The sequence below is a fragment of the Dryobates pubescens genome, chromosome 27 (assembly GCF_014839835.1).
Source record: "Dryobates pubescens isolate bDryPub1 chromosome 27, bDryPub1.pri, whole genome shotgun sequence".
NCBI classification, from domain to species: Eukaryota; Metazoa; Chordata; class Aves; order Piciformes; family Picidae; genus Dryobates; species Dryobates pubescens.
Genome location: NC_071638.1, coordinates 14,896,261 through 14,950,463, shown reverse-complemented (window position 1 = coordinate 14,950,463; position 54,203 = coordinate 14,896,261). Strand labels below are relative to the sequence as shown.

General features: G+C 41.4%; 2 protein-coding genes across 3 annotated transcripts; both read left to right on the top strand.

Moving 5' to 3' along the window:
- The first annotated feature begins 8,641 nt into the window (after nucleotides 1-8,641).
- TRABD (TraB domain containing) lies at nucleotides 8,642-30,580 on the top strand. 2 transcript variants are annotated; one of them, XM_009897343.2, is made up of 9 exons: nucleotides 8,642-8,741; nucleotides 10,761-10,839; nucleotides 13,393-13,559; nucleotides 14,536-14,676; nucleotides 19,261-19,371; nucleotides 20,763-20,902; nucleotides 22,130-22,302; nucleotides 24,921-25,032; nucleotides 27,844-30,580. In XM_009897343.2, exons 1-9 carry the CDS (start codon nucleotides 8,718-8,720, stop codon nucleotides 28,019-28,021), a joined length of 1,125 nt encoding a protein of 374 aa, XP_009895645.1. In that variant the 5' UTR covers nucleotides 8,642-8,717; the 3' UTR covers nucleotides 28,022-30,580. The 2 variants fall into 2 exon arrangements, with proteins under 2 accessions (XP_009895645.1, XP_054029785.1); XM_054173810.1 differs by lacking the exon at nucleotides 8,642-8,741 and adding an exon at nucleotides 12,472-13,262 and having other exon boundaries at nucleotides 10,759-10,839.
- A 9,417-nt stretch (nucleotides 30,581-39,997) lies between these two features.
- SELENOO (selenoprotein O) lies at nucleotides 39,998-53,331 on the top strand. The gene is made up of 9 exons (XM_009897344.2): nucleotides 39,998-40,536; nucleotides 41,964-42,167; nucleotides 43,056-43,236; nucleotides 46,946-47,076; nucleotides 47,493-47,773; nucleotides 48,111-48,261; nucleotides 50,413-50,598; nucleotides 51,672-51,828; nucleotides 52,519-53,331. Exons 1-9 carry the CDS (start codon nucleotides 40,052-40,054, stop codon nucleotides 52,711-52,713), a joined length of 1,971 nt encoding a protein of 656 aa, XP_009895646.2. The 5' UTR covers nucleotides 39,998-40,051; the 3' UTR covers nucleotides 52,714-53,331.
- The last annotated feature ends 872 nt before the right edge of the window (nucleotides 53,332-54,203 follow it).

Genomic DNA, 54,203 nt, shown 5'->3' with positions numbered 1-54,203 from the left:
TCATGTAACAATGTCTTCAGCTTTTGTGATTTTGAAAAAGACATTCGTTTTTTCCCACTTACTGTTCAGAGACGAGACTGGAAGGGGCAGGCAAAGCACTGAGGAAGAATGTTTGGCAGTTGGACAAAATTTTGTTCTTCAAAATCCTAACTTTACCCTCACAGTGATTGCATTTAAAATAGTTCATTAAAAAATGAATGAATGTGTCTGCCAGTATTCTTGAGACCCAGCTTCTCTGTATCTCAGCAGACAGCCATTGATACATTGAATAAACATATATGTAGTGTCAGAGAAGACTTCTGCAGCAATTTTACAGACTACATCAAGTATCTTCCGAATCACTAGTTAGTTGCCCCTAGGAAAACTTACCTACTCTTCTCCTTTGCTGGCTGTTTGTAGATACTGAACGAGTGGAAAATTTGCTTCTTGTAGAACTCCATAGAAACTGTGCATGCAGCAGCTGTGCTCTTTTCCTGTTGCTTTGCTGGGGAGTGTTTTGCAGAGAATTTCCAAGAATAAGAAGTATAATTTGGTTCATTGCTTTGAATAGCCTGTCGGGAGGAGATGTGCTGAGTGGATATCTTTGCCCAGTTTGTTGATCACAGAAGAGCCTAATAAAATTTTCATTCCAAATCTTCCCTGAATTCACATGATTAATATTGGAATAAAATAGGAAGGTGTCTCAGCTAAATATGTAGGCTCTGAGGCAGTGTGAATTTCTGAAAGGCTGGCCAGATGTGGACCATGACCCTTTGGTCTTTCTGTCCCAGGCTTCTAAATTCAGCAACCTCTTTATAGCCTCTTAAAACAGCAAGAATTTGGCCTGTTGTTTGTTTTCAATTCTGCTCTGTATTAGCATCTGTATTCATCTCATGATTTCTTAATCTTATAGCCCTAGTCAATGTAGTAGCAATAATTTCTAAAAACCCCAAATATATAAACATATTTTCAGTGCATCAGTGTCCCAGGAGAGACATTTTCATGTTTCAACACCTCCCTTCAAACAGAATTGTTTTAGTTGTCCGTGACTTCTAGCATCCAAAGTATAAAAATGCATGTTGGCTCCAGTGTGCAGGTACCTGAGTTCAGGCGGCTTACATCAGCACAATGTTGCAGGAACATCCCATTGATGCTCAGAGGATAAAAATCTGTGTTTTGAAATTTATGAAATTCTGAGTCATGAGAAACCAGAGCAGCAATCTGCAGCCATCTGTGATGACAGAACCAATTGCTCAGAGATATGGGCTGTGTCAAAGAGTACGTGCAGTATGTAGACTAGGTCACCTTGGTGATGGTTTTGAAATGCATTCCAATTTCTGAATTTGTGGCAGTTGCATTAATTGGCAGTCAGGCTTCAGCTGATGTGTCCTTCAGAGTATGAGCAGTCCATGAATGGAGAATAGACACCATTTGGAGCTGATGAGTGTTTGTTTGTAAACATTTGTGATATTTCTGTGCACAAGCATGGAAAAAGCCTCATCACTCTCATCAGTCTTAAATACTCTGTTTCCATTGCAGGGGACGGTGCTGAGGCATAAACTGGGTATCTGTTGATTTGGCTTTGCCTTCTTAGTAGATTAAATGTTATGCGAAGAAAGTACATTAAGTATTCCTGAGAGCGAGTAATGAGTGCAGTGGTTTGTCAGTGGGAGAAAAGTTGTCTGTATCTTCTGAAGTATTGATACACATCTTCTGTTTAAATAAAGTGTTTCTGTTAATGGATAGCAGCATTCAGATGAGATGTGCTCATGTAGTGTGTAATATTAATCTCAAGTGTATGGGCTGTACCATTTAAATCGGGTATCAGTTACTAGTGAAACTGCAGGTTTAGAGGATAAAAGGATCATGGCACAATTAGCACATGTAGATGTTAATACATTGTTGTTGCTGCATCTGGTGCTGAGCAGATTGAGGCTGTGTTCTGGTCAGGGTTACTGGTATTCAAGGACTGGGGGTCACGAGGCTGTTCATGAAATGGTTGGTTGTGTGTGTTCATGGTTTACGTCCAGCACAGGTCAGTTCTGACTTGGTTACAGCATGACCTGTGTGAGATGTGCTATATTTTCATTGGAGAACACCCACTTTATTGTTTGACAGCTTCCTTAGCCTATTTCTCATCTTTCCCACAGTGACTGTAGAGGAACAAGGATGAGTGGTGATGTTTGCATGTTACTGTGAGGAAGTGCAATCTCGGGGGATGTGGGAGGAATCTTCTTCCATAGGGCCAATGATTAAAACCAAAGAAAAATTCACACTGCAAAACTGAAACACTTTGAAAGTTCCGGTAGCCTCCGAACTGCTTGCCTAGATAAGCAGAAGTCAGGTTTGTAGGTCTGTTTAAGTATTCAAACACTTCAGTTCCTTATTGGTAAAACAGGGAAAATGTGTATAATCCCGTCTCAGAGGCTGAAGGACTAATACTTCCAAGTACTGAGAGGTTTGCATATGTTCTTCAATACAAGTGAATATTTTAACTATGGAACACAGTAGTACATGTACTTAGATTGGCTGGGGACAGAAATCAAATGTAAAAATTATTAACTTTCCCTTTCAATAAAAGGGGAAACAAGTTGTAGTGCTATGGCTCCTAGTTTCTTACTAGTTATTCTGATGTGCGTGCAGCACTTAGGAAATACAGAGCTATAGGACTACACAGAGCTGCATTTGCCTCTTGCAATGTTAACATCTTGAGGAAAGCAAATGCTGCTTCTGAATTTCTGTATAGCTCAGAAGGAAAAAAGCATTATTTTCAAAGAACGGCTGACTAGGTTGTTTTATAGGTAGGAGCATGGGAGGGTTTTCTAAAGCGGTTATTGAATCAGTTGAATCACTGTCTGAAGGAAGCAAATTTAGACAAGACAAATGAAGGAATTCAGCTCTACAGAAGGAGGATACTTATCCTCTGTGTCATGCCTGAACTTGAAATCAAATGAGAAAGGTCATTTGTTCTTTAACAGTACCTCATGTTAAAACATGTTTGTAACTTGCCTTGGTATAACCCCTGACTTGTGAACGTACTTCTTGAGACTGTGAGCTAAGAGAATTTCAGATGCATAAATATGCAGCTAGAACTGGAACTTTTTGGTCACCTGAGACTACCCAGTATGAAAACTGACAGTAGTTCCTGAGCAGATTTCATGGGAAGAGGAAGCTGTTCTATATTAGGGAAATTGGAGGACTGATGTGAAATAGCATGACAAGGAGGTCTTTCTGACTGCTTTTGTCAGCCACTGTACAGAGTAAGCATTACTGGAAGATGTTGCACTTAGCTGTGTGTTCCATGCTGAACTACTTGTGTTGGGGGGATGAGACTTAATTTCCAAAGTGCAGGAATAAAATACAGCCTCTTTTCTACAGTGCTGTTGTCAGAGTGAATGCCTGTCCTGCATGTGCTGTCAGAACAAGGCCTTGAAATAGACATCTGTAAGTAAGAGGAGTAGTGGTTAAATTTTAGGCTTGCAGTTAATTGTGTGGTCTCACAAATTCTTGTTTGGCTATCCAGGTGTCTTAAGAGTTGGGGAAAGGGCTTTGTTCATATGCACATATATATGTATTTTTTAAAAAAATTATATGTATGTATGAAATAAGAACCATTTTTAATTCCCCTGTGAGTTGCAGGCTTTCTAGGATTAGCAAAAATGAAACAAGCACAGGAGCAAACCCCAGTATTGCTGGATCATAAGGAGCTGGATCAGACTCCTTCCTGTTTGTTCTCGCTCTAGGAATTTTATTGGTGATAATCTCAGTAGTAGGAATGAATCCCAGATTAAGTCTCCTGTCAAATAAGAGAACAGAAGTGCTTTCTAATCTCTGATCTATGTGAGTGTCTAGAAGCTACATCTCCTGCTTTTTTTCTGAAAGAAATGTACTGTCATATCTGAGATTTTCAGTATGTGATTTATCTCATGAGGGATTCTTACAGGCCTTTGAAGTAGCTGGAGGAGAGATTTGATTGCTTTCACATGTTTATGCCAAATCCCATGGTGAGTAGAACCACCTGAGGTTATGAGATGTTGTGGTTTACATATTATGGAATGCAATAAATACCTATCTGAAGCAGCTTTTTTTGCCTGTGGCTTTACAACTTGGGGTCAAATTTCCTTCTGTTCTCTGACAAGTTCTGCCAACCTCCTTTTTCACATGCACACACCCCACTCCCTGTAATCTTCATTAATCTTTCTTTCTGGGAGGAGAAGTGCTGTGGGTTGCACCCTTGAATGGCTGTGAGACTTTTTATCTCCCTGCCAATTTTGTTAACTATTCACATATGGGTTATCAAGCACAGACAAATAAGCTGTGCCATGTTACCTAGAAGTCAAACTTTACCAAAAAAACAAACAATTAAAAAACCCCAAGCAAAGGAAAACAATAAACAAATCACAAAACCCCACAAAGTTGAAAAATCAACCTCTGAGGAATTTGGAAATGCTTGGGTTTAAGTTGCACATATGCCTGCCAGGATTTGATCTGAATCAGCACCTTTTCATGCTGTTGTTGGAATCTTTCCGTTCCTTATCTGTATAGCAGTGAGGAACCTATGCTGTGGTGGAGCTGGGAACCACACTGAACAGTTTTGCTTTCTTTAAAGGTGGCACAGATCACGTAAAAAGTAGTGCTATTTAGCATAAGTAAAGCTCAGAGAAGCTATCTCTCTTTCTCCAATATCAGACAAATCATTTACCTAGTGTTGAGAATGGGATGAGATTTTCTAAAATGTCACTTGCTGGGGACAGAGTAAAAATCACTTGGTGCTTCTGTATAGAAAAAGTGTTCTTCAACTGAAACTTGAAGTTTGTTATTTTTAGGAGTACTTCCATAGGTAAGAGACACATTTTCAAACCCTGATGAGCCTTGGCCAATTTTAGAACTTTAGTTTGTATTTAGGGCCAGTTGATTCACTGTCAGAAAAACACTGATATTTGGCCCGTTAACCAATGGAGGATCAAGCCCAGAGCTGACCCTCAGAATGGTGGCACCCTCAGAATGGTGGCACCCTCTGAACTGATACAAGCTGGACAAATATGTTTTTTATTCTTTTTTTTTCCAGAGGGCACTGTTGGTTTCAGCATCTCCATTCCATACTGTCTCTTCAGTTTTGCTGCTGTAGTTGTTTCTGCAGCTGCTTGGACATCTGAGCTTAAAATCCCTTAGTAGGGTGGGGGGAAAAAAGGTTGGTTTTTAACCCGAATCTGCACTTCAGTCGGGTTTACCACACAAATCTGTGAGTAGTTAAATCAGTTTAACAGACACAGGACAGGATAAAAACAGGTGCTGGATTCATTTAAGTACATAACACCGCAAGACAACTCCAGCCAGGCTGTCCAGTGTGAGGGTGTCAATGGGCTGGCGTGTCCCTGTTCAAGTTGTGGCTCTCCAGACAGGGTTTTCCTTGTGCTGTACTTAGAGAAGACAACACTGCATCTAAGTTGTGGGAACGCTTTAACAGAAAAGACCAGTTCAGCTTCACTTGCCATTTCAGTTTACTCTGAAACCCAAGTTTTCTTCAGTTGGTTCTTTGGAAAAGGAGAGGGCATGGCCATGGTTTCATATTATGCATTGTAGCAGAAACAATGGAGTACTCCCATTTCTTGTGCAGACTTCTTACATCATTTTTTTGGATAGTGTTACTGAGCCTCTTAGACTGCCTGCAGTGTGTAGTTTCTGTTTTAACAAGGTTTTGCCTTGTAGCTCAGTAGCAATGCCTGTATCTGTTGCCTGATCAGGACATGGGACTTTATTTGGTTTCATAAGGGTTTTGTTCCAGAAAACACAAAGAAGCCAGGCTCTGGGCCACTTGTGTGTTTTTGTTGTCCAGCCTGTAGCTGTTGTCTCTGGTTCACTGACCAACCACCAGCATTGGACAGCACAAATGTGTGAATTGCTGAAGTCCCTCCATAGCCTGGTGTCTGAATTACACTGCATGCCTGATTCTGCCCAGGGAAACACTCATTTTGTTAGAAATACTTTTAAAGCAAAGCTGGAAACCAGAAAAACTTACTTGAAAGCAAAGGCTAGAAATCATGATGCAGAGTGCTTCTCAGATTCAAGGTGACTCCTGTGCCAGGGGGTACTTTTGCCATCACATTTGTGTACTGGAATATGCTATCACCTAGGTGCCCACCAGGTTTCCTTCGGGCTCACCTGAGTGTAGTGCAGAAGCCTAACTTGTCCCTCTGCTCCTCAGAGTGGGACTGCAAACATGTACAAATAAGTTGTTCAAGACTGCTCGCCAGCCTAATGAAGTAAAATACAGTTCATGTGTCAGACAGGTAACCAAAATGCTATAATGAAGTGGTGCATCAATTTTAGTGGTATTACAGTGGGAGTAAGCAGAGTGAGCATTACTCATGTATTGCAGTCCTATTAGAGTACCATCATAGCACTCTGCCAGCTTCATGGAGAACCTTTAGATTTGAACTACATGGATAGAAAAAGAAATCGTGAAACTTAAGACATGGAACTCATTAACTAAGGGTTTCAAAGCCCAGTTCCCCGGCTTTTTCACACAGATAAGATCTTGATGTTCTGACCCTGGCATGTTTGTAGGTATATACAATGACATGCAGATCGGATAACAATGTGTTTGGCTCTCTAGTTGAATGCTAAGACTGTGACTATTCTCTATGTAGCAGTGAAGTCCTAGAAATAGAAATTATTCCTAAACTTTGCAAAAAACTGTCTTTCTTTGGTTTGTTTGGACGAAACAGAACTACTGCTCTGGTTGCACAAGAGGTGTTTTTTTTCTGTTGCTGAAACCTTTTTGGCAGCCTCTTGTAACTGGCCACATCCAGAGGGTGGTGGTAAATAGCTCCTTTTCAACCTGGTAACCTGTCGTAAGTGGGGTCCCACAGGGATTGCTACTGGGCCTAATGCCATTCAGTATCTCTTTAAGTGATTTGGATGATGGGATCAAGTGTACCCTGATGAAATTTGCTGATAACAAACTGACTGGGGAAGTGCATGCTATGGGAAGGGAGAGTCCACCTTGCAGAAAGACATGGACAGACTCAAAGAGGGCACTAACCAGAATGTCTTCTGGGAGTCTTCAGTTGCCCTGGTATCTGCTAGGAAGGCTATATAGCCAGGCATGTATAGTCCAGGAGGTTCCTCCAGTGGGATCTGGAGTCCAGTCCTATGCTCCCCAGTGGACAGGGGACTGCTTAAGGACATGAAGGACAGGGAACTGCTTAAGTGGGTACAGCAACAGGCTATGAAGATGATGAGGGGACAAGAACATCTCTGTTGTGAGGAAAGGCTGAGGGACTTGACTGAGAGAGGATCTTTTCAGTGTTTATAACTTGTCAGGAGGATGGGGCCAGTCCTTTTTAGTGGTGCCCAGTAAAAGGACAAGAGCTAACAGGCAGAAACTTGAAAATAGTAAGCTCCATCTAAACATCATGAGGAAATTCTTTACTTTCAGGTTGGTAGAGCACTGGAACAGGCTTCCTAGAGAGGTGGTAGAGTCTCCATCTCTGGATTAATTCAACACCTGTGTGGATGCTGTCTTTTGCAACCTACTCTTGGTGAACCTTCTCTGAAGGAGTTGGACTAGATGGACCAGAGGCCCCTTCCAAAGCCTATCATTCTGTGATTCTCTTTTGTGCTTGGGAAAACATAACCCAGGAGTGCAGCACAGTACATGGATGGAGAGAAGCTCTGTGGAAAGGGACCTGGTGGACAACAAGCTTAATATGAATGAACACTGCTGTTGAGGCAAAGAAAGCCAATAGGAGGCTGGGCTACATCAACAAGGCCATCTCCAGCAGAGACCCCATTCTACTCAGGACTTGTCAGGCCACATCTGGACTACTAAGTCCAGTTTTGCTTGTGCTATACAAGAGAGATGTAGACAGACTGGAAAAGGTCCAGAGAAAGGCCACAAAGGGCTGCAAATCCTTTAATATGAGAAAAGACTGAGGGAAATGGATTTGTTCAGCCATGAGGAAAGAAGGCTGTAGAGTGACCTTATCACTGTATTCCAGTATTTAAAGGTTGGCTACAAAGAACATGGAGGCTTCCTTTTTACAAGGAGTCACCTGGAAAAGACAAGGGGTAATGGATACCGGTTATTCTGAGGGAGATTCCAATTGGACACAGGAGGAACACTTTTAACAGTGAGAGCATTGGAATAATCTCCCCAGGAATGTGGTGGATTACCCAACATTGGACTCTTCTAAAATTCATCTGGAGATAGTTTTGGGCCATCTTGTCCAGACCATGCTTTTGCCAAGAAAGGTTGGAGCAGATGACCCTTGAGTTCCCTTCTATCCTGGCATTCTGTGGTATGATTCTATGATTATGAGTGATCTGGAGGAAAAGGCCACTTTTGTGGAATCTTAAGACAGCAAAAAAGGCAAATTCTTGGTTCTGATTCCCTTCTTTGTCAGAGCTAATGCAGGGACTAGATTGGAACAGGCTAGTTTTAACCTGCTGATGTAGGGGGATTATAGTGGGGGATTTCTGTTCAGAGTTTATTATTTTTTTTAACAGCAGTGTTGGAAAGTTAGCATTTACGCACATTCAATGTACCATTTCTGTTACTTTCATCTTTCGTTAGAGATTATAGAGACACCACTTCCCTCCACCCCCCAGACCCTCTCCTCCCCCTTATAGTTCTTAAATATTCTGGGTTATGCCACTAAATTTTAATTCCCTTCCATTTTTTCTACTTCTTCCAGTTCTTGTGTGGTTGGTGAAAATAAGCCTGCACTGCACGGATGCAAGAGGAGCAACAGCCTGAGGTAAGGCTTGGAGCTGAAATGGTGTTTTTTCTCAGAAGAATTGCAGGGAAGGTCAAGACTGAATCAGCCAAGTCATTCTACTCAGTATACTGAGGGAAGGACTGCAAAGTCAGAAGGTCAAGATGACCAGTGTGAGACCCCTTTTAAAATAGAGGGATAGTGGGGGCTGAGCACGCTTTTTAGGCCACATTTAAGTTCTTTTCGGGGTTCTTTTCCCTGCGATTATGAAAGCTAAAAAAGATGCTTTGTATTAATTTATTTGCAGAAAATAGCCTAACCTATGAGTTTAAACCTTTAGGAGGAAAAAATATCATGTGAGTAAATCACACAAATAGATTGTATGCAAATGATGTCGCTGTTAAGGACCTTGCCAAGTTGAATGCCAGTTGCTTTATGCTATTCTTTATGTTCCTTTTCTTCTCCTTTCGTATACAAAGATATCAAACCCTTTTTCTGGTTTACAAGTTCTGTAGTTAATTACAAAACAAACTAAAATAAAAATGGCTACAAGTTGTAATCTTGCTATGATCACAAACCCAGCGTAAGTGACAGGATTAATTCCTTATGTTACAGAAGGATACATTTTTCCCAAATATTTTTGTGACTGGAGTTGTATGTGCAGTCAGGAGAGTCAAACCATATGTTGTGATCAAAAGCTGAGCTGGTATTAAATTAGATTTGTGAATGTAATTGCAATTTGTTGTGTTATTACAGTTTGCAGTTGTCAATGAACAGACTTCTGCTTTGTAATGAAAGAATGATATGTTACTGTGAATGTTTTAAGCTTTGCACCATAAAGCTGTTGTACTTTCTAGTCTTACTCCATGAAATCTATGGTAATTTTTGCCTTACCTTCCTTGGGGCCAAAGTAAGACACCCAGTATTTATTATCTGAAAATTACTGTTTGGCACAATGGAATGCAAGAAGAAATTAATCATTCTTCTTGAAAGCTCTTAACAGTCAGATGTGCTTTGTACAGTCCTGTATTAAATCTTACCAGGATAAGTACAAAGTAAATAAACCAGTCATTCTAGCTAAGAAACTGACACCCTTCAGGAAAGCTTTGCTGCCTGCTTGCTAACTCATGAATACTGTCTTCCATTTGGAAGGTACTTTCTCTAATTTTTTGATTTAATGTGGTTCAAGAATTCCAAATTCTACCAATAAGCAACCTGATTCTATTTCAATTTAATGTAGTTGCCTAAGGATAGTTTATAGTTGAGCTTTCCCTAGTTCTCAAGTCTCCCTCTTATGCACTAACTGCACCTCTTTGGCCAGGATGATACAGGCTGAGTGACTGGGATTGTTTGAATTCTATGCATAGGTTTTGAAACTTGCCTGCTGGTTAAAGATTTTGTTAACTGAAGACCTGCCTCAAATACCTCTAATGATAATACCTTAAAGTCAGTCCTTGGGAATATTTTCAATAGCCTTCTGATTTGGAGAATAAAACTATGCAGATGCTTTGCATCCTTTTGACTTTAAATTCTAATGTTTGTAAAGTCAACAAACACAAACAATCAATTTCAATTTGCTTACTGTGTTATTTCAAGAGAATAAAATACTTAAATGGAGTCTTCTAGAATGGAAGTGTGTATACTTGTGAGTGCTGACTCCTGACAGACTAACGCTGGCTGGTAGTTGAGTCAATAAATGGCAATGTTGTTATAGTAACTGGTAAATGTTTTAGTTTCCAACACAGAAAACACTAGTGTTAGAAATAAATGTATTCTTTTTACTTGGGAATCAGTTTGTTTTGCTTTCATTCCATGTAAGGTATAAACCTTACATTTTAAGATAAGTATGAAGTAGTTTTTGACATGATCTTTCTCAGGCTTACCCAGCCAGGAGCAAAACAGTTCTGAAACCACAGACGTTTTGAACTCTTGACACTGTTTAAATTATTTACTTGCTTGAATATTATATGTAGGCTCAGGTTGAGAAAACTCACAAGGGGAAAGAGGTATTAAAACATTTCATTATAATTCCCAGCCTCCTTTTGAATTTGTTTCACACAGGCTGCTGCAGATCCAATGTCCTCCTCTGATGCACCAGAAGATGGCCCAAAGGAAACATCAAGTGTGTCACAGAATATCTGTATGTTTCTGGTTTGACTGGGGCGGGTATATCATGTTGGAAGCATGTTAAGCTAAAGGTCCATGCTTTTTCCTTACCTATTAAGAATTATGGCTCTTAGCACAAAAAGGCGGCGTGAATGAGGTCGCATCCGATTAAATTGTTCGTGATTTGTAGAACCCAGTTGCATAACCCCAGTTGTCAATCTTCAGTCTTCTGTGCTTATGCTTTCAAATAAAACCAGAAGTGGTTTTTGATTTAACAGATCTACTTGGCTATTGTTTTACGCTCGGTTGTTGCTCTCTAAGCCAGAGATGCGCAAGCATTTGCTTTGATTTTTGGCATCCAGCATTGTGATGTTGAATCAGTTGTTCCATATGGAATACTTTGCCCACACTAGCATGATGATAATTTGGTATGAAAGCCAAGGCTACAGCATGCAGGAATGGAAGTATTCCAGCAAAAACTGGGAAGAATATCAGTCCCTACCTTTCTTTCTCCCTCTGAGAAAGAAAGGCTTCTTAGGATTTACTTTGTGTTTATTTTTATACCATTGTGATATTAATGTATATGATGCTCCTTTTGAACAACAGGAGCATTCAGATTGTGCCTTCTGGCAAATAATAGGCTCTGAACCACCTTAGGGCAAATTAGCAGGTAAGAGCAATAGAACTATAATGCTGAAGTTGCTGAATAATCCCTAGGGATCACACATTTCAGAAGTAACAGTCATGGGAGCAAACAGAGCCTTGACTGAAGCTATGGGAAAAAGCATTCAGACCTAAAGAAACAGATTAGCTTTTCTGTATGTTGCTTTTTTCTCCAGATAGAGAAGTTGGTTTAATAAAAACAATAGCCACTCCTGAGAATGTTTAACTTGATTATGTCCTTGAATAATAACATCTTTTACTACAACATTGCAGCAGTTTTTCTTCACATGAAACATTGTTCAGTCCAGTTCTGAATATATGTATGAAGGCTTGAAAAGTTAGTAAGACATTAAATTCTTTTAAGAGTAAGGGGGGGAGAATAGATAAAAACTACTTTAAAGTAGGATATCTGTGCTATAAATGGCTCTGGACTGGGAGAGTAATTGGGGAAGGTATGATTCACGCTTCTCAATTTCTTATATTCTTCATTAGATACCCACTGCTACCATTGTGGGAGGCAGGATATTTGCTTAAGTAGATTTCAGCTCATGTACTGTGGCCGCCTTTATGATTGTGTGACTGAGAGTGCTACAAATGCAACAGTTTGATCTCCTTTTCTTCCTTTTACAGTTGTGTTTTCCCCTCCCCACTTTAGCATCACCGTCTGTTTTGGCAGCAACATGGTCTTAGGTCAGACCATACTGACTGCAGCACACCATGTTCTTGGGTATTGACCATGAAGTACTATGCTGCTAAAAATCTTAACTAAGAAGGATCATGGAGGGTGGCTTTTGGGGGTGGATTTTGTGTTTTTTTGACATAAAATCTTGTGAGATAAGTATTTGTGGGACAGATCTGGGGCCAGAGCCACGCAGTTCAACCAGACTGGTAAAACAAATAAATGTATGGTAGGAGGCTGTAATTTATCTGCATCTTTGACATCCTGCCTGCAAACTGTTCACTAACCTATTTTCTCTTTCCTGGGATTATGATCCTATTCCAGGCTTCTGGACCACTTGAGACCTCTGCTAACTTGTGCAGCAGCTTGCCAAAGAAAGAGAGTTGGTTGGAAACAAAACTCTGCTTTCCTGCTTGATGCTTTTTTCTTTTTTTCCTAAGATACATTACAAATTAAAGATGATGCAAAGTTACTGTTTTTTTTCTATTGATGTAAAACTGAAGCTTCTCTATCTCAGTTAATGAGGCTTTCTGGCATTTAACAAGCAACTGTGATGGAACTGACAGACCTTCCAATTTTCCATGGCAAGTTTAACATAGATAGGCTAAACTACGTTGTGCATTTAGTCTTAAATAGTTTGTTGTTGAAACTAGAAGAGGAGTGATTTGTTTCCTGACCTGAGTACCTCTTAAGGTTTAATTTTCAATTGTATATTTATCCTTACTGTGTTAACCACAGAAAAGGCTAAGACTGGTACCGTAGGTGTCCTATATGTGCCAGTATGTGTAGGTGACTTTACCAGGGTACTCACACCAGTGTACATGTGTTGCTATCATTCACACAGATAAAATCCCCCAAAGGATGCTTTTGGTTTAGTATTTAAAACATGCTATTTTATTTTAATTTTTCCCCTTTAAATTTAGTGTATATCTTTTCTAAGTATTCTTTGCTTCTCTATCCACCTCACCTGCCACACAGCTTCTCTCTTTCCCTTACTGAACTGCGTGGACAACCTGTCCCAGTGTCCACAGGGTAGGAAACCTGGACTGAGACCCATGCTTGGAGGCAGCCTCTCCAGTGGTGGCACTCTCAATGATGTAGCCTCAGAATTGAATGTAAGATTACAGTGATAAATCGATGGCCTTTTAGCTCCACTCTGATGTTTAGTGGTGACATTTTTATTTTCTGTTTTACTTACCTGCACTTTGTAGTCATGTGTGCTGTTCTGTTTTTCTTTGTGTATAGCTGATGCAGATGCATTTAAAATTCTCCTGGAGATGAAAATGAAGAAGAGGCAGAAGCAGCCTGCTTTACCAAGCACTGTGACTGAGCTTGGCACTGAGGATGGTTCTAAAGTATATGTGGTTGGGACAGCCCACTTCAGTGACAGCAGCAAAAAGGATGTAGTGAAGGTAAATATTAAGTGGAAGCCCTTCATCAGCATGTTTAGATTGTTCTCAACTTACCATGAAGTAGAATGAAGTCCAGCTTCCTGACTCAGTTCTATGCTGTAAACTGAAGACTCTTCCTTTTCTTGTTGGCTCTTAGAGGGCTAATAGTCCTGTGGCATGAGCTGAGGCAGGCATAGTAACTTAATTTTTTGATAGAATGCATCGCTCTCCTGTATCTAATATTTTTATTTGGCCTTGAACAGCCAATGCAGATACAGTGCCAGTGTTAGAAGTCTTACTAATGAAGATTACTGTCACAATAACAGTATCGCACCAACAGTGTGTACAGTAGTTGTTGTATGCTCACTGTGATGAGGATGTGCTAAGAAGATGCAAAGCCTAGAACAAAACCTGCAGTTTACAGCTTGTCTGTGCCCAGGGTGTATAATACTGAGCTGTAAAACCATGCCTTCCCAAACTTGATTCTGTTCTCAAAATGGAAATGGGTCTGAAGCGCTGGTGAAAGCAGAAACTATTTCATACTGTAATTCATCCAAAGTCTGCAGTTGAAAGTGGCTTTATTCTTTAGGAGCTAGAGGAGAAGGAGGAGGAGGAATCTTGTGCAAGAACCATCAACCATGGTTTTTAAAAGCTTATTCTAACTGAGACTGCAAATGATCACAGAGTGTGGTCAAAAGGAATTTCTTGAAATGTGGAGAGTCTTAACATCACGTTTTTCTCACCTCTTCCCAGCACAATGTGCTCTCAGTCTTTTTTGTTCTAAAACATCAGTAACTAAAGCATTTCATTGACTTTTTCCTTAATGTTTTTGTCAGTACATAGCTATTTAGAGAAGCATTATTTACTTTGTCTCGGTTCTTTTAATTGAAAATGATTGCTCTAATGTGCTTTTATTAAGTCCCTTTTCTCATGAAAGTATTTGTTGGCTGCGTTTCTGTTTAATCCTTCCTAAACTGGTGTAAATTATCTTTTTCAGACAATACAAGAAGTGCAGCCTGATGTAGTTGTGGTGGAACTATGCCAGTATAGAGTTTCCATGTTAAAAATGGATGAAAAGACATTACTGAAAGAAGCCAAAGAAATAAATCTGGAAAAACTTCAACAAGCTATAAAGCAGGTATTACAGAATCACAGAATCAACCAGGTTGGAAAAGACCTCAGAGATCATCAATTCCAACCTATTACCCAATACCTAACAGCTCATGATAACTAAACCATGGTTCCAAGTGACATATCCAATCTTTTTTTGAACACCTTCAGGGAGGGTGACTCTACCACCTCCCTGGGCAGCACATTCCAATGGCCAATTACTCTTTCTGTGAAGAACTTTCTCCTCACCTCATGCCTAAACTTCCTCTGGTGCAGCTTGAGACTGTCCTCTTGTTCTGCCACTGGTTGCCTGGGAGAAGAGACCGACCCCCAGCTGTCTACAACCTCCTTTCAGGTAGTTGTAGAGAGCAACAAGGTCTCCCCTGAGCCTCCTCTTCTCCAGGCTAAACAACCCCAGCTCCCTCACCCTCTCCTCATAGGGCTTGTGCTTGAGACTTCTCACCAGCCTCGTTGCCCTTCTCTGGACACATTCAAGTATCTCAATGTCCTTCTTAAATTGAGGGGCCCAGAACTGGACACAGTTGGCCTAACCAGTGTTAGGAAGTCATTCTGCCCCCATGCTCTTCTGCTGGCCACACTATTTCTGATTCAGGCCAGGATGCCCTTGGCCTTCTTGGCCACCTGGGCATACTGCTGGCTCATGTTCAGCTGGCTGTCAACCAGTACCCCCTGAGTTCCTTTCTGCCTGGCTGCTCTGTAGCCACTCTGTTCCCAGCCTGTAGCACTGCGTGGGGTTGTTGTGGCCAAAATACAGAACCCAGCACTTGGGCTTGTTGAATGTCATCATGTTTGACTCTGCCCATCTGCCCAGCCAGTCAAGGTCCCTCTGCAGAGCCGGCTGATCCTCTAACAGATCGACATCTGCCCCCAGCTTGGTGTCATTTGCAAACTTATTAATGGTGGACTCTATCTCCTCATCCAGAACATCAGTAAAGATACTAAACAGGATTGGGCCCAGCACTGATGCCTGGGGGACATCGCTAGTGACTGGCAGCCAGCTGGAAGTGGCACCATTCACCACCACTCAGGGCATGGCCATCCAGCCAGTATTCCCACAGTGAGAATGCAAAAGTTTCTGTTAAGAGCAGTTTGTCAAGTTGCAACCAAAACCAGTGTTCCTACCAGCTGAGAACATAATACTGCTCATCTAGGAGGGAGTACCATTACACTGGCAAACTTGATTTCAGCTGAAGTATTGAGTGCTTCTGTTCCACAACAATACTGCTTTGGCAGTTGTTGGCCTTGGCAGGAATCCTCCTGGGCTTGGCACTTAGGCCATTTGCAAGACACAAATTGTCACTGTAATGCTTTGCTAAGATATTATTACTAGTGAAATCTGTATTACAACTATATATGGAGCACTTGGTTTTTCTATAGTCTGTCATGATCTGTTTAGCTGCAGTGTTCCTTCATCATCCCAGTGTGTTGCTCTTTTTTCAAATTCTCATACACTTTTTTGGAGTAGTTCTAATTGACAGTAGGCCTTGGGGGAGGTTTTTGAAAGGTTTGGGCTGAAAAGTGGGGGATTTGATTAAAATTATAACTACTCTGGCAGTTTTGATGTGTGGGGTGTGTTCTGTATTTTTTTCAGTTTTGTCAAGTTAGTTTGCCTTTAAAGAAGCTAGACACAGTGAAACAGCACAAAGTTGACTAAAATGACAGGGCATTTGATTAGAATGACAGCATATGGTCAATTATAAGAACAGTTTCCAATGTGCAGCTGAATGGACAGATTAATAGGTTGTGATTTTGGTTGTGTGGTAATTATATATTGGAATTGGTGTACTGATGTAATTGAGGGAATTTCTAGGGTTGCACCCCTCATAAGAATGTAATGTGCATCCATGCGTAAGTGCAGTGACTGGGGGCTAGTCTACTTGTGTGTTTGTGCACATAATGTCTGAGTGCAGGCTTTCTGACTCAATGTTAGGCAATAACGTGTTTCCTCTTTTCTTTACTTCTGTCAAATGAAATAACATTGCAAAACATTTGCATACTTCAGGAATTGCTGCCTCCGTCTCTTAGATACAATGGCTAGTTCTGATGTGTATAGCTGAAAGGATGCATCTTCAGCATCTTCACAACAGCCAGAGCAGCACAGCTGGGGATTTTCTGACCTATTCAACAAGCACAGAAGCCTGGGTCGGTTTTTTTGTTGTTGATGTTTTTGGGGCAGTTTAATATCAGAGCTAAATGAAACAAATTTTGTTGTGTTTCTCCATTAAGAGGAAAATAACAGATTGGGGTTTTTTCTGTAACATAAATTCATGTTGATAGCTTTGTAATTAGCACTTCCTACCAGGGCTTGAAGTGATCGTAGATGCAGACAGTAGGAAACAACTGTGTTGACTCCAAAGCCCGAGAATATTGCAAAGATCCCGCCAATTGTTACAGCTCAGTTTCAGTCTCCTTTGTCACCAGGGACAATGCAAATAGTAAAATGTGGGTGTTACACCTTTTGAAATAACAGTTCTCAGTATGTAGTCTCAAATGGGGGGGAACACACAAAAACCAACTAACCAACCAAAAAACCCTGAACTCAAACCCAAATGAAGAAACAAACAACAACAAAAAAACCAAGTGACAACAACAAAGAACACCATAAAAAACCACCACCACCGAAAAATCCCACATCCCAAACACTTAACAAACCTCCAGCCTTTCCCTTTTGATTCAGTAGCATTTCATTGCTCTGAACTGAAGTTGGATACCAAGGAGGGTGTTAGTATGAAACTGCGACGTGCTTGCAAGGGGTGGTGGTATTCACAGCTTATCAAGGAAATGTTGTAGGTTAAAAACAACCTTCCTTCAGCCCCTCCTTATATTTCAAATCAGTTGTTTGCTTAATGGAAAGCAAAAAGGTAGTTCTCTGCAAAGGGACATTGCAGACTAGTACCTGGATCAAATGCAGACTGCTTGAAGATGCATGGTAACAGCTGACTTAAACCAAACTAGTGAGATAGGTTTTATCTTGTATTCTCTCCTGGCTTCCTGTTTCCTCTGTCCTTTCTGTATCCATACCATTACTGTGCAGCAATCTGAACAGGGCTTGCTGTTTTAGCATTTCTCTCAGCTTTTCTTTATATCACAGGCTTCCCAGCCCTTTGGTCATCTTTGTGGCCCTTCTGTGGAACCTAGAAAGCAATTGCTTTCTATTTGTGCATTGCTTTGTATTTATGTCTGTTGCATCTAACCTATGAAATTATTGCCAACCACGTGGGATTTATTGCTCTTTCATAGTCAGCCTGCCTTCATCTGGCATTGAATAATCTGGTATTGACAATAACCTTTTTTACTGTTCTGTTCACCTCTTTTTTGTGCATTTTGCCCTTTACATCCCAACATTATCTGTGTGGCTGGTTGGTTGTGAGTGCTTCTACATATGGCTACTTGTCACCTTTTACTCCTTGCTACTGAGCAAATATGGCACAGGCACTGAGTCCCATGCAAGTTAAGAGCACAAATGCCTTGGACACTCTGTTAGCCAGCAGGATGAATCTTTCTGTCAGCATGTGAAAATGCAGCTTCAAATACATCAGTCCTGAAGGGCAGATCAGTCAGCAAATAACCTGTGGTAACTTCAAGCAGTGATATTAACTCAAGGTATCCTGTGTAACCTCATCTCCAGTTGCTTAAAGGTGGTGCTATAGCAGGAAATGAACCTCTGGTGAGGGAATGGCAGGGAATGCCCCTCTTGGTAGTGGTATGGACTGGTGCCAAATTGAGAGGTGACGGCGTAACCAAAGTACAGAATACAGTTGGGGTCTAGTAACTCAGTTGCAAAAATAACTGGTTGAGGACAGTCAGAGCTGGACAGGAGGAATAGCTGTGAATGTATTTCTTTGAGATGTTGCTTTCATTTTTAGTGTAAAAGGGTGGGGAAGGGGAATTTTTGCATAAATATATATTTAAGAATTATTTTCTTTTTAAAACGGAAGAGTCTTGATTTTAAGCCTCTCTTCAGAAAGTAAGGGACTATGTGAGGAGAGGCCTTCAGTCTGGGAGTGAGTGGGAGTGAGTCATATTCAGCATTGTGAGGCTTTTCTAAGGTTTTACTTGCTGAAGTCATGCAAGCAATTTATTGTGCAACACCAGATTCTTCTGTGTCTGTTAACCTAACCAGTGCCCAGCCTAGTGTTTAAGATTAGACCACTACCTACTTCCCTTTCAGTATCCTTGCAACATAGCATTCACTACACATTCAATGGATTATACTTCCCTAGTCCCAATTTTTGTAATGAGAGCAAGAAAAGTTAAGTTCATAGTGTGAGCTGTTTTACTGTTCAGTAGTTTAGACACTTTCTTTGACCAAACAGAGTAAATCTATTCTGAGGTAGGTCTATCTGTCCTCCCTTGTTTTCTTAACTCTGCCATACATCTTTGTGAAAAGGGAGGCTACTCTGGCCACACTGAAGCAAAAATACATCACAACACAAACAGAAATAAAAGAGGTAGCCTTGGTGCTGCTTCTTTACTATGATAATTAATGTGCCTTTTTTTTTTTTTTTCATGAGTGTGAACAGTGTATTCTTCTGAGAAATTCACACAGCTTGTTGATGTTTTTGTTTTGTTTATTTCCCTCTTCTGCCAGAATGGAGTCATGTCTGGATTGATGCAAATGCTGCTTCTGAAGGTTTCTGCTCACATCACAGAACAGCTGGGAATGGCCCCAGGAGGAGAATTCAGGGAGGCTTTCAAAGAGGTGTGAACTTTGAAATGTTTTTTTCTGAGGTCACATTGCTACCCTTTTGCTCCCAGAGTCAAACTAAATAAAGCCATTTGTTACTGACTGGCCATATTTCTGCCTATGATCTTCAGTTTCAAAATACACTTGAAAGTGCAGAGATTTGTACCCCTAAGTGCCATGAAAGCAACTCCAAAAAGGCTTCAAATGATAAAAGGTTTTCTTGATACTGATTTTATTTGATGACTAATTTGTTTTGTTCCTGTAAAAGAATTGCTTTTGAATTCTATATATGGATTGTGGTCCCACTGTTGGTGCTGTCAGGGTTTCAGGCTGTGAAAACCATCTCTAAAGCATTAATGACACTTAACACATTCCTCTAGAAAGATTATTTGGGGAAGTGAAATTTCTTACTGGTCTGTTAATCCTCTCTGGTCTTTTGATGTTCCCTTTTGTACTACTTAGAGCTGTGATACTGAGAAGAAAAGAGTGTCTGAACTTCAGCTGTGTATGATAGTTACTATTTGGGTTTTGGTTTTTTTTGCTTTTGGGTTGGGGGGGTTATTTGTTTGTTTTGGCTTGGTTTTGTGTATTTTTTTGTCTGGGAATACCAAAACACTGTTTTCACTGTATGTGTCCATCTTGCAGAATGTAACTTGATATCTTTATGTAAATTAGGTAAGGAAATATGAGATAACAGAGCTGTTGATGTATTTATCCTTAACAAAAAGAGAACTATTTCAAGGCTTATTTTCCTGAGCACTCCAGACCGGAGGGGAAATTCTGAAGTGTTTTCCATTTTAAGGAGGAAAGAAAAGTAGATATCTGTATATTACCTCTGTCCTGTTCTAAAGTGGTTGCTTTGAAATCTTTTAACATACAGGTGTGCAGAGGGAATAATTTTCTAGAAATTATGTGCTGTGCTAAAATTTGTCAGTCTGAGCCTACAGTGAAGACTCGCCTTGCACTGTCATATGGTATCTGGTATCAGTTCGTGTTTTTAAGTTCCTCCTGGAATATGTTTCACCTTGACAAACTGGTAGGCGATTGATCCTGACAAATTTTATGTTAAAGCAATACAAGCAAGCACTCATTTCATTCAAACCCAGAAAGGTGTTGAGCAACGTAAGGAAAAAGCTCCTACACCTGCTTAGGTAAAAGTAATCTGTAGTGGATGGCATTGCAATTTAATGTTTTGACTGTAATACCTACTACATCTTGCAGCTGATGAAGTATTTTGTAAATTGTATTTACAGTAAAGCCAAATGGGGGTTTTTATGTTGAAGTATGGGGCTGCTTACTCTTTTTCAGGATACCTTGTGTAACATTAAAGCATCCTCTTAATGAGGATGTACTGTGCTGCAGTATGAACTACTGAACTGACTAGTGATTTGTATTTTCTCCTTCAGGCCAGTAAGGTACCTTTCTGTAAATTCCATCTTGGAGACCGACCCATCCCTGTTACATTTAAAAGAGCAATTGCTGCACTTTCTTTCTGGCAAAAAGTCAAGCTTGCCTGGGGCCTTTGCTTCTTATCTGACCCAATCAGGTATGAATAAGCATCCTGTATGTTTATCAGGGTGAATTGTTCAGTCCTCTTACCCAGCCTGATGCAGTGAAACTTTGAAGTATTTTTACTAGCCTGATACCAGCGTGAAACTACATGCAGGCTTTTGAGGGGCATTGGAGGATCTATTTTTCTGCATTCTTTTATCCATCCTAAGAACATTGCAGTTTTGAACTGCAACATTAAGGTAATTACAGTATATGCACACTAGCTTTCCACTGAAGCTTGGACATAAAATCTCAGTTGTTGCCATACAGTTGATTTTTATTTTTTTTAAATAACATGAGAGTGGGGGTTGAAAAGGAAAGGTGGTTTTGATTGGAAGTTGTCGGGAAGAGGGAGATACTGTGCACCCAACTATCAGCAGGAGATTCTGTACAAAATGGCATGATTCAGTATCAAATTTGTGTCAGTCTGATAGCTTTTCTATCTTTTGTTGTAAGGAGCAATGCATTTCAGATTTTGGACATCCCTGTTGCCATTTGTAGCATCCTTTTGATCTTGAAAACCAAAGAAACGGTGCTTGGCATCATTCTTCAGTAGACAGTGATGCAAAACCAGCTGCTTGTATGGTTCTATAGATACAAACAAATGATTAACAGCACCTACAAAAAATTAAAAAGCTCATTACAGTTACTTCTGCAGTTTTTATTTATTTTCTGCCAGTTTCCTATTCTTCTCTTCAGGGAACTGATTTATAACTTTGACTTCCCTGCTGAAGACCTGTGATTGACACTAGGAACCTGCAGAGCTCTTTCCATCTCCTCAAACTCTGCACCTTATGGTGTGCTTTTTTTGTCCCTGAAATAGAGCCTTTCTGTGTTCAGATCTGCTGTCTCGGGAGTGCTCTGTGTTGCCTCTTCTAAGGATATTAATATACACTGAAAATGGAACACTGTGATAACATATATTTTCTTCGAAGCCCTAGTGCTTTTTCTCTGACTTGTCAGCTTTCAGACTGGGGAGGGTGAAAATCCAGTTGCACTGCCTAAGGGCAGGTGACCTCTCTTCTTCCTCTTACTGTAGAGGCATTGTTAGGTATCTAGTATTTCAGGTTTATGGAGGTTGTTTTGCTTTTGGAGAGAAGAACTGGGGGAGAAGTGTAGAGTTGGTTGCTGAATACATATAATACTGAATTGTTTTTATTCATTGGTTTGTATTGGGCTTTAAAAGCATAACAAATACTGAGAAAGCTCTCCTTTCTTTCAGTAAAGATGATGTGGAGAAATGCAAACAGAAGGATTTACTGGAGCAGATGATGGCAGAAATGATTGGAGAATTCCCTGATCTTCATCGAACGATTGTCTCAGAACGAGACATTTACTTGACCTACATGCTGAAGCAAGCAGCAAAGCAGATTGAACTACCTCGAGCTTCAGAAAGTAATTGTTTTAAAGCATATATAACCAGCAAGGTGTTCTTTGTATACTAATCCAAATTTCAGTTCTTCTCAGGAAATGTGGGATTTTCTGTTCTTGTGTGCCACATCACAGTGCTTAAAAAATTAGGGATGCTTCTGTTGCAACCACCTAGATCAGTAGACTCCAAATTACAACTTTTTCATTGTGCTATTCAAAACTGGAAAATACTAATTACTGTTGATAAAGGAAGGCATCTGGGACTACAGTAGAGCATGAGACAGTCTAGGTTTATGTCATGTGTCTCTCACGATGTTATCATGCCAGATTTATTGTTCCTGAGCAGTTAGTGATGATGCATTTCTTCCTAAATACATTATCTCTAATTTCAAAGTTTTTCATATTGTGTCTAATATAAATTGAGCTGCTAGGAACCCTGATGTGACAATGATAATAGAACATGTGACTCTGCATGTTTCAGCAAGGCATAGGCATACAGGATGATTGCTTTTCTATGGCCTTTGGAAGTATTTTTCTGCCAAATGTGGTCTGCATGCCCTCCCTCTACAGACTTTTGCTATCTTAAGATACTGTTTGAAGTCAGAGACTGGCACTGTCTTGTGACTGACTGAAAAAATGGCAAGGGGATTACACTTACTTCTTTCCTCTCACTTGCCTAATAATATATGTGTGGCCTTCATAAAGTTTGTCCAAAGACACAGTATTTCCTTTAGTGCAGTTGATATGGCTGAAAGAGACACAGATGCATTCATTTACTTGGTCCAAAGTGCAGGCTGGAAATTCAGTTTTATTGTTGATCCTGGACGGGTTATGAGCCAGAGAAGGAATCTACTGCTTTAACTCTACATTCTTAAAAGCTCAGTCTCTGGGTCATTGTTTTAGTGAATGCCTTTGAAATTGAAGGCATTATGAAGGACTTAAAATAGAAGTTGGAATCAAAAAAAGACAAGAACATGAGGGACTACCTGACTGCTAGTCATGTGTCTCAGTATCTTATTTGAGAAGAGACAATACCAAGGCGTTTTGTTTAGGCGCTGTGCAGCTTATATACGTGTCATCTGTTGTACTGTTCATTCATGCTTGTGAGAGGCAAAACGAAAAAGGGGGGAAATGGCAAATTATATACTTAAGATTTATAAGCAAAATACAAAACCCCACAGTTCAAAGGAGCAGAAATAGGGCATCACCACCATTGTCCAATCATTTCCTGTTGTAGGGACATTGTAAGGGGAAATTTCTGAATACTGTTTTTAGGACTGAAGTTTTTAGACTTCTGGTCTGATGTATTTTTAAACCAAATCTGATTTATTGTTAGCCTTGGACTATTTGCTTGGGTGGACTTCTCCAAACAGCTGGCAGATGAAGTGTTCACATTCAGTTTTCCATTCTATCCTTATTCCATACAAAACATTCTGAGAGAAGGATAAAAGTTTCTTCCAGGACTAAGATTCAGGCAGGGCTTTAAACCTTACTGGTGTCATCTTTGAATCCTGCCCAGCAGCAGACAGGAACATACAGATGAAGGTGAATGTGATGTGCTGTGGACAGCCCGTTCTGCTGTGGTGCTGTGCTCTGCCACTGTTGTAACTGCAGCTCTGATTTAGAGCAACCCTAGAACAGACTGAGAAAAGTCAAGTCCAAAGAAACAGTTTTGAGAAGGTGTGTAATAGTTCTAGTGTTTTCAATACAGTTTTGTTCCATTTTAGGAGGAGCTGTTTGATTTTTTTTCTTTTTACTTACTTCTGGGACAGTCAAGTGTGGATATTTAAAGCAAGACAATGGAACTTGCTCACATTTTATATTTATGTAGTCTATTTAAGTATAATTTTCCCCATGTAGGAAAGCAGCCTAATTACTACTACTTAAAATTTTCTGTGAATTACTTTTATTGTCATGTGATGACATATTTTTACTGGGGGAAAGAGAATCCCAAAACTTTCAGGAACAGCATTTTAAATTCCACTGTGGTGTTGAATTTGGATGGTAGATGGGAGCTAGCAGATGTTGCATGGTGTCTGGCTAGCTGCTATACAGAAATAGTGCTTCTTTTGCTGTTACTTGCTGAGGCCATGTCTGTAACAGTAAATCTAATGAGCAGTTGTGATTTCAAGTGCTATTCTCCAATTGTTCATTCTGCTTGTTAACTCAGGTCTTGTCACAGTTCGTATATGTACTGACTGCCACCATCCTAAGTGGGGGAGAAAGCTCTGTTCAGAAGATAGCAAAGACCATGGCTGTTCCTAATATGCAGTGCAGAAACATGGCTCACAGGGAAGGAATGAATTTCATTTAGGTTGCATCTGCTGAGCTTCTTACCCTGAGGCTGGTTTATGAGCCCTGGTCAGGTCTGTGTCCTGAAACAAGTGTTTCCAAAAATCTGGAAACCTTGCTGATTCATTTTTTATTTTATTTTTTTACATTATTTTTTTCAGACTTTCAGCATAAGATGCCATAGGTGAGATGAGCATTAATTTCTAGTATGTAACAGAGTTTTAATGTCTAGTAGTAAGTCTTTACCTCTTGGAAATGTCATTTTTGTAATCTCAGACATTACCTATTTCTTTATAGCTTGAAATCCGTTCCTTTCCTGATGTGTTTATTTCACTCCATCTCTTTTTCAGCTGAACCTAGAAAATACATCCCAGCTGTTGTAGTTGGTGTTGTTGGGATGGGTCATGTACCTGGAATTGAAAAGAACTGGAACTCTGACTTAAACATCCAGGAAATAATGAGGTAAACATTGTTCATGTAACAGCCTCTATTGCTAAAAGACAGCAATAATTGACAAATTGATAAAAGACAGCTTGAAGAAGCATCATTGCTGTCATATTTGCCCTGTCAGCTCACTGATTTGCTGTGCTTGCACATTGTACTTTCAGCAAAGGAAAAGAAAATATCAAAGCAAAAAAGTAAATAGTTGGCTATTGAAGGAAGTAGAGATGAGAAGATGACCTTGTCTAGAAAGAAAATTCACTGATCCACACTTAAGGCTTTTAAAACAGTAATTCAAATAAGGGCTACAGAAAATGGTAAAAACAAAACCAGGCTTCCAGTGTAGCTTAGGTAAATATAAACTGGTGCAAAGTGTGCGTTGTCAGGACACTGCTGTTTCTGGCAAGCATATTATCATGGTTGCTCATAGTCTGTACATATGTAAGTAATAGCACATTTTAGTGTGCATATGGGCTGATATAAGCTACCTACTTGGTGAACTTTTGCTCCAAAGTACCTATTGAAATAGATGCATGTGCTTTGTAAAGGAAGGAATTAAAGAACCAAAATGTTCAGACTGTGTATCCTATACAGCCACAAAGGTCAGGACTTTAGAAATATAGGAGGGCTTATAGTATCAGCTGGTAGGACTGGTCTATGGTGTTTTAGGCTGATAGAGCTTTCCAGATATTGGCAATCACTGATTTACTGTGTGTAAGCATCTCACCCATCTCTTCAGAGACTCTGAAAAGCAAAAGAGACTGTGCCCCAATGAAACAGTGTATGTAGGCATCTAAAATACAATTTAGAGAGGCTTCTGGTGTCTGGATCCCAGAATGCAATGTACAGAAGCCCTGCCTAGCCCTTTAAAAGTCTGTTTCAAAGCTAAGGCTCACCTGGAGTCACAAACCAGATCTTTGTATTTCTCTGCATCCTCACAAGTAATGCATGAAATAAGGTTGTCCAAATCCATATCTGTGTGGGCAATTTCGGTTACATCATGGACGTTACAGAACTGAAGAGCCAAAAGCCTGGTTGCATGTCCTCCAAGCTTTCATAGAGGGCATTTTTCATCAAAGTTTAAACTCTGACTTGATTCTCTTTACTGTGCCAATGGCATAGCTAGATGGAATGGTTGCCAGTATCTTCTATAAGACATGAATATTGCTTTAACTTGACTTTCCAAAACAGTATAAACTAAATGATGTTCATAAGGTTACTATCTCTGAGACTCATTTCTTGTTCCACTTCTACCCCTCATGCTACTGCTCTGCAGCTGCTGACCAGTTACAGGAGTATTTTTTGTGCATTAGTGGTTGCCACCTCTCTTAAGTGAAAGGTTTGGGGTTTTTTACTGTTTTTGGAGGTATTTAGTTAGGTTTTACAAGTTGTGAAGTGATCTTTTCTCAGACTTCCCTTTAAGTTCGTGCATTTAACTTAAGTCTCAGCAGACTTTAGTGTCTGCTTGCAATTGTTATGAACTGATTTTTTTTAATTGTACTAAGGGATGGAAATTGAGAAACAATAGACAGAAAACCACATAAGAAGGTGTAAGGGGATGACTTTATTCCATGGTTTATTCAGTGTATATTCTTTTAAAAAAAACCTCTTCTTTATGTTCCCTTAATAAGCAAAATCTTACCAGTAATAACTTTGCCCTAGTTTGAGTGCTTGGATCTAAACTTAGTCTGGTTTATACTTATCTCAGCACGCCTAACCTGATCTGAGTGTGCCCACCTCGTTTTTGCACTGCTGTGTGAAATAAATGAGAAGTTGTGGCTTCTTTGAGAAGACGTGTAGAGACCCTGTGAGAGGACTATTTTAGTTGCAGTGTAGGCATGCTGTGGGTGCAGGGCCAAATGAGGTGCTGCGGAGTCTGTTAGCGAAGGTGCAGGGCTACATGTGCATGTGGCTGTGCTTTCAAAGACAGTTTTAATTTGAGGTGATATTAACAGTTTTCTTCATATGCTAATTGAGTAAGGTTACTTTAAGGCAGGCATTGTGCCTGTTGACCTCTGCCCTGCTGCTTCCAGGAGGCCAGTGCAGACTTACACATTGCTCTGTGAAGGTCTCAAAGCCAGCAAAACCTACCAGAGTGAAGACAGCTTTGTGCAAAGCCTCTAATTGGTCTGCACTGTCATCTGTGGAGATTCAGAGGCTCTCGCACTGCAGAGACTTACCCTCAACATGCTTATGCTGGGAGCTGCAGTTAGGCTAGTAAGCCTGGCATCCCCAGGGTACACCTTGCTGAAACACCCCCCCCAAATCTGCTCCAGACTTAGCCCTTCTGGATGTGCAAACTTGATCAGGTCCTGATGTATGTTTCCCTCCACCACCCTGAATGACAGCAGAGTGATTGTATAGGTGTTGGTCTTAGGCTGTGTCCTATGTTTCTTCTGTCTCTGCAGCAGTTTAGGATAGTAGAGCCTTTCAAATAGCAAGCGGCACTTTGCAGAAAGTGATGTGCAATAGTAACATCATAAACAGGTTGACAAAGTGTTAGCTTCTAGTGTTCATCCAGAAGTCCTGAGGTTCTCTTAGTTATTTTAGTGTTATGTTAGTGTGATGGGAAAGTCAAGGTCCGTAGCCATTAAGAGTGGCGTTGTGCCTAAGTGAAAAAGGCTTTATTATTTTTTACATTTTTGGTTTTATTATTTCATTTGGTTGCAGCCCTTAAGCATGAAAGTGTGTTTTGTTCATGCCACATCTGTTAACTGCATGTTTCCTGCACTCTAAGGGGCAAAGGGAGTAAAGTTCCATGTTTGGATTGGAAGATGCCTGTTCTTTCCAGCTGTGTGGATATTAACATCACTTTTATATCTTTTGCTTCAGTGTGCCTCCTCCGTCAGCTTCAAGTAAGATTTTCAAATTTGCCATAAAAGCAACAGTTTTTGGACTGATGGGATATGGCTGCTACCGAATAGGTCAAAGGACAGTTCAGTTTATCCTCTCAATGCCAGCAGCACAGAGCTATCTTCAGAAGCTGACAGAAATAAGATCTCAACATTGAACATCGAGTGGAGGCACTGTGAAGAAGATGGCTGACAAAGGGTGATAGAGGCAACAAGTGAGAACGGGAATGAAGGAAGGGTGAGATGAGAGTTCTAGACCCAGAGATGATTGATGCTGAGCAACACTAAATCACTGTATGATAAAAGACTTGATCCTAAAGTTACACCAGCTATGTTCTAATGAGTAAGTTTGATTCCTGATGTGTTGCATGAAACCATGTGATTCCAGATTGAGGTAAAAGAAATGTACACAAATATATTATATATGCATACTGTATATATAATATACATATTACTGGTGATGTAGTACAGACAGCTTGAAGAGTGTAAGTTCACGACTTCTTTTCCAGAGGAACAATAGGAAGTAACCTAATTGGCTGCATCTACTCCAAAGTTCAGGGAAATTTGTCTTGAGTGATTCTTTGCTTTTTTGTTCCATAGGTATAATAATACCTAGTGGTCATTTCTGGTGCCAGACACTTTTACATATAATTTAGAAGGACGTCTTCTCAACGTGTGTTTTTATACTGAAAACATTTAGGCTTTTTTTAAACTTGAGCTTTCAAAAAGATTTAAGAATTGTACAGGCTGTCATACGTACACTGCTCAAATTTTTTTACAAGCCTTACTGAAGAACAGGAACGTTGCCTTTAGATTGCATCCCTTGTTACCACCACCACTTGAACCGTCTTTCTCCTGCACAGAGAAGGTATAGCCACGCCATCAGAATGCAGTGTGGTTTGTCAGATGTTTACAGGACAGTCTGTTCCTTTAGATTAGCTTATTTAAACTGTATTATTTAGCCAAATCCTGCTGGATTCAGTATTGTAAATTTAAGAGACTAGAACTACTGTACAATTTACTTTTGTTTCTCAGACCATTCATTCATTAGGGCGAAGTCTGGAATTAAGAGTACCTGCCCCTCATTTTTCATACACAAAAATACCTTATTTATCAATGTAATTTCTCAGTGAATTAATATTTTAACCTATTTAATAGAAAAGCTGTGTTCAATTTTGGTTTTCAAACTAGCTATAGCATTTTATTTGGATTTCCTGCTATCTGTACACAGAACTATGGGTACTTCAGACTGCTGTGATTTTTCTTTCTTAATTATCCAGGACAGCCATCCATCATCAATCTATTAGTTTTCTTTTTTGTTTGTTTATTTTTCTTTACTCCTAGGTTCATATTTCATAGGAATTTTTTGGTGCCCTTTATAGAGGATTGTCAATGATTGTAAAGCGCCCTCTGCAATCAGCTAGTCCCAGTTCAACAACACAGAGAACTGTAATTGTCATATCAGAGTTTTATCCTGATGTATTTGCTTCTCAGGCTGATATACAGTTGCTCATCCCTTTAAAGCGAAGTTTCTGTCTGTATTAATTTCTTTTGGGAATGAAAGATAGAAACCAGTGTGCGAGGCGGGAGGAAAAAGAGGTGATGTTGTGTTTTGTATTTGTTGTTTGGGTTTAATAAAATCAACAAACTGCTTTTAGTAGGGTGCATTTCCAAAGCCTTGCACTGGAAATCACCCCACTCGGTCTTGTGTTTGCTGGAAGTATGTACATGTATCTTCTGTGCCGTGTTTTCTTTTCCAAGCTTTTTAAAGGAAGTTAAGGGTCTGCTGCTCCTTTCTGTGACGGTATTGACTTTGCTGGGAGCTGGTCTGGCCATGCAACCTGTTGCTTTCTGCCTTGCACTTTGAAAATGTTGTGAGGCCCCCTGCAGAAAATTGTGTAACTGCATGTTTTATCTTTAAACCTGTCAAATCTAACCCAATCCTGCACAGCTTTTAAGATGGTGCTAGGTGATTTTCAGGGTCTGGTCTTTGCAGTTGTGCAGGAAGTAAAACCTTAGAAATGAAAAGGGCAGCGGTTCACACATCTCGGACACAAAGTGTAAATGGTAACACAGAATACAGTGGAGGCAGGTCCTTTTATTTTCCATCTGTCAGTGCTTCAGAAACCACCAGCCATCTCTGGCAAGAGGAAAAGCAGCATTTGTAAACAATTTGTAGAAGACTAGTGACTGCTTGAATTTTGATTCCTGATCAATTTTTTTCTTTTCTTCTTTTTTTTGAGGTTTCATGTGTTTACAAATAAGCAATCCTATTTGAATAATTCTGTTGTATTGTATGCACATTTTTAAAAGATGAAAGCAAAAGCTTAAGCTCATTCTGCTCCTGGCTTTACTGACCTACCAAAATACTGTTTGGTTTGGGGGGGTTTTTAGAATTTTTAGCTGGTAGAATTCGATATGTTGATGTTTTGCTTTAAGTTATCTACAGATTTTTAAGGTATCTGCAGGTATTTTTAAAGCTCTGTAGATCTTTGATATCTGCTCAGGTAATTTTACACAAATGAAATCAAATCTAAGGTAAATTTTAGATATGAGCCTTAAATTTGGGTGGGACTAATGCTAAGCGATTGTCATGGAGCATTCTTGCAGACTTAATATTTTATGCTTTTAGGCAGAAGTGATTGCCATGCAAGTTGTCCATTCGTTACTCAATTATGATCTTCAGCTGATACCTTAAGTCTATTGTTTCATTCTTTGTTTTTCCTACAAAGCATATCAGCAGATTCTTCAAGGAGCCTGTTTGTGGACAGAATTTGCAATTTCTCTTCCCCCTGTTGCAAACTGGCAGGTCCATATGCACGGGCTGTTTACTCAGTGGCACTGGAAAGGCTGATGAATTTGCAGAACTAACAGTCCTATGAATCCATACACGAATGCTCAATGTTGTATATTCAATGTCTTTTACTGTTTATGTAGCATAATCAGTGTTTGAGGTCTATTCTTTTCTGTCTCAGTCAGTCCTTTCAGTGTTAACAGCATCCTGTAAAGTTTAAATACATTGAATTGTCCCAGCCCTGCCTCAACCTTACAAAGCCATATTGTATTTTTTTGGTGACATGTACATCTGTTTTATGCATTTGTACATGTGATGTAAATTTGAAGTATTTTTTAACAACGTGTGCCTTTAAAGTGATTTAAACAACCTTATGTTCTATGATATAAAAAATAAAATATTTTAACCACCATTTCTGTTGAAAGCATGTATTTTTACTGAGAACAAATACTGGTTAGCTAGATCTAGTATAGTAGAATTTCACTATGTAACACATTTTTTTTTCTAGGAATGTCAGTTATAGTCAATACCTCCTGCTGCAGGGGCTTTTGAGTGTAATGCTGAGGTATGGAAACCAGTTTCTCCACCTACCATTTCTAATCATTTAAGGGAGGAGAGGATGAGTTTCCCTGCCCTACTGCACATGCATGGAGACTGACTTCTCAACATGAGTACCTAAACCCGAAGTCCACATTAGGCATGGTGAGTGGACTTTTGTTGTTGCTTTTCTTTTAATGTCTCTCCCGTGCTTAGTCCTGCAAGGAGCTGAAGGCCTTAGTCCCAGTCCAGCAAAGTGCTCATACACAAGTCCAGCATCAGGCACAGTCACTTGTGCTTACAGTGCTGTCCTTTACAGGAGAATTTAAAAGCCTTTTAAGTGAAAATGTGTTGGATTAGTGGCAAAAAGAGTTTAATTTTTCAAATTGAGCCAGCTAAATCAATATACCCATTACTTTTGGGGAAAAAAGCTATTAATAGAAGGGATCTGTATTCATACCAAAAGTAAGTACATACAAATAAAATACCAGCTAAACAGTCTGCTGATTGGACCACTGATTGACAAAGTGTACATACTTTTTGATTGTACAAGTGTGAAGCAAAGTGCAGTCCTGTTTTCTTTGATGAGGCAGAGTTCTCTTTGGCTGCATGTGGAGCTGCATCTACAAAGTGCTGGGTAAGCCATTTAAGTGGAAGAAAAGTATTTGGAGAACTGTAGTCAAACACTGTCCATGGGACTGGCAGATGACATGCTGCAAGGCAATGAGCAGTCAGGCAGCCTCAGTTTGCCCACCTGCACAGACAGAAGGCAGCTGCCTCTTTTCAGATTGTATTCTTCACCAGCATTCCATGCATACTGCTGGCCTAAGTCACGTTTCTGATGTCTTTTCTATACTGAATACTGAATCAAAAATATTTTTGAGGTGGATTAATACTACCTGGTTTTCCACTGAAAGCTTTGTCTTGTGTGTATTGTTAAACATCTGAAAGGCACTGAGAAGTGTATGACGTTACCTCAAAGTGCCAAGCAGTAGTGGGAACTGCAGGTAGAAAGGAAACAACACACTGTCACTTGTGTAGCTCTAAGATATTCATGTACATATTTTCCTGTTTCTTTCTAAAATGGAAATAAACTTTTAATTTTAGACTTGTATTTTAAGACTGATTTTTATTGCAAGACTTGGGATTTTTACAGTATTTGCAGAACAGTCTTTTCCAGCCCTGACTGGTAAGACTTCAGTGAGCCCTTTCAGTTGGCTGTGGAAATGTGCATGGAAGACATCAACCACAGGCTGCAAGTGGCTCTAATGATACAAAGCTGAAGTCCATCTACTGAGCATTCAAGTGAAAAAATAGAACCACCGCATATCTCCACAGCAGCAGATCTTTTGTGTCTGTCTGTGTGTCAAGGGACCAAAGTGGCTATTCAGCAGGTCCCAGCTAAACAGGCTGGGTGGGAAGTTGTCTAATTATGCTCTCCCATGCCACTTGTCTTCTGTGTGCTGCAGTCCTACCAAACCTCCCCCAGAGTACAGCTTTCTGTACTCTGGGGGAGGTGGCAGCAGGAAAGATAGGGATAGCCTTACCCTCACTCCCTGTAGTGAAAAGGGTGGAAACAGCGTCATGTGTGCTCTTCTTCTATAGCAAGATCTTGCTCTTGGATTCTGCCACCTGACTCTGGCTCCCTCTCAGGTACCTCTGGTTCCCTGTTGGGTAGCTCTGCTGGGGGTGGCCATGGTGCAACATGAGGAAACACTCCCTTTTGTTTGTTTGGTCTTTTCATATCAGTTCATTTAGTACTGTACAGGAAAGCTCTAGTGGTGTTCATTTGAGCAGGGAAAAGATGTATGCTGCCACTTTCACACTTGCTTCATACAAGCCAGTTGCTGCTGCTGTGTTGTCTGACTTAAAAAAAGATGACCCAACTCTGTTATACTTTTTTCAGTTGTTTCCTCCCAGCTAAGTGACATACTTTCAGTGTAGAATATCCCTGCTTTTGGCTACAGAGATGATTTAATTATTTTGCCCAGTTTGTGGGAGTGACTTTCTGGTATGAGCATGGTAGTTATTAGCACATCACGTGTCTGCAGTGACTGAGCTACGCACCTGCCATCATCAGGGCCAGCAGGAGAATTTGTCCAGTTCCTGGACCTGTCTGTTGCCAAGGCTGGCAGGACCACTCAGTACTTTATCTTGCAGTTTGTGCAGCAGGTTTCCATGTGTGACCACCTGCCAGTGAGCACCTTCACCTCCCTGCATCTCCATCCCTGCTTCCATCCCCATGTTGTTTCTCACTTCATGATTACAGCTGAAGTTCTTTGGAGCCAAGCCCTGGCACCAAGTTGATTTAGCTAGAAAATATAATAGTAATAATTTAGTGCCATCTACTGACTGCAGATGGTTTACCTGGTATGTCTGGTTTTAAGTGGAGGTGTCTACCAGACCCTGAGGCAATTCTTCAGAATTCCCATGGTGTGAACCACAGCTCTGTGCCTGTGCTGAGGTGTGCCTCCCCTCCTAGGACCAGTAACCTAAGACATAAGTAAGGCACATTGTAAAGCACAGCTATGATGTTATGAGCTCTCGATCTCAGATCTAGTGAGTCTCATGCATAGCCAATACTCGGTGACTGTTTTGTAAGTCCCTAGGTGCAGGTTCATCCCCAACACTTTGATATACAGCCAGAGATGTAACAGAGTGACCCCAGTGGATTATCCCTGGCCTTGCCTTCCAGTCTCCCAGGGCTTCAGTCTGCATGTTGGTGTTGCTACTGGCCCTCAGCATCCACAACACCAGCAGCAGAATGGCTGTGGTCATCTTCAGTGGACTTCCTTCTTCAGCATCAGGCCCACCTTTTTACCACCTCCTCTCTTCCATCCATATAAGCAACCTGCTGCTGATTACGTCCTCCCCATTGGTCATGGTTTTGCTATAGCTCTACTTAACTGTGGTATTTCTGATGCCAGTTACCCAGGCAGTCAGAGTTTTACATGATGTTACTGCTAGGGCTACCCACTGTGGGCAGCCTGGCTCAACACAAATTCCCCATGGCTGTCCTGTTGGGTTTAAGTTACAGAGAATCGGAATTACCTCCTGTGATTATTGCTGCAACTCTTCCTTGTTAGCTTTGATCCCTGTGCAAGATGGCCAAGCACTAGCAGGACCTTATCTGGCAGTTTACATACCAGACAGTAGCAGCAGAGGCACTTGCTTGTCACCCTTCTGCTACCACTGCTGTGTGCTCCAGCAGGACCTCTTGCTCACAAGCCACCCCCTGATCCCCTCAAAGGACATTCAAACCATTCTCGAGTGCTTGTAAGCACAGTCCCTTCCAGCTGGAAGCCACCAAAACTGTTAGACCAGCAATGGACATAAGATGTTCAACCAGGCACATGAGCACATTCCTTCTGAACCAAGCAAAGCATGCACAGAAAAAGAACATGACTTCCACTGTAAGTACAGCATTAGGTGTATTAAGTGCTGCGTAGTAGTAGCTTTTGGAAACCAACACATGGATATGTCACAACATTGCTGTACAGTTCACAGTTTCAGTCTCTGGTTAAGTTCCTTAATTCACCAAAGTGGACCTCAGGATTGCAACTTGTCTGCTCACTGTTTTCTCAGCTCCCTTGTGTTGTCTGAACACCTCATCCCAGCAAGACCTCTCAGCTTCCACACATCATGAGTCCCTTAGTCTGGAAGAGAGCTCTGCTTTTGAGAACAGACAAATGGATGTAAACCACGAACAGGTATAATGCTGCATCTTTGGTCTTCTCTTGGAGGCACAGTGGTCATGTTGTCCTCCCACTCTCCCATTAGACGAGAGATGATACATACACAGGCTGTGTTGTTACCAAACAGCACCAGTGTTCCCATGCTGACTTGCTCCACTCGTGACAATATCCTGTGGTCCACAGCTGACTGTACAGAATTAGTCCATGTACTTCATTTAGTTCTCCATTTGCAACAGCAGTTGGTGAAAGATCCTTTGTAGTACAGGCTGCCTTTGTAAGAGCAGAGCTAATCCATCTGAAAAAAGCTGTTAGTAGTTAACAGTTGAGCCTGTGTACAACAGCTAGAGATCTTACTGCATTTCACCTCATAGTTTTCTTCAGTCTGTTTTTTCAACTTAGCATGGGGTGAAAGCAACTGCCAGGTTTGGTTACCCCAGGCAGCTCTCATTGCTGTTGCATCAAACAACAAGCTGAAGTAATTTTCATAGAATTAATCACAGAACAGATTATAAGTGACCTCTTGAGGCTGTCTGGTGCAACCTCTGGCTCAAGTAGAGGCACCTAGAGCCAGCTGCCCAAGGCTGTCTCCAGATAGTTTTGAGTATCTCCAAGGATGGAGACTTTACATTGCTAAGAGATGCACGACCCATGTACAGACAGGTCCCACTCTAGATGCATTTTACAATAGTTCATGCCTCACACATAAATTCCCCATCTTTTTCACCATTTTACAGGATTGATATGGATACTGTTCTACAGGGTTTGTGGATCCTTGTGGACAGTGTGATTTTAGTTTTGCATATGCTCAGTGGTCAAAACTAAATCCGCACTGTCTGAATTAAGACCATCAGGTGATACAAATACATCCCCCTATTATTACATTGGTTGCAAAGGTATCATTTGTATCCCGTGCAATTTCTGTGGCTGACCCATACTGGGGTGTAAGCTGGACATCTAATTTATTAGTTCCATCTTTTTTGTCCACTCCATCCTCTTAGAGGTGAAGTTCAATAATTCTGAAAGGACTACTAACAAATATGTCTTACTGGAAAACCAAACATCTAAGATCATTCCTACCATCTCCAGGTCTCATTATAATTCTTTGACATCCTTCCTGAAGGAAATAAAATTGTTTAACAGTAGTGGTGGTATTCCATATCCAAACTATTGCTCTTACAACTAGAACTGAACAGGGCTTGTAATGCTTTAACAATATTCCTGATGTTGTCTTAACACAATGATGAATACTTCAAAAGGTATGGGTCTCTGTGAGGCTCTCCGTGGTCCACATGTGATCAATCCCATAGCCACGTCTGGCCCTGAACACCAGTCTTACACATTAGTTACAAACATTCTCTTCGATTTCCTGGCAGTGGGCCCCATTCACCCATTGAACTCCTCTTTCTTTGCTCCCAGTTGGTTCTGTGTTTCCCAACTCACAAGCTACAATCACCCCAAATTACCTCTGGGCCTTGCCCTTCATCCCTGGGGTGCAGATAGGACCACATTTCCCAGTGGGAGTTGATTTTCCAGTTGTCTTTTACTGGCATGCCGCTCCTCAGTGGTGTGAAGATGGAGAGAACCAGAAACCCATGCTCCCTGCTGTCTGAACTCTGCTCACATCAGTATCAGAGGCACATGACATTTACTGACATTGTCTTAGAAGATGTCTGTAGGGTGGGGTCACAGACCAGCTCATGAAAGCTGTGGCAGTACCTGGCAAGCTTTCTGTTCCCATGGCCCAGCACACAAACAGCAGTGCTCCAGATTACTCTCTTTCTGTGGCAGTTAACTCCCATCTCACTTTGATGGGACCTATCAGTTCTCTCCATCACCCTGGAGGAACTGTGGGTGGTAGGAAATGAGAGTTAACTGATGGTAGGAATTAAGTTAACTTCCTTGCAAGGAACTTGTGGATTGGTGTATCTATCAAGTGGTTTCCTTTATCTGAATCAGTATGATTGGAGGATCACATCCATTCAATACTTCACATAAACAACAAATTGTGGTGTGAGCAGTAGCCTCACATGCTGCCAATGTTTCTGTCCATCTTGCTGTTCTGTCAATGGCAACAAACATAAATTGATACAGATCCTCCTTCAGCCTTTTGAAGGGGCCCACATAATCAATTTGCCACTGTAAAGTGGCATCCATTTTCAGTGGTCAAAGGCATAACCCTGTTGTGGATTTACAATCACAGAACTGTATGGGTTGGAGGGGACCTTTAAAGACTGTCTAGTCCAATCCCCATCCTTGCAAGGGACTTCCACCATCCACATACTTCACATCCACAGAAATTGTGAACACAAATTTTAATCCCCGTTTATTAGCCTTCTTTGTGGGGGCCAGTCTCTTCTCCCAGGTAACAAGTGACAGGAAACAGCCTCAAGTTGCATCAGAGGAGATTTAGATTGGACATTAGGAAAATTTTTTTAACTGAAAGCATGGTTAAGCACTGAAACAGGCTGCCTGGGGAAGTGATGGAATCACTGTTCCTGGAAGTGTTCACAAAACATGTAGACATGGTGCTTAGGAACATGGTTTAGTGGTAGACTTGACAGTATCAGGTAAACAGTTGTACTCAATGATCTTGGAGGTCTTTTCCAACCTTAATGAGTCTGTGACTGCTTATGACCCTTCTGTGCTTCAGCACCGTATCAGTACTGGGACAGGAAGAGGTGGTCTCCGGTTGGAATGACCTCATACTCCTGTTTCTGTTTTATACTGACACTTCGCTGACTTGGAGACTGCTGCAAATGCTTCACCTTTTGAGGCAGTAGCACAACACAATTTTCCCCTTTGACAGATCTGCCTCAAATTGAGACAGGAAATATTTGCCTACTTCCCTCCTTCCCCTTCACCTCCTCCCTTTACCAGTATTATCAACCCATCCAGTTTATCCTCCCCTACTGACAACTGAGCTTCTGCTTTCCCTTTTTTACCCCTTCCCACTCCAAATATCCAGACAGATGTAGCCAGAAATGAAGGGCCCTGATAATCTAACTACATCGTCCCTGATTCCATAGCAATTAACTTCTCACTCCCCCTTCAACTGACATACAGACCCCTTCCCCCTGCATACCAGGTGTGGTAGAAATTAATCCCACTGACCAGAGGTTGGGGTTCCTAATCTTTAATGTCCCCTAAGGGTGCATATAGCTTTCTCTTTGAGAAAGGCGGGGGAGCTGATAAACTCATCTGCTTCATTTTTTCCCAAATCTCCTCTTGCTTCACCCCTTTTTCCTGAAGAATTTTCTTCATTTTGGCAAGTAAAACTCTGGTGGGCTGACTATCTAGCTCTCCTTCACTCACTCCTTGGCTGATTAAATATCTCCAAATTGTCCCTCTAGGAATGTATTTCCTCCGCTTTGCCCCTGTCTCATGCTCCTTCACCATCCCCTTCCCCTCGGGTCCCATCGGGGCTCCTATGTTCTCCAAAGTAGCCATGCATTCACCGAGAGGGCGGCCAATTAAAGTAGATCCCAGGCTGATGAAAAACTCCTTGTGCATCTCAGAAGCACGGCAGGCCAGGACCCCCACGTCCCCCTGCTCCACATTCACCGCAAAGATGTCAAAGTCAGGTGTCACCGGTTTCTCTCTCTGCTTTAACACCCGGAATAAGACATTCCCACACACGCAGGCTGATGCCTCTTGGACATCTCTCCAGGGTGCTCCCTCTGTGTTATCTTTGAGAGGCTCATACTCTCCCAAATTTTTGATCACCAGCCTCAAGATCTCACCCCCCAACATCTCCTCGGCAGGCAGGGCTCTGATAATCGCCCCTACCTTGGGCCAGGGCAGCCCGATGGTGGTCACTACCTGCTTTGCCGCCTCATGCGTGAAAGAAGTGCACTGTTCCAAGGTCCATATTCGGTTTACCCACATGGGCCATCCCTCCTCCTGCTTCTTCCAAACATTCTCTTTGCTGGACGTATCCCCGACTCCCCGGCCTCTGTCTGCCTCCGCTGGCCTTACCTTCCTAGCAGCCGCGACACCCGCCCCCGGCAACAACTCTTCCTGTGCCTCTAAACTCCAGCAGTCCCTGTCCCACACCTCCGGGTCCCAGTCTGCCTTACTGAGCGCCGCCACCTTCCTCTGATCCAGACCCTTCCCCAGGGACAGCAGGGTGCCCAAGCACTGCACCTTCGTCCTCAGCCGGGCGTTCTCGGCTGCCTCAGCCTTCAGCTCTTCTCTCAGCTTGCGCAGCTGCTCGGCCTGCTCGTTCAGCAGCGAACCGTCGCACCGCAGCGCCAGGACTTCATTGCGAGCCACCTGCAGATTGCTTTGCAGGCTCTGGATACACTGATCCTTCTCCTCCACCGCCGCCTGCAAGACCCGGGCCAGATCGAACAGCAGCCACTGCAGGGCCGAGCACTTCTTCTCTCCCTTGGGATGGTAGCTGGACACGTAATTCAGCCAGTGCCTTTCCGCAGCTTTCAGCGTGGGGTCCTGTTCAACCACTTTAAAGTCCCACGGGTCCCCACCGTGCTCTAGCATGGCCTGCATAAGCAGACCCCTCTCCTCCGGGCTCGAGGAGCTTTCCAGCTCTTTCTCCTTTGATTTCCCGCCCCTCGTTAGCCAGGACATCTTCAGGCCAGCTAGCCTGCGGCGAACACCGGCTCAGGAAAACCTCGGCCAATCCCACACGTCCCGACCCTCCGAGGGTCTCCCTCTTCAGCCCCGATGCCCGAGAAGCAGCTGAGGCAACCGGACCTTCTCCCGGACAGTGGTCGCGACTCCGGAAAACCGGCAAAGCAGCACCGCAGACGTCGTGCCCCTTCCCGCGTTGCCCCGCGACCGGATGGCAGCTCCAGCCGGCTACCCGCCTCGACACCTCCGGGAAGGCTGAGGGCAACCCCCGGCCGGGGCCAGTTTTTGCATCAATGCTGTCTACTCCTCCCCGTACTCCCAGTGTCGGGCCCTCGGCTTGTGCCACTCCAGGACGGGCCGAGCCAAAGCCCCCTAGGAGCCAGGTCAGCTGCCGCCCCGCCCCTCAACGAGCGGCGGGCCGGGAGCCCAGGGGCGGTGCTAGGCGGCTGCTGCCCCGCCCCTCAGGCCGGCGGATGGCCGCGGCCCTGCGTAGTAGGTGCAGGTTCCGTTCCCTGTTGCTGCCGGCGGCGACGGTGGCGGGCCCGGGTTGTCTCGAGGCTCTGGGTGCGGCCATGCGGCAGCCCGCCGCTCTCCCGGCGCGGCCAGACGGTGCCGAGGGCGGCGCGCAGGCGGGCGGCGGGGGCTGGCTGGACTCGCTGCGCTTCGACAACCTGGCGCTGCGCTCGCTGCCAGTGGACACCTCAGAGGACAGTGGGCCGCGGGCCGTACCCGGTGCCTGCTTCTCCCGGGTGCAGCCTAGTCCTCTGCAGAACCCTCGGCTGGTGGCCATGTCGTTGCCGGCGCTGGCGCTGCTGGGGCTGAAGGCACCGGCGGACGATCAGGAGTCGGCGGAGGCCGAAGCGGCGCTGTACTTCAGCGGGAACCGATTGCTGGCGGGCTCGGAGCCGGCAGCTCACTGCTACTGCGGCCACCAATTCGGCAGCTTCGCGGGGCAGCTGGGCGACGGCGCTGCCATGTACCTGGGCGAGGTGCTGAGCCCTCAGGGCGAGCGCTGGGAGATCCAGCTGAAGGGCGCCGGCCTCACTCCCTTCTCCCGGTAAGGCCCTGCGGGACGGCCTGGCCCGGCCCAGCTCGGGGCAGGAGGACGGGGCAGTGGGTTGGCGGAATAGCCCGGTGAAGCTAGCACGAAGCCCCCTGCGCGGCGAGCTCACCGTATAGAGGAGAGCGGGAACGGGGCCGGGCTTCTCTGCCCGCTAATTGCAATAGCAAGGTGCTTCCCCAGCTGATCCTGTGCAGTGGGTTTTTCCCTGAGGCAGACCTCATCACTTAAACACTTGCGGGTTTGAAATTTCCTTTTTTTTACCTTCGCTGCTGCAAATGTAGTGCTTAAATGCCAAATGAGAAAGTGGCAACGTTTTTCTCTGGAAGACTACGATTGCGTCTCCTTCAAGTGGGGCATTACTTCAGTCCCTGGTTATGCTCCTCTGAGGTTTTTTCTCCCCGTTAGGAGGATGCAAACTGTGATGAAAGTCGAGACTGCAGTGTGTAGTAGCCAGTGGACTTGTTTGTATTGCTGGTCCTTCTACCTGCTGCCAGGTCCTTCCCGACTGTAGGAGGGGATGGTGGAAAAGCCACAAGAACGGCATACCAATCCCTGCAAGGGACGAATGTAATTGTTGTTCAGTTTAGCCTGCGATGCTTTAAATCTTTCAGGCCCCATTTTGCTTACATATTTGGTCTGTTTTCTGTTCCAGCTGTGCACAAGCTCAGTAGCACCTTATTTTCATGCATGTGGTGCAATGAAGGCCTTCTTCAGGTCTTTGAAGGTTAAGGAAAAAATAGGGAAATTCTAGATACAGTGTAGCATTATAGGCCAGGCCTGCACAGCTGTCCTGCTTGCCAGTGGCTTCTGAAGTATTGGGAGTGTGGGCTAAGGACTGCCTGCTCCTTTTACTCAATATCTATTAAATAAGCTACTTTGCAATTTGCTGGTCGTTTTGGGTGGGTTTTTTTGTTTGTGTTTATTGTTTTTTAAGAGCTCTGCCATGCATGACTGTATTTAACACCTTATTTCTAGATTGCTTATTCAGAACGATCCAAAGCAACATTATTCTTTCCAGAAGTATAACACTAGCCATTTTATTAAGAGGAAATGAGTGACTTACTATAAAATAGATAGATCTGTCAAAAAAATAGACATATCTGTTATAAAAACATTTGCAGCTTTTTGAAAGAGACTCTTGCGTCGATAGTAACAGCAGAGTTAATGATTAGAAGGGGTATGTGGAGCTAGGAGGTTTGTTTTCTTCCATTGTATGGTCATTGAAAGTGTGTTTTGTCCACCTAATTAATCAAGCTTTAACAGAAGTTTGAAGGTCCATCTTTTTTCTCAGATCTGCCACTACTTTGTTTTGTGACTGTGGACAGAGCATGTCACTTCTAGGCTTTTTTTTTTTTTTCCCTCCACTGCAGGAGAGTTCCTGCCTTTATAGCCTGAAAACTGTCTGTGTCTTCTTGTTACAGACAAGCTGATGGTCGGAAGGTCCTGCGCTCGAGCATACGGGAGTTCCTGTGCAGTGAGGCTATGTTTCACCTAGGAATACCGACAACGAGGGCTGGAACCTGTGTCACATCTGACTCCAAAGTTGTCCGTGACATATTTTATGATGGGAATCCAAAAAATGAAAGGTGTACAGTTGTTCTGAGAATAGCATCTACGTTCATAAGGTAAAAGCCTACTTTAGTGGAGGTGGCATTTGTTGTATTTTTTTTAAACCAAGCACAGCAGTCATTTAAAATACCATTTTAAGTGTATTTCTATAAGAGTGCCATTTGTGTGTTTCTTGGTCTGGAGGCTTGGAGCTCTTTTGCTGGCCTGTAGGAAGCTGCTGTTCTTGTCTAGGAGATGGCATGAGCCATCGCCTTTATCCACAGATTAACACTGAACATGCTAGCCTGGTAGAAAAAAGATCTAAGCTCTGCATAAGAGATTTATCATGTTTATACCTGCACAGAACATGTGGGGTTTTTTTGCATTGGTATTAGTGGTGAATTAGAGCTCTCCCCTTATTCCAAAGCTATTCTAGTGTAGTACATGGGGTGTACTTTCCCTGCCAGGTGGGAAATGTATGAGATTCCTGCTCCAACTCAATAAGGGTTTCAGGAAGTTGCATTGTTTCTTGTAAGGTAACAGAATAATAGAGGAAGGTGAGGCATAAGGTGTGTTTGCATTTACACATGTACATATATATGTGTGTGTGTAAAAACCCTTAGTGTACAATCTAGTATTTTACATAAGTCCTATTCCTGTATATTTGGTCAGGATAACAGTTATTCTGTAGATGTGGTTGTAAGAAATTTTAACAAGCTGATCTTCAGTACTGGATAAGGTCTTGATCTGTCAGTTTAGTTACAGAGTTCTTGAGTTGAGTCACTGAGCCTTGCTAGGTTCTATGTAGGGATCTTTGTGGATCTTTTCTGTCAGTCACTTGAAGAACTGGTGTTAGACTCAAGCTGATGTGTTGCTGCAACAAAAGTAAATGTGTTTGACTACATGTAATTTCAAGTGAATGGTACCAGATAATACTAAATCATGTTTTTATTATTTTAAACCAGATTTGGCTCCTTTGAAATTTTTAAACCTCCTGATGAATACACAGGACGCAAGGGCCCCAGTGTTAACCGAAATGATATTCGAATCCAGATGCTTGACTATGTGATTAGCACTTTCTATCCAGAAATCCAGGAGGCTCATTCAGATAACAATATTCAGAGGAATGCTGCTTTCTTTAGAGAGGTAAGAAAGATCACATTCTCTTCATAAATCCATAGCTGTCATCTTTAGAAACTTCATATACATGCACAGATGACTGAAGTCAGTTAATGCCTTTTACCGTCTGCCTGCCTCAACTATTATTTTCTTTGAAGAAAACACTCTTAATGGAACTGCTTATTGATGAAAGCAGAGTTGATATTGATCAAACCAATACAGGTGATTTAACCTTTTTAATAGTTAATTGTGAGTTCTCTGCTCTCGGAAAGCTTCCCAAGGCTTGTCTCTCTTTGCTTAGACTGCAAGGATGAATTCTGGTCATGAGTGTGAGATGGTGAGTTGACAGTGCGGAGACATCATTTGCAAGACATCATCTTGCAAAATACTGAGAATGTTGAGTTGCTCCCTGTCCCTAATTTTGCATATTAAAAACAGGAATGTTGACTGCAAATCACTTTAACTTTAGGCTGTAGAATTGAAATGTTTAACAGCAGTCAAGCACTGCAAGGGCTTGCCAGAAGAAGCTGCAAACCCTCCAGCTTGGAAGTGGTAAGATAAGGTGAGATAAACATGCTTTAGATGTGGTGTAGTGTTAGGTCATTCTGCAGTGGTGTGGAGGAGAGGCTGTATGTCTTCTCAGAGACTGATTTTTGAACCTGTCTTCAGTTACTGTATAAATTTAAAAAATACTGGAGATGCATAATAAAAATTGGAGCTCTAACATTAGTAAAAGTAGAATTGCTGTATTTCTCTCTGAATTAATTTGTATCTGCACTTTATCTGCTGAATATACCTTTTGCCTCCTTGTTGATACTGTATCACTGTTCTTAACTGAATTTCTATTACTGTATGCATTTGTTTTGGTGAGCAAAGAAAGAATTTGGGGGATAAGGTGCTTCTGTTCATGTTTTAGTGCTCAGTATATAGTAATGCTACCCTTGCAGAAGGGATGCAGTTTGAAATTAATGGAGAACTGTAATAAAGGCTCCAATTCAGAGTATTTAAGTTCAATTAATGTTACAGTTTTAATAAGAATGTGACAACTACCCTGTTAAAAGAATAATTAAAAAACACCACAGTTTAATACATTTGACTAGCCTGTGTAAAAGAAGTCATGGTGTTTTGAAATCTGAAGTGACCTGGTAGGAACTGACTGCAGCATGATGCATGTTAACAATAGACCATTAAGAAGTCAGAATGCAGGCTTGACTGAAATGTGACATTCTCTTAATTTTGTGGCGTTTGTTTTGGTTTGGGTTTTTTGGGTTTGTTTCGTTGGAGGGGTTTGAGGTTGGATTTCTGTAGTTTTTTGGTGGTGGTTTGGGATTTTTGCTCTAACACAACCTGTGCTAACTTGCATTGGTTCTTCAAAAGCAAGCTTTGGCTTGGTCCACCACTGGATGCCGAAGAGTTTATCATCAGTGGACAGGCCTTTTGTATTTAAAAGTCTGGAGTCTGTGAGGAGAACTATGCTTGTCACTGTGCATGTCTAGCTCTGTAGCTGATGGAATACTTTCTGATGGGAGAAAAGATATGGGACTTGGAATACTTTCTGATGGGAGAAAAGATATGGGACTTGGGGATCTTTGTGGATGAGTGTGCACCCAGTCCTGTCTCTTTCTGGTTTTGGCTGCTTTCCCTGAATAACTTACTACTGGTTTCCTCACTCCCATCCTGGTATCCTTTCTTTCTTGCTCCTTGCTCTATTTGGTTTTTATTTTTTCGTTGTGCTTCTCCTGCCTGTGGCTGTCTGTCCTAGCATTAATTTTCCATGTTTTCTCTTCTTCTCAGTGGAGACCATGGTTCATTTCTCCACCTGAAAAGCACTCTGGTCCCTTACTTAGACAAACACATCTGTGTGGTTCAATGTCAGCTCAACTCAAATGTTTCATCTTTTGTTTTGCACTGAAGGAAAAATTCAAGTGATTGCCTTTGGCAGCACTGTCTGGAAAGCAAGAACCATTATCTTCACTATTCATATAATGTGTAGGTGGTGTTTAAATTTAAATGGGCATGTCCTTGAGATAGTGCTTATATATATATATATATGCCAGACTTGTTTTCTAGTATGACTTAGCAGTAGAAAAATGTGCATTCATTTTGACCTTTATTATTTTTGATCAAAGCCATCTCTTTCTAATCCATATACCCATCTTCACGTGATTCCCAAGCTTTATCTGCTTTCAGATGCTCCCATCACTGGAATTTCTTCTTTACCAGCACATTGCCAGTGTATCCACACAGAGACATACAGCAGTCATGAGCTGCCTTACCCCGGGGATGCTTTCATCCCAACCTGGCACACAGGATTTTTAAAGTTATTTTTAAGTTTTACTGTCTTCCTGGCACAAAGCCATTGTGTGCCAGGGTGTGCCTCCCTTACTGGTTTACCATGTGCCAGTAATCAGGTTTGGACATATGGAGCTGTTTGCCGACTGGCCCATGAAGCAGCAAAAATGCATGAAGTACCTAACACAAGAATGTTGTAAAATGTTAGAAGCATGGGGTCTCAAAGTGAAGTAAAAGCTCCTGTTCTGAGCATCATTTGTGGTTTTTACTGTGTGTCACACTATCCCAGGACAAGATTTTTTCATCTTAACCTGACTGCACATTTTTAAGAAAAGGAAAGTGGAAACATTCTGGGTTTGAAGACAGAGGCATAAAACGAATGTTTCCTCTGTTAACTAGATAATTTATTAAACCTTAATAAAACATGCTTACACTACAGGCTGGAGATTTTTAACTTAAAGCATTGATTTAATTGCTTTAAATTCCTGTGCTTTGATAGCAGTTTGGGAAGGTGAGTGATTTTGACTATGAAAATAGTTGAGATTTAAAAGTTTCAGGTAATGGCTACTGATGTTTGGGTTTTTAATTCTTTTTTTTTTTTAACAGCAATTCAGTAAAGTACTTGGAAATAGCAGGGTTTTTTTTAAAAAAGCCAAGTCAGCTTCCTGAATTTCAGGTTTCATAGGTCATATCTAGTTGTAGTTGACAGATAGTCTACTTTAAGTACCTAAAACTATTAAAAAATATTACTCATTTCAACAGTGAGTCACGTTCAGTGATTGCAGTCAAGAGTTGCATAACAATAACTTTCAGTTAAGCAACAGAAAAACTGGAAGCTTCACCATTCAGTGAAGAACTGCATTTAAATGAAATTATTTTTGCTTAACCTCACAGCTTTTTCCTGTTCTCCAGAAATTGAGGGAAACTTATCAGTGCTGCAACTTGTCAGTAAGGAAACCTAACCTTCCTGTAAATCACTGTAAGAGACGGACTTTGCATTGAGATTTGTTGCATATGGTTAATTTTATTTCTTAGCCTTTGTGTATATTTTCTTCTGCCTGTAGTTAAAGAGTCTATAAAATCTTAGTAGCAAGTCAAAGAGTATATTTGTATGATGTAGAACAGTATGCAAGTCTAGTGTCAAACCGTTTACCCTATTTCAGCATTTTGTCTCCAGGATGTTTCAAAGCTGTCCAGTTGACTTGCAGTCGAGTATGGAAGGAAAGGAGAGGCAAACAGAAATGGGAGACTGAGAAACAGGGCCGTTAGGAAAAGAGGAGGAAGTTGTCCTTAAGATTCATAAGATCTGTGGGTATGGCATACTGCCAGAATCTGCTTCTGCCTGAGCTGCAGAAGTAGCAGTTCAGACTGGGAAATGTTTGTGAGCACGTTTGTGTATTGTCAATGCATTGTCTTGAAAAATGGAAAAAACCTTCTCTTTCAGATAACAAAACGGACAGCGAGGTTGGTTGCTGAGTGGCAGTGTGTTGGGTTTTGCCATGGCGTGCTGAATACAGATAACATGAGCATAGTTGGGCTGACCATCGACTATGGCCCTTTTGGGTTTATGGACAGGTCAGTGTGGCGTAGATTTGAAATGCGCATGTGTGTTTGCTTTGCAGGGCAGTCCAGATGTTTGTAGTTGCTTTAATATTTTAACTCTAAAGTACATTTATGAATCTTCTTTCTGGCAAAGTAGATTCAGTTCTGGTTGTCCTGTAATTCTTCTTTCCAACTTCTCTATATAACTATTCACCACAACACACCTAACTGTTACACTCTTCTTGTAGCCTGTGGAGTTTCTCAGTGTTGGAGGGGGCAGGAAAATATCTAATGAGATAACTTTTGGAAGGACATCAAGAAGGAGTGTTCTTTTGATATTTTAGTCTGCTTGGGTTTGGTTTCTTAGAGGAGACTAAGATAATAAAAATAATAATTCTCACACTATTGGTGTCTAGATAACTAGAAGAATGATGTTTCTTCCTTTGTAGATATGACCCTGAGCACATCTGCAATGGGTCTGATAACACAGGACGCTATGCTTACAACAAGCAGCCAGAGATTTGCAAGTGGAACCTGGGGAAGCTTGCTGAAGCTCTAGTTCCAGAGCTGCCCTTGGAAATAAGTGAACTCATTCTGGAAGAGAAGTATGATGCCGAATTTGAGAAACATTATTTGCAGAAGATGAGGAAAAAGCTAGGCCTAATCCAGCTGGAATTAGAAGAAGATAGTAAGCTGGTGTCTGAACTCCTCGAAACCATGCATCGCACAGGTTGGTGAAGAGCACAGAAGGTTATTATTTCATAGCCCATCAGTATCTATAATCAATCCAAAATTTAGTTTATACCTTGACCTTACAAGCTGCCTTGTGCAACTACATTGTCATCTGAGAGAGGAACAAAAGACAGAAAAAAATTACTTGCTTGTGAACTGTGGGACAGTTGTGGGTTTTTTTAACAGGACTTCTTCAGTCTCACACCGAGGGTGCAGTTTATGTGCCTCTTCAGAGTGGTGACCTGTACTGCTGTGAGGGGACTTAGGAGAAAGGTGTGGGAGTTGTTTTTCTGCTGATTTATTAGTTGCATTACTCATATAATTCACTTTTCCAGGTGGAGATTTCACAAATATTTTCTGCTTGCTGAGTTCATTCTCAGTAGACCCTGATCCTTCAAACGTGGAAGATTTCTTAGAAAAGCTTACAAATCAATGTGCTTCTGTGGAAGAACTAAAAGTTGCTTTCAAGCCACAGATGGATCCAAGGTAATACTGTCTTTTATCTAAATGTTTTTGGGTTGTACTTTTAGTTTCATTATAACCAACTCTGTATGCTGTGTAGTATTTGATTAATGTTAATTTGGAAATGTCATTGCTAAGTAGATGTGTCACTGTCTACAGCAGTGCAAAATCTTGAGCTATATGAACGTGCAGCAGTGACTTGCAGCAGTTGGCTCTTGGGACAAAGTCTGAGTTTTTGTTTGGTCTTTTATTTTTTTTCTCTCCCCACTGTCTGTGCAGACTAAGGCAACATGTGCCAGATAATGTGATACAGAAAAATGTTATAGAAGAAATGAATTTGAACAGTAGTGCTACTGTGTTCTGTCAGTATACTGTTAGCAAACAGTCACTTTCAGCGACCAACATTATGGGCTAAGTATAACCTACATGCACACTTCAGGCTCTGAAAACTCTGTGGTGCTGTCAATGTCCCATTTGATGGGCCATATTCTACAGTTCCAGCTACTCTTAGCATGAAAAAGTAGTGAGTTTTGTTCAACTGCTGCTTGTAAGAGTGACTGCAGCAGTTTTTCAGTTTTTGGAGCAGTGGAAGGCAGGGAATGAGTGTGACCTGTTTTTTTTGTTGGGTATTTTTGTTGTTGTTGTTGGGGTTTTTTGTTTGTTTTCCCAGTGGGCTATTCTGGGTGTGGTTTTAACTCTCTGTCAATGTGTTCCATGAAGGTAACCAACTTACCAAATCTTTAGCTTTTTCTGCAAGTGACTATCACAGTTAAGTTGTGAAAGCAGGATGTTGAGAAAATGGACTGGTGTGAAACTTGTTCGTTCAAGTTCAATGTTAAACCAAGATAGTTTGCTATAGCCATTTATCATTACAGAGTCATTACTGGTTATTTAAGTTTTTGTGGTGATAACACTAAAATGAAAGGTGAATAAATTAAGTTGGTGGGTACTGCTGTGTTAATTATGTTTCAGGTATACTTTAATGTTGTAAGCAGATACGCGATAGGAAGGTAGCTCGTATGATAGACATGAGACAGCATTTTTTTAAACACTGCATTCAGGCTTAGAAAAATGTGAAAAGTACGCCTAAATCATCATGATAGGGATATAAAGCTTTGGAGAGGAGTAGTACAGTGTTAAAGTGAGTGCAAAACTGGCCTTCTTATCGCAGCACTTGGGTATCCTGGAGCTAGGCATGTCAGATACATAAATCAGATTAGGACAAAAGTCAGAAATCAAAGCACCTATGTTATCTGTGCTTAATAAAAGTAGGAAAATACAATCTGATATCATAGTTGTTGGTTTTGAGACCAGGGAATAATGTTTCTCTTCTCTTTTATGAATGTTTGTTCTGTTTATAAATGCATTCACAGAAGGAAATAAAATTATGTACTGATTTTTGATATACTGCACCTTACACTCTGGGTTTTTTGGTTTTACTTTATGCTGTTGGGCAGCTACTGATCATGGAAACATAAAAGTTAGCTAACATGGAGTAAAAAAAAAATGAAGCTATTGTACAGCACCAGCTAACACAGCCTAATGTAAAAAGATACAATCCTAGTCAAACTTGCAGCAAACTAGCCTGAATATTGCTAGGAATTTGTTACCACAACACAGATCTCATTCTGGGATTTAGATTGGCTAACCTAAAAAAAGTTAAACAGTTGTCTCATATGATCTAAATGAGGTATCTTTACCCCTGTAATCAGGGGGGTTTATTAGTACTGGTAAAATTATTAGGTGTTAGATCCTTATTCTGCATGCTGATGCAGCATTAATGTTGGGAAAAGAAATGGGAAAAAACCCCAAACACCTATGGATTCTGTATTGTGATACCTAAGTTAGGTCCTTACTCTGAATTAATTTCCAAGCTCCCAGGGTATTGTGATGAGTTACACATCTAAACCCAACTGGTAATTCTGAAAACCTATTGCCTGTGCTTCATGTACCACAGGAATGTGAATTAAATACATCAAAGATCAAACAAGGAAATTATCATCATTTATAATTTAAAAAAAAAGTTCTGCTAGTTGTGAAGTACCTCTCTAGCTATTTAACCTTTCCAGTGAAATCCTAGGTTATTGTGAATGTTATCACATCTACTTTATAGTTGCAAAAAGATGGTGCTTGACAGGCGGCTCAACTTCAACATCAAATGTGTTTTGTTCCTAGGCAACTATCAATGATGCTCATGCTGGCTCAGTCTAATCCTCAGCTGTTTGCATTAATTGGAACAAAAGCCAATATAAACAAAGAATTAGAACGGATTGAGCAATTCTCTAAACTGCAGCAGTTAACTGCAGCTGATTTACTCAGCAGAAATAAAAGGCACTGGAAAGAATGGCTGGAAAAATACAGGTAAGGTTTCTCAGCCTTCATAGCAGTGTGTTTTATTTGAGGTTAGTATCTGTATTGCCGTGAAAGTTCAAGAGCATCTTTGTATTTTGTTTCCTAGATTTTGGGAAGGGGTAGGTGGTACAGAAATTACCTAGCATCAAATCTAGTCTTAAAAGTGCTTCAAGAATATTGATGTTCATTATAGCAGAGACTCGCTTTGGTTGTGAGCCCAGTAACTACAACTGACTGACTGCTAAGCATTTACATAGAATACATAAAATAGAATACATAGAATAAACCAGGTTGGAAGAGACCTTCAAGATCACCGCGTCCAACCCATCAACCAATCAAACACCACCCAAACAACTAACCCACGGCACCAAGCACCCCATCATTTCATCCTTTAAAATCATTTTCTGAAAGAAAAATGGATGTCATAACACAGAAAGTGAATTATAAGTATCCTTAATCAAAGAGTAACTGTAAAAGGAAACATGGCCAGGAAAAAATGTCCAGACTATCATAATAGGCATAACGTAAAAGCTTTAAAATATAGGTGTTAGCTGGAGATGTTTTCAAGAAACCCCTTTTACCAGAGCATTAGTTGCTTCTGCTGGGACTCCTGCCCCCACCTGGCTGCCTGTGATCTTGTTCTCCAGTGAGGCTGAGAGTTCTAGCAAATATTCCTAGTAAAAAGTAGGTCAAACTGCCTCGGCTGTACTGCATCCTATTATCAGAACATCAAAAGCTTTAAATAACAAACCAATGCACAAGTACTTAAAAGACAGGATCTGAAGGTGATGGCTTTTGCAGAGCAGACTGTGGACCAGTGTCTGAAGCTGACTTTTCAGTGAATATGCAAGGTGTGCTACTTGTCAGGACCTGCTGATGGTCTGTAATGCTGCTTTTTAAATGAAACGGCATTTTGTGTTTGCTTGTTTTGTTGTTCTACTGCATTTTAAAACTGGGAGGATTGTAGGTTATGTAATACTTGTTAAGAACTACAGAATAAGGATCCCAAAGCAAGGAAATGTGTCAGCTTTTACCATGTGATTATTGATTCAAACCAGTTGGTTTCACTTGCTTAATTTTAGAGTCCGTTTGCAAAAAGAAATAGAAAGTGTTAGTGATGCTGATGCCTGGAACACTGATCATGTGAAAGTCATGAATTCAAACAATCCAAAATACATCTTGAGAAATTACATTGCCCAGAATGCCATAGAAGCAGCTGAAAATGGGGATTTCTCAGAGGTATGCTATTACTACTTAACATGTCTCTAGGTTTGCATGGGCGTCTAGTGGTGCTGTTGATGACTGCCATTGTGCTAGATGAGGTTCATTCTGGCCTCCTGGATGGTAAGGGGACTAGGAATTCAATTTTCAGAAGATCTGTATTATTTTTGAGGGAGTGTAATTTCAATGACTACAGAACAAAGAAAGGAATTCAAAATCCGCATCTGAACTTCACCAACTTTTGTAGGCCGATCCTAGGACAAGATACTTGTCCATGTCTTCAGAATAGTGTTTGCCTTGAGAGGCAGTTGGGGATTGATTTATACTTGCTCCTGCTGTGCTGAGTGTCATCTTCTAAAACGTAATGTCTTTCACCTGTGGAGTTCAGCATATCGATTATTCAGCATGTGTGTTACATGCAGAGTATGGGAAAAATAAATTATTTTGATAAATGACCTAAGAATTGTTATTTGATACTTGTGTGTTGAGTTGCTTGAGTGCCATACAGATACAAGCTCAGCTAGTTACAAGTTTACAGCTTTCATCTTATTTAGTATGCACATTGTTAGTCGTCTTATTAATGTTTGGGTTCTGGGGAGTTTGTGTATTAAATACAGTATCCTCCATCGTTACTTGGTGCAAAGTTCTTCTCTACATCATTTTGTCTTTACTTTCTAAGTTCTCATAACCATGCTGTTCTCTTTCTAGGTAAGAAATGTCCTGAAACTCTTGGAGAATCCATTCCAAGAAGCAGAAGATTTTGAGGAGATAAAAGAAGGTACAGAAGAGGAAGGAGCAAGTGCTGCAGCAGCTGCTTGTGCTCAAGAGACCAGAAGCAGACTACCATACTGCAGTAAACCTCCTCTCTGGGCTTCAGAGCTCTGTGTTACATGATCTTCATAACTGCCTTGTTTTGTTTTTCACTGTAAACTGAAGATTCTGATCCTTCTTCAGCAGTGAAGAATTCAGCAAGGCAAACTAAGTGCTATTAAGTTATTGAAACAACCCTGCATTTGGATGCATCTGCCACAGTCTTAAAATCTGCTTAATTTGAAGCAGTCATGGGTCATTGGAACAAACCAATGACAACCAACAGTCCATATATGTCATTAATTTACACGTTCTGAGATTGAAAGTATTTCCTTTAATTGTTCCACACTGCAAGCAGAAAGCAATATTTATGTTGAGGCAGGCTGAATTTCAAACATCCAAATGGAGTTGTTGTGTGAAGACAAAAGCAGCAAGTCAGGAATCTGATCTGTTTTTGTCTGATGTCTTAACTAATAGTACTTCTAACATTTATTTACTGCTTTTTCTATGCAGGGACTTTTTGTCCTCTTTAATGGAGGAATAGATTCAGTATTGCTTGTTTAAAGCTATGTTTCATTTAATTAAGTAGTTCATTTCTTGTGAACCTTCAGATTGATATTTAATCATTAACTATTTTCAGAGAACTAGTACAGGCCAGGGTTTGGGGGAGAGCAATTGAATTATTTTCTTTTTTAATATATTAAGAGCAGAATTAAGGGAGCCTATACATTTGTGCTGCTTGAAAATCTTGGTGACTCTTATTCAGGTTCAGTATGTTTGCATACCTCATGTGTAAATATTTACTAAAATCATGACAGCAGTTTGTAAGCCAATTGACAGGCAAGGCCAGTTAGCCAGACTAGTGTGAACCTTAAACCTACCCCCAGTACACAAATTCCAGTTCATTGTCTGTTTATTTCTGTGCTTCTCACAGAGACTCCTTGTATGAGAAGCCTGCAGGTGTGGGGTACCTGTTTGTTCACACTGGTCAGTGGAATTCTTTCATTCCCATGGTCTTGCACCATTGAGTTTGCTTTCATGGTCTTTCAGAACCTTTGTGCTACAAGCTGCTGTTCAGGAATGCCCTCTTTGAGCTTACAAGAAAGATGGTAGAGGGTGTGGGAGGAGGATGGGAGCTGACTTGCTTGCAAGTTCTGTATTGATGGTGTTTCATTTGAGGTTTTGGGGGAAAGTTGGTTGCCACATCAGCAAAAAAACCTGTGTGTTCTGTAGTTAGCTATTACTTAGCTTTCTGAACTTTCTAAAGGACTCTAGTGCTGGCTGAGATATCTGAAATCTTGGGGAAAGTTTGGTTTAATGCAAAGGTTTCTCTTTTCCAAAGAGACCACCGTCTTACACTGTGAGTTAAGAGTACTCTAGTAATTTCTTCCTCCACCCCTGCACAAGCTTGGTATTAGCTCAGGTTGAACTATGCTCTTTTAAGTCTTCCTCAAAATATGAGCTATCAATAAACAGGGAGAACAGTTGGGTTACTGCTTATGTGTCTGTATTGATAGTCAGTTTGTCCTCCTTGCTGCCACAGATAGATAGAATAGGTGATGCTTTGAATTTAAACATTTGTT

Coding starts and splice junctions, on each gene's coding strand:
- TRABD (XM_009897343.2), top strand. CDS start 8,718: ATGCAAGAGGAGCAACAGCCTGAG. Junction 10,840..13,392: donor AAGTGTGTCACAGAATATCT/GTATGTTTCTGG, acceptor CTTTGTGTATAG/CTGATGCAGATGCATTTAAA. Junction 14,677..19,260: donor TTCAACAAGCTATAAAGCAG/GTATTACAGAAT, acceptor CTCTTCTGCCAG/AATGGAGTCATGTCTGGATT.